The sequence below is a fragment of the Clytia hemisphaerica genome, unplaced genomic scaffold (assembly GCF_902728285.1).
Source record: "Clytia hemisphaerica strain Z4C2 unplaced genomic scaffold, Clytia hemisphaerica genome assembly, whole genome shotgun sequence".
Lineage (NCBI taxonomy): Eukaryota > Metazoa > Cnidaria > Hydrozoa > Leptothecata > Clytiidae > Clytia > Clytia hemisphaerica.
The window spans coordinates 1,099,531-1,171,111 of record NW_027104076.1 but is presented as its reverse complement, the minus strand read 5'-3'; the positions used below and the strand labels follow the sequence as shown (position 1 = coordinate 1,171,111).

Genomic DNA, 71,581 nt, shown 5'->3' with positions numbered 1-71,581 from the left:
ATTTTGACTAATGTAGAAAGTTTAGAAGTATATTTTTTATTATGTATTTGGCATTTTAAGCCAAAACGATGTCAGGAATTAACCCACGTTATAGTATTTTAAAGGCTTTTGATGCGCAAGCAAAACCGTTAACCGGCGTTTACGACGACGGGAACCGTCTAGTAACCACTATATTGAAACTCTTTTTCTATATCCAAACTTACGTTATCAGCTAAATTTATTCTTGTACCACCTAAAACGCCCTCTCGAATTTTCTAAATGGAAATCTATTATAAAGATTAAGACATTTTCATAAGTTGTGCTTGTCTTTCGATACATTTATTGACACAAAAGAAAAGTCATCCAAACTAAGCTTCTTTTAAACTTAAACAACACAAATTCCTAACTCTAGTTTCATGCGTAAAAATGCTCAAATTGTTCTTTGTCTCAATTTACCCAGCCTGTCAATGTGTTTGATGTTTGATGTTGTTGTTTACATACATCATTGAACGCGGAAGTCCCACATTTGTAGACATTCGAATTTTACAATAACATTCGAATCTCAGACGTTCGAATCTAGTTTTCGAATTTCAGAACATTCGAATCCTAAAGTGTTCGAATATCATTGCCATTAAACAAGAAAACTTTCAAAACAAAACATTGAAAAAATGTTAAAACAAGTTTGTGGAGCAATATGATGAAAAGTGTTTTTTTAGCTGTTATTGGATTTTTTTGACGCAAATGTCTGGGACTTTGTGGTTGTATCTCCCATCGACCTACAAGACATCAGAACAAAATGGGAGTTGTGTTTTATTTGTCAGGAGGATAATGAAGCTCTATTAGTGAATCCATCTTTAAGAAGAGGTAAATAAAAACAATCTTGAACAGGTTTTATGCGGGCTTTATTGTCTTTTTGAAAGCCTTAAGCTTTATTTAATAAAGTATACTGAATACAATTGTAGGGTGATAAGGTTAGCACTAGTTCATGTAAATTCCAATGTTACACCACTTCCTTAGTCTTTGTATAACTTCTTGAATAAAACGGTTTATTGATTCATTATACGAAATTTTACCGCTAGATATTTACTACTTGTTACAGGATTTGATCCCGAAAAGAGCTCCTACAATACCATAGCGAATACGTTGAGGAAATTCCAGGATTTCGAGTTACTTCCGAGTTTGTTGAAACAGCGATGTCAAAAGTATACTTGCTCAAACGACTTTCTGGATGCCTTTTTGAAGGAAAAAGCCGTCTTTCACAAAAATTGCATGGCGAACTATAATTCACAAAAATTGAGCAGAGTGAAAAGAAAACTGTTTTGTGTAGATGCTAGTCTTAGCGAAACAAAAAATTCTAATGTGGAGCAAAAGAGACCAAAAAGATCTAGTGTGCTCGGATTGGAAAATTTCAGGAGATGCTTCTTTTGCAATGACTTTTCTGATAGTGAAAATATGCACCGTTGTAAGACGTTAGATTTAAACGAAAAGATCAAAGAAATAGCTCAGGAAATGTGCAGTGTTGAAGTTTTGGCAAAGCTAAGTGTTGGAGAAATGGTGGCATCTCGCGCAGATTATCATTTGAAGTGCCTCGTTCAATTCTTTTAGAATCAATTTTGAGTACCATTTTATTCAACAGCCCTTTTTTCGTTAGATGTGTTATTCATGTTATTTTGTGCGTTTCTGGCGCGCCACAAGGCTATGTAATCATAATTTCGTTGGATTAGAGTTGAAATGTTCTTTTTTGCAAAGTTTTTTTCTCTTTCTCAGTTCATGATTTTGACACAAAAGTTTCAATTAATATTCATAAAATCTAATTGAATTGTACATTGTTTATTGAAACCAGCACGAATAATTGACGTCAATATATTTTAACGTCAAAATAATTTTACATTTTTAACGTCAAAATGATTTTCTTGCATACCATGGCGGCTTAAGAAAGGCATATCTTTTTTTAAATTGATTTTCGTGATTTCCCGTAAGCAAATAAGTTGTTCAGAATTAAATTTCCTTTCCAACATTATATAATATGTTAGGGTTTTTCGAAGATGAAATTTTTGCACAAAAAGTGCTGACGTCAACAGAAACATCATTTTCAAGAGTGTCTCTCTCAATTTTTATTTTTCTTACTTCATGATGAGCCTCTGTACAAAATTTCAGAGCTCTATCACAATTTGAAGTATACATGTGATAATCCGCCCCACTATGTCAGATTCTACTGTGAAAAACCTATACCCTGTCAGATTCTACCCTGAAAAACCTACCCTGTCAGATTCTATGTTAAAAACCTACTCTTTATACACGTTTTTCGCGTTTTTCGTAAAGTATAACGTGATGTCAACATTTCCAGGCTAAAAAACTACAGCATTGCATAAACATTAAACCTCAATACCTGGAAAACCGACCAAAAGAATCGACGACGAGAGTTATGAAATTACAAAGTAAACATATAATTAATATAATACAAAATCATCACCTCAAAATCAGAACTGATGAAGTCTAGGTTTGAAAGGACTATTTTGCAAGTATAAGCTTTAAAACGACGCTTTTACAAAGAGGACGAGAGGATGTCAATGAGACTAATACAGAAGAGTCGAGAGTATTGTTCTGTTCTACAGCTGTTAAGCCTACAGCGGAATGTCTCAACAGTTGAAATAAAAGATCTGAATCAAAATCTGGAAGAGTCTAGGTAATGTTCTAGTTGGTGAGTTCGTAAAACTTTACGGAGACCGAAAATTTTCTAATTTAAACTAATGTAGCACAAAAGCACAAATTTCAAATTAGCCAGTACCAAACATATTATTGACTTTAAAGGTGCTCGCTAGCAAAGCCAAAATACTGCTGACAACATGACACTTTCTTGTAAAAATATTGACAAAATCTTCAAATACAATGATTGTCAAACAAATTCCCCAAAAAGTAATGATCATACTGCAAGTGATGCTTATTGTATAAAAGGATATAAGTTTATAGTCATCTTAGCCTCAAAAAATTCGTAGAGATAGCCTAAAGAGCTAGAAAAATAATGACACTTTCTTTTGTCATTTTATCATTGGAATTGACACTTTTTAATAAAAATTTTGATCACATTATAAAATACAATGGTTCTAAAGTCACTTTAATCAAGAATTATATTTAATGTGATGCAGGAAATATAAATGGATATGAATTGACAATAGAAAATAGCTTTCCATGCTCTCAGCGCAAGTGTTTAAGGCAAATAGGCATATTACAGGTCAGCGACCGTAGTACAGTGGTAGAGCATCCGGCTACGGTTCGCAAGGTTGTGGGTTCAACCATTGAGTTTCAAGCCCGAAGGGCTAGAGGTCAATCTCTAACCTTTCTCAGGCAAGAAAAAATTGAAGCCTTAAAATATGCGCCGTATTTTTGATGACGGATTGAATCTAGCAATTCCTTTGTTTTCGAGTGATATATTTTTTGAAATCGCTCAAGGCCGCGCAACTTTGGTAGGATTTGTTGGCTTCAAATCCTACCAAAGAGATTGACTTCTAGCCCTTCGGGCTTATACTTCATTGGTTCAACCCCCAGTCAGGTCATACCAAAGATTCCCAAAATGGTACTTGATGCCTCTCTGCTTGATGCTCAGTAACTAAGAGAAGGATCAAGGGTAAGTGGAGAAATCCAGGGAGAAAGAGTGGCGCCCTCCCCCACCTTCGGGTAGATAGCTATCGAAAGAGGAGCCTTCGGGTCGCCTCCGACTGCGGTCGCAGACTTACTTACAGGTGGTATATGTATTATACGTATTATATGTGTTATATATTACTCTCATATTACATTTACTTTCAAAATCCAACTTTTGATGTATGTTATTCTTTTTCCAACTCGAAACTAGAAACTCCCTAACTCGCGACTAGAATGGTTTCCAAACTCAATCTGGAAACAATGTTGTTAGTACCACTATTCAGCTGAATATTTATTCTAAATAGTTCAATAGAGGCATCTTTGAAATTAGCCTCAATCCCTTTAAGAGGGCGCAATATGGCGGGCGTGTGGTGCGAGACAACAGCAGCAAAGCGCCTGTGTTGGCCGTGTGATAGAGTATTTGCAAAAAGCTGTTTGCCTCTCGCAGGGGTCTGCTCACCGCCGCGTCAAAACGATTTACAAAGAATTCTACATGCAAAAACGGCAAAAACAGACCCTATCAGACACACATCATAAAATTGCGCCCCTGTCAGATCAGGATTTTTCGATTTTAGATACCCTGTCAGTAATTCTGCAACACTGAAAAGGGTACCCTGACCAGCGGCACGTCCCCGTACCTATTTTTGCCTAAGTGCCCCCCCCCCTCGGGTCACGTTGGTTCCTCCGATCACGCAATCACGCACTTAAAAATCTTAAAATCACGCACTTAAAAAAACACCAATCACGCCATAACGAAAACAGCTTGGGGCCTCCTTTGGAAATACAAAAATCGAGACCCTTCGAGAAATATTTCAATTTTTTAAACGTTTTTATAAGTTTTAACCATCATATTGTAACGTTTAGAACGTATAGGGTTTCGGAAAAGCCCCTTTATTATAAGGTGCCAAAACCATGCAGACAGTAACAATTACGTAACATAATTTTGTCAAATCGAAAAGTTTGGTTCCCAACAAGGTATATAACATCGATATAATGTTGTATGGGTGTTGAAACATTATGTGCCATATAATAGTTTGGTTACAGGCCTTATGTATTATCACACAATCCATATTAATGTAATGAGGTCTTATAAAGTAATATAATGTGGTCAACCATATAGAATTTTTAACGGATTGCATATCAACTATATTTTATGGTGAGGAAAGCAGGGAGTAGGATTTTTCTTAAGAGAGAACTCGATCCATAGAGGATCTACCAAGGCTATTGATAACAACCATATGTCAGTGAAAATGTTCATTATTTCCTTGATAACCATATCATCATTAATATGTTTCACCAATGGTTTTAATGGTGCTTTTCGATGTGAATGGAATGGGCAATACTATGTATCCAATTACGTTTGCTCTGACAATCAAACATCCTATTATCATTGTATTTGGAACAAACGAAAATATAGCCATGATTTTGGTGGGATGTTTCATTGCCCTTCTGGTGAACGATGTCATTGCTTCAAAGGTGAAGACTGTGATCAAGCTGAAGAGATTTGTATCAAAGATATCAAGCCTTTATCAATGATTGACCATGGTGTTTTGACGTGGAGCCATGAACGGTTTTATGATTGTTCACATTGTGATGACAGTAACACAGATTTGACGTCAGTTTTTTCGTATAAACTACAGAATGGGAAATACTATCGTGAAGAATTAAAATCAGGGACATATTCGAGTTATTTTGATCGGGTTTTGTATGAACCGAATGGCCAAGGCGGCTTTACCAAAGTAAGTTTGAAGATTTTAAAATTTCTTGATTTTCAATCGTTTTTCAGGGTTCCTTTTTTCGTAAGTTTTGGCATAAACTTAATACCCATACGTTCTATTTTTCTAACCCAAGTAACACTTTTCACCTATCGAATAGGACGACCCCCTAGGTTTATCAGGCGTAGCATAAACTTAAAATTATTTCAAAAAGCTATTATATACCTAGAACAACCAGTGTCTTAGACCAGGTTGTGGCTCCAAAACGGCTGGAAAATTTAGCCAAAAATCGTCTTCGGTGGGAATACTACCAAAAAAATTAACCCTCACTGGAAAAGTGATCTATAATAAGATGTCAGAGATTATAAACATGTTATTCTTCTATAGTTCAATAGGAGAGATCAACAAAAATGTTTCACAAAAGAAAACGTCATAAGAGAGGACGTCGAACAACTAGTCAAACAAAGTATCAAACGTGACGCCATCTTGAATGGTCAAAATACCGGTAACCGAAAACAACATTGGAAATGGCGTTACACATATGCTGAAACAGAGAAAACATGGGATTACTATTTGAAACTGTACAAAGGTGAACTAGTTCCAATCCTTTTGAGAGAGCAGCAGCTTGAAGATGGGATGGGTGATGGAAGTACTCTCCGGGATACTTTCAAATATACTTACTATCCAAAGCTGACTGAAAGCAATCTGGCTGAAATTATGGATAGGGAACGAAAATTGATAGAGGAATGCACAAAATGAATCGGACTTCTCGCGAAATTTTTGCATTCGAGAATTAACTTTATCCAAAACTCGTGAAAATTGCAAAGTTTTTCTCTCTGCAAAAGGCTTTCCCCTCATCGACCTTAAAGATTATCATTCAAACAAACGATATGGCGTTAGACGTCAATAAGCTATCAATTTTGGGCTAGGGTAATTTTATCTGTAATTCAAAATTCTGCACGTATAGTCGAGACAGGGGTGTACTTATCTATTTTCTTTATATTATAATAAACCAGCTGCGCTGGAAAGTCAGGCCAAAAGGCTTAGAAGGCTGCTTAGAAGTACAAGTAAGAAGCTTTGTTAAAATCTGAAAAGCTTGAAAGAGTGTATCTATTTACTTGAAACGTTCAGACGAAAAAGTAGTGGTGCATAGTGGGATCCGTCCAAAGCAGAAGTCGGTGAAACAAATTAATACCATTGCTGTATTGAATTTGAATTTCGCTCCTCAAAATGACAGTTGATGAATTAGCCAATAAAAGTTTGTTTTAGTTTCTCTTTTCAAACTGCCTCAGAAAAAAGCGCGATTTTTTATTGTCCAGTCGTTTACTCATTTTTATTCAGTGAGTGAGTCCTGCGCTTGTTCAACTGTTAAAAATGGACTCACAGCTCGAACCTGTCTAGTTTATATCAGAGATATCAGATTATAAAAAAAAACACTCGACGGGTGTCTTGTCATGACAATAAAATAAAAGACCCAAATAGAAGAATTTCTACAAGTAGTATACAACTTTACATTATTCAAAGAAAAGTAATTTCTTTAATATTCACTTTCTCTATAATTAGTTAGTTCTCTTTGTTTATTTACAATGCAAAAGTATCTTTTATTAACTATTGAATATGACGCAAAAAATAATATTTTTTCTTTTTTTCTTATTATTAATTGTACGCGTCTGTTTATGTTATGTGTTTTTCTCGTCCTATTTTATCTTACTAAGAAAAAATTATTTTCGCGCGCTAAGTAATTCCGAAATCCTGTTTCCCGAAAATAATCCGAAATCGGAATTAAAACTTAAAGTCTTAACGACGACCAGCGGGAAAAAAATCGTCGAACCGATTTGAAGAGTCACCTGGGCTGACTAAAAAATGTTTTGCCAAATATTTTATCTTCCTATTTAATTATTTAATACAGTCCCCCTATTGCCTGTGGTTTTGAATGTTTTGATCCAACAACTAGATTCGACAACTAGGGTTGACTCGATGTGTGGAGAATGGATTATGTCTTGAGATTAATTTGTAAAAAACCTTTTTTAAATTTCAAACCTTCAAAACATCCTGCTTATAAGAATGGGTTTGTTTTCATCTCTCAAATGTCTTAAACGATTTCAAGAGAATGTCATAAAAGTTTAAGCCTTTAAATCCTGTTATTTGTGTGTGGAAACACTTTGAAGATTACAACTCAGATTACTTGTAACCCTGGGAGGCGTAATTACGCATTTTTGTGAGAACAATTTTATAGGACGTTGAGGCTATTGTTGTGTTGTTAGTGTTCAGTAGCGTGGTGGTAGGAGGCGCCGAAATACAGAAGGGGCAAAAAGACCCCTCTGATTACTAATTCCGGCCCCCCTTTGCTATTTCGCACCTTAGATAAGCCAGCTTTTGGAAATACCCCAAAATTTTCGTGCTTGCTTCGCTCGCCTAATTTTCACAAAGATATACCATAAGGGACTAAATTATAATGTGACAATAAATTAATGCGGGATTAATTAATGCGAATTTGGTCCTAATTCGCATTATTTAATTCTGCAATTCCTAACATTGGTCAATTTGCATTATTAAGGGCTCTGACCATAGTCCAAAAATTGATTTTGGTATTTGAACATAAAAGTTATATTTCAGGTTCCTTAACACTTTTAACAAAGAATTGCCTTTATAACTAGCAAGTAGCTTTCGCTATGATGCTCCCGATGACAGGCATTTGACAGTGATTGATTGAAATTCAGAAAAGGCGAAATGCTGTGTTTATTTTTGTCAGAAATACAGTGATATTGCAAAGTATTCATTTTTCTCAGCCATAGCTTGCACTAAACGTGCCCCCTTTAATAGATACCTTATAAAGCTTGAATTATAAAGCTTTTCATGTTTTATAGGCAGGGTCTTGGAATAATCTTCAGGAAATATTTAGAATGACTTTCTTCTCAAAATCATTTTCTTTGAAACAACCATAATAAATATAAAAATAACAAACATATCAAAACATGAATTTATAATTTCCAAGACTATATTTTGTCAATGATAAAATTTTCAGCTAAGTTGTTGTCTATATCGTAATGTAATTATTGTTTTGTAAAGAATACAGTGGGTACAGAAGCATTCAAAAACCAAAATGATTCATAATACAACCAAACAACAGGAACATAACATGAAATATCCTTCAGGAATTTCTCCAACAAAAGGAGTGTTAATGTCAAGTTTGTGTACCGTCAACTGCTCTAAAATGGGATTACTTGAGATAACATGGGACATACTGCTTTCTGGTCAGCTTTTTCTCTCTATCGTCACATCCTCTTCAACAACAAACAGATTTCCATGTTTCTTGGACAGTACAAAAAAGATGATTCTGTGGAGGTCCGGTTAAAATGGTTGCTGTTTTGGTGTCCCATTGCACAAACATTGCACAGCTCCATTAAAAACGCAGACAATAGACGATATTGGCTTAACGTGAAAACTCAGATTTGATCCCCGAATATTGTCCACAATGCTTTGTGCGGAAAAAATTTCACCGTGAACTTTTTTCCGCGCAAAGCATTGTGGGCAATATTCGGGGATCAAATCTGAGTTTTCACGTTAAGCCGATATCGTCTATTCATTCCAATTCTTGTTCAACATTTTGAAGTCAAAACTCTCTTGTTATTAAAATGTTATATTAAAATGAAGTTTGATGATTGGTTGAACAACTGCTATCTTTGGGCAAACTCAGCGTATTTGAAGCAGCAATTCAGAACTCGTAAAAACATATAATGTCAATCTAGCTTTAAAGCAGTTGACGGTATATACATCCAACGTATAAGACTACTTTAATGGTTAATATGGTATTTGTCATGGTGAATGAACGAAGGCTGGAAGGCAAAACCATAAAGCTGAAATAGGAAAAGAGAAGAAGAAACTGTCAATAGATAATTTGTAATAAATATCCAGGTGATGTCAATCAGACTGTTTGATTACGTGAAAAAGGTATCACTGGAGGGAAACTGGTATCGCCTCCAAAAAGTAGAGCTTTATGGTAATAAAATTGTAAAAATTCAAAAGTCAAAAACATTTAATTTACATTTTATCTTAGACAAAGTGCAGACCAAGAAAGGTCTGCAGTTTGGAGGGAATGTAAAGTTTCCCTCAAATGATGCAAATTACCCTTTTTCACGGGTACCAATCTAATCTAACATTATCAAACGATAGGTGTTAGATTACCGCAACCAAATCGAACAGTCAAGAAACTAAAAGATTCTGGTAAAGTTGAATTATGTTCGAACGACCCTGCCGATTCCCCGGACTCCAGGGATATTCTTGTTGCGTGTCCGAGGATTTCAACATTACTTTTTGAGACTTACCCCGGACTGAATGCATGGTCTGCGAGAAGTACTTAAAAAATTGGGCGATCACACATGGGCGTCAATTTCACCATCCCTATAGACCTTTTTTCAAAGAGGCCACCCTGTTGAATAATTATGTAGTCCAGCAGAAAAACAATGATAAAACCATGCATAATTATTACAATATGCATGATACAGTAATTATGCATGGCTCTATCATTGTTTTTATGGCTGGACTACATAATCATTCAACAGGACGTCCTCTTTGAAAAAAGGTCTATTCTGCCGCTTTCATGCGAACTTAGTCGACTGTGCGTTAACTCGTGACAACACGTTCACTTATCCAGCTGCGTGGTTCACTTATCTGGCAGCGCAATTTGTTTGTCTGGGGATAGAAATATTTCTTTCGTTCGACACAGGGTCGTCTTCGATCAGGTTATCAGTAACCAAACACCTATAGTTTGATAAAATTTGATAGTTCAATTGCGAAAATTTGGATCAATTGAATTCAATTGACATCGCCTGGAGATAAACAGAAGGTTCGTTAATGGTGGTATGCAAAGTTTTTTCCAATTTCTGATAATAATTACCCAAAAGTACGAAAGTAACAGTCAGACAGTAAAGTATTAAACTGATGCCTGATTATACAACAAGGATACAAAGCAAAAAGAAATTCTTTAAAATAATTTTCAATCATACATCCTATCTGAAACATTACTTTTGATAAAATAGTATTATATACTTACTATCAAAGTTGCAGAACAGTATATGGGATTATACCTTCTACTTTCTGAAACCAACCAGCCAACTGGTCTCTGCTTCGTTGCTTTTTGTTGTTGTATTCCAAGCTATGACTTTGGAGCGCTAAAGACGATAAATTTCTATTCACGCGGCGTTGTTGTATTCCAAGCTATGACTTTGGAGCGCCAAATACGCAAAATATTTGTTCGCGCGGTCGAGCTAGCTTAAAAGCTCACCACTCGGCAATCTTTTAGTAGATACGGTCACTAGGTTACATCGTCCCGTTTTTTTTCTTGAACAATTTTTCGCCAGCTCGATCCCCAGCACGGCCTCGTGAAGCAACATAGGCTCCCTTCGGGAGCAAATATTTATAAATTGCTTTTTAATCGAATCCCTTAAGAGTAATTAAGAATTTAATAGCAAAAATGACGTTATGAACTTTAAAAAGATGTTAATAATATGTTGCATCACCCTCTTTTACAAAAAGTGCTTAGTTTTAATGGGTAATTAACTTTTTTGTTTCAAAATTTCTTTACACTGTTCGCAAAGAATTGAATTATTTTAAATTTTGCGGAAAATTTTTCTAAAAAGATGTGTCAAAAGTTATGACTGTTTTTTTAAGCAAAATCCAGATGAAAAATTGATGAAAAACCACTATTTTGAAGATTTCGAGACAAAGAAGCATTTACAAAAATTTTCCGCAAAAATTTTTATTGTTCGGTAAAAGATACACCATCTATTGCAAAAAAATTTTCAAAATGTTTTTTCTTCGCCGAAACTAAGCTCTTCAAAGTTGAAATACTCTTCCTCGCAAAAGTCTTCATTTTCTTCTTCATCAAATTTTTTCAATGCAATTCTTGAATTTTCAGATTCAGGAATAGTTTGTCTAACAGAAAATGTATACCATGCCATAGTTTTGTTGGTTACATCAGTCAGAAAACACATTTTAAACACGGCAATTATGAAAAATTCACTATGGTCAGAGCCCTTAAATTCCGCAATGAGCATTAACAAATCATACATCCGCATGAAAAAATAATGGTCAAATAAACTTCCAAATTTTCAAAACGAGAAAATGCCTAGCCAGAGTGTCAGACGTATGTCTAGCATCCGTTCAACGAGTTTTCAATACACTTATACAGGGTGTCCCGAAAAAAAGTATCGAGCTCGAACATGATTTTGAGTATAAAAGGTTTTTGCCTATGATTAACAAAATGTAAGAAAATATATACCAACACAATAATTGTTTTTACAACAGTCATGATTAAAAAGAATTAACTTTCTTTACAATTTTCATGACGTTAAAGTTATTGAGAATTGATTTTCGTAAAAGTCATTCATAAAAGATGTCTCATGACAATTAATATGGCACAGAGAGAAAATTTGATGAACATTGCAAATTAAGTGAAATACACACAAGAACTTTCTTTTTATAGAAGTGGTACGACTCGATACTTTTTTTTTTTGGGAAACCCTGAACAAACGCCTGATTGCAAACAACTCTCGTTGCGGCTCGTTTTATCGCATCCAATCAGGAATCAGATTCTAGAGTCATGTCGTCGAATTGTGAACAAAGTTACATTATATCGAATTTCTCTGTCTACACTAAATTTGAGTAGAAAATACTTTTCAGTCAACTAAACAAGCCCCTTTAACGATGTTTTGTTGGGGGTTGGTGTAATTTAAGATGCACGATCTAACGATTTACGATGCACGATTCGCGATCCGTGCATAAGATATGTTAATTCATGCGTAATTATAATAATCATGATAAAATATTTAGGCAATTTACAAACTTTTATTCGCTGAAACTCAATTATTTTTAAAAACATAATTTATGTAAGATTATACAAATTATATTTAAAAAATCTTTCAGTGCGTTTTTATAGATTAAAAAGGAAGGTGAAAGCCACGTGCATTCACCTTGTGTACTCTCTCTCTTTTTCATAACTTGAATCAATATAAGGAAATTGTTTACCGAAAGAATATTCTTTCTCATAATAGAGCATCCGTTTTTTGCTTCGTACATTACGGTCCGCAAAACATATTGTTCTCCAATATATTCTTTTATTTGCTTTAAGAAAGAAATTCCTATATTCGTTAAAACTGAGAGCAAAAATGTTTCTTGTGCATTGTTTATTACTTTCACTTTCTTTATATTGTAAGATTATGCAAGTTATTTTTTTCATAATTTTACGGTCGTAATTATTCGTAGTTCCATTGCTTATTTATTTCTTTTTTTTTGATAAATTTACTGTGGGGAACAAAAGCGAGAAAAGATTATGCCATTGTTTTAGAATTGTGTTATATAATTTATGTTTTATGATAATTATTAAGAATAATCAGCATACTTTATGCATGGATCGCGCATCGTGAATCGTTAGATCGTGCATCTTAAATTACACCAACCCTTTTGTTGGTGTTATTATTTTCAATATTTTGTTTTAGGGTTAGATTTCTTTACCCATTAAAAAATAGAAAGGTAAAACAAGACCCCTGTGTATTTTCTCTTTTTACCATTTTTAATTTCACATAGCGAAAGTATTACGATAGGCTTTCGCGTCAGTCGGTGCGGAATAAAACTTAGAAAACGAAAAGTGTGACACACGGTGTTAGAAACATTCTAGAACATTCTCCAATATTCTCTAAAGATGGATTCACTCGCTAAGATAAAATCTAACCTTTTGTTTAGTCTACAAGTCCAAGCAGACGTATTGATAGAAAACAACAAATAAAAGGAAAATAATAACTAAGGCTGCCCCAAAGAATTCATTTTAACGATTTTTGGAGCAACTTAATAAGGGGGCAATGTACGTTTCACTTTAGTGCCTACTGTGGCGATTGACATGTCCTGATTCGACTTTCATTTTCTAGAGAACCTTAGGACGATCTTCCCGTTTGTTTTATTTTTCCTCTTTCTTCTTTTTCTTTTCATTTTTGATCTTTCGCTTTCCCTCTTTAACTTCGCTTCTCTCTTCGCTTTGTTTATGACTTTTTGGGTATCTTTTTCTTTCTTCTTTTTTTTCGTAATTCTCTTACATTTTCGATAATGATTCGTCAGATTCTAGTGTCTTCTCTCGCTATCAAAACGACAATTTGTTGTTTCTGATTGTTTTGATAAAATAACGCATTACAAACAAAGATAAAAAGTTTGTATTTTTTTTGTTACTCTTGGGAATAACGTGTAGATGTTATTATTTTTGCCTTTGATAACAGAATATTTTTATCGCCTTGGAAACCAAAAGTCTTCGGCAAAGGCGAGCATGTTTCTAATACTTTATCGAATTTGCTTGCAACTAAGCTAATAGTAAACATCTTTTTTAAAGTCAGAATAATACTACAATCAGTGTCATAATATATTGGCACTTTTGGCTAATTTACAACTTTTCGAAAATTGAAGTTCGAGCAAGAATTTCAATTTTAAGGCCTTCAACTTGATTTCATCGAGTATTTCGATCTGGGAGGGATTTATTGGTTTCTAGGCTATATTAACACGTTAAAACTCTACCCTTCGAACCTACTTTAGAGCACTTAGAAATCGATTGTGGTTTCAAACACCCCGGTGAATTTCCCTTTTGTGCCAAGTATTCTTTTCCTGATTGTATTACAGTAGGCGAAAATAAAAAAATTGTAGTGTTGTATCAACTACTAACGAACAAAACTTGATTTACAAGCGGGAATATTTAACCAAACATTTGATAGCTTGAACGGTCAACTTGATTTTCCTTAAGATGAACCATATAGATGAACCCATAGTCTTCGGCCGGGTCAGAAAGTTTTTTTTTTTACCCGGCCGGTTTCAAGAAACATAGACCAGCGGCCGAGGCAGTGGATTGTGTCACTTCGTAGGGCACCCATTAGATCAGGGCAAACTTTTGATATTATGCTCCTATTAGGGTGTAGAATTGACAAAAAAAATTTGCCCTTCGAATCTCCTGCAGTTTTCGAGTGAATCGATTTTTAGATAATCGATAGAACTTATCAAGGGTCCCCCCTTTACTAACGGTTTTTTCGAAGTCTGAAAATCAAATATCTGAGAATACCAACGGATTCAGCGTGAAAAGTAGATAAAGAAAATGGGGTTATTTGTTAAGTTTCGACCACCTGGTGCCGAGAAATGGCATTTTTAAGGCGAAAAATCGACGTTTTTGGCGTTTTCCAATGACGTCAGCATTTTCCTATGAGCATTTTCAGAAAAAATCATTCACACAACTGGATAGCCCTGAATTAGTAGTATCCAAAAATGGTATGGTTTGTTAACTTTCGATGTCTAGATCTCGAGATATTTTAGTTTAAATATTGAAAATTATCGATATTTTTTGCTGAGTCAGCAGTTTTTCAGCATATTTATCCACATTAAAAATGAATTATCTCGAGATCTATACATTGAAAGTTGACAAACCATACCATTTTTGGATACTACTAATTCAGGGCTATCCAGCTGTGTGAATGATTTTTTTTGAAAATGCTCATAGGAAAATGCTGACGTCATCGGAAAACGCCAAAAACGTCGATTTTTCGCCTTAAAAATGCCATTTCTCGGCACCAGGTGGTCGAAACTTAACAAATAACCCCATTTTCTTTATCTACTTTTCACGCTGAATCCGTTGGTAGTCTCAGATATTTGATTTTCAGACTTCGAAAAAATCGTTAGTAAAGGGGGGACCCTTGATAAGTTCTATCGATTAACTAAAAATCGATTCACTCGAAAACTGCAGGAGATTCGAAGGGCAATTTTTTTTTGTCAATTCTACACCCTATTAGGAGCATAATATCAAAAATTTGCCCTGATCTAAGGGGTGCCCTACGAAAACCATTTTAAAGGCCTTTTTTGAATCTCGGACGCTGGTCTAACAATACACTTTTTTATTTTCGCCTTAGCTTAGAACCTTGGCTAGAAAATGTCTCTCTAAGTGAGTACCACACTTACATATAACAATCCAAAATCGCAAATATTTGGATAAGTGCAGCGATACAGCAACTTTTTATCGTCTTGAAGCGTTTGATTGTTAAGGAAATTTGTGGATTGTTATAGGTAAGTACAGTATAACTTTTGGTGTTTTTTTTATTTTTACAAAAGGTACACGCTTTTTTTATAAGAATACACTTTATAAGAATGTTCATGATGAAAATGGCCAATAAATTAAGAATAATGCTAAGAATATCACCATCATGGAATTTTGCCACTCAAGCTAAAAATGCCATTTTTTAGAGCATACTCAATTATATATAAGTGTATGGCCGGAGCGGACAAGAGAATCATTCATGTTTTGTATTATTAATGCTACGAACATAATACTAATTATAGGTATTTATCTTTGCTTTGTTTCGTTACCCCACCAAATCCGTTTAAATTTCTTTCGCGGTAGAATTCTGAAATCTGAAAATAGTATTAGCAGTATGTCCGTAGCGGATGTATCATTATTGTTACAAACATAAAAATACCATGGATAGGTATTTATTAAGCCTTGCGGTTGGGTTTTAAGTTTTATCTTTGCTTTGTTTCATTATACTACCGAATCCATTTAAATTTCTCTTGTGGTAGAATTCTGAAATTTGAAAATAGTATTAGCTACAATATTTATGTTGATAGGTATGGCTGAATTGAGGGTTTTGTGCTTATTTATTCAATTATTTTTGCTGGAATTTTCTTTGAAAGTTTTTGGACAATCAGAATTTTGTGACCAGTTACCTGCTCCCTACCTATGCTGTAAGTAATAATCATATCAAACTATGATGACATATTTTCTCTCGTGAGTATTTACTTTCGAGAAAAGGGCTGAAAATCGCAAAAGCAGTTTGTACGCTTATATTATTTTGGTATGGGTTCTTTTAACTCTTTTAAAGACTTTTCTTGCTTTTAAGGACCTGAAATAGCCAGAGCGTTAGACGTGATGTCTAACCTTCATTCAACAAGTTTTCACTACACTCATAGAAACGCCTGATTGCAAACAACTCTCTTTACGGCTCGATTTATCGAATCCAATCAGATTCTAGATAATAAAATATTTTCATTGCCTTGGGAATGCGAAAAGTCTTCGCTAAAGGCGAGCATGTTTTTAACGAGTTTGTTTACAAGTAAGCTAATACTGTAGTATATATCTTTTTAAAGTCAAAATTATATTATTAGCTTACAACCTTGGCTCGTTGAGTTTCAAGCCCAAATGGCTAGAGGCGAGACTCTTAGATGGGAAATGAAACCACTTATTTCCCATCCAGAACGCCTGCGCGTAGCTTTTACACAAACGCGGGATCGAAACTAAAATCTATCGCTATATTTCAAAAAATGTAGTCTTCCAAAACAAAGACACCGCTAGATACAATTCGTCAGGCTTGAAACTCAATGCCTTGGCTAGACTTAGCCTGGGAATCCAAGCTCATAATTTTAGAAAAAACAAAAAATACCTCACCTCACAAGTTCTTTCACGAGCTCTAAAGACTTTCAAAACTACTAAAAATAACATCGAAACATCAGCCACATATATTTAGAATTCCAGATGATCTGGAGTTTTTACAACGTCGGCTAAAGATTTCTTCCTGTGTATTTTACCGAACCAGTTCTATATTCGCGATATTATGCTGTACACCCCCACAAAATACATGTACCCTCTAGGTCCCGAAGGTCCCGAGGTCCCGAAGGTCCCAAGGTCCCGAGATGAAAATATACTATATACCCCCACAATGTTCATGTATTCTTTAGGTCCGCAAGGTCCCGAGGTCCCGATATGAAAATCCCACCCATAAAATGCTTGTACCCCTAGGTCCCGAGGTGAGAAGGTACCAAATACAGCCAAAAATATACATACACCCCCTTGGTCCCAAAGGTCCCAAGGTCCCAAGATGACAATATACCAAATAAATCCCAAATAATACATACACCCCTTAAGTCTCAAAGGTTCCAAGGTCCCGAGATGACAATATACCAAATACACCCCAAAATAACGCTTGGATTTCCAGGCTAGGCTAGACCTTCAGAGTTTCGTGAGTCAAACTTAGGCGTTGAATATGAATTCAAAGTTGATATCTTCTACGACCAACCTTCTCTTCTCTGAATCGTGACTTGTTTTTTTACAGTAGAACAAACACCGCCAACACCAGGATCAGAACTTTATTACGTAGATCGCTCGAGTGACAGTAGAATGCCCAAAACGCATCAAGCAGCACAAGGTTCCTGTGGGAACATGTTTCCAGGCACTGGAAATTTATTCATACCAGAAACAGCTGCTGAAAATGCTGCAGTTCGCGAGCAACTACCAGTGTATGATAATTTTCATTCAAATCATATTGAAATCTCAATTTCTTTTTTCTAAAAAAACGATAAAACTGTACTGCACATCTTCAGATTTTCACCAGATATTGATTTATATTTGATGCTATTTTTAGAGTTTGAGCTCTTTGAGCATCCGTATAAATTTCGATTCTATATTCTTTATTATAAAACTTAGAACCTCATCAGATGTTAAGGCACTTAAATTCGATTAACATTGATTGTAATTGATCTTCTTTTACTAGAAGGTACTGGTTGTTTCAATGTTCATCTCACGTTATTTTTTTAAACATTTTCAACATTAAACCTGCGAGAGGGGGTACCTATATACAAGTGCTGAAAGTATGAGTATATGTGATTTCAGTCTCACTAAGTGTTGGAAAAAAAGTAAAATTTTTGTCCCTTTTTGTCCCTGGAAAGATCGAAATTTGGTCAAACTCACAATTTTTTCTCCTTTTTAGTCCCGCTAACGGTCCGAGCCTCGAAATTCAGGCGGCACACCCCCGTTAGCTCGCAACCAATGCCCCCCCCCCCGGGACATTAGATTGAAGTTGAAACAACGTTTTGTACCAGTTAGTTGGGTTGTTTGAATAATTCTTTCAATATAATTTTAGCTTTGAACCTGCTTTTTGGATTGGTATGAGAGCTCCCTCTTTGAGTTCACCAGTCATGCAAGATCAGTTCAAATGGAGTGATGGTTCTGATGTCACTTTTGACAATTGGGCTAATAATAACCCAGTAGACGATATTAATAAAGAATGTGTTGTTCTTGTTAATGCTGCTGGTTGGAAGAATGTTGATTGTGATGACTTAAACTTGTATATATGCAGGTCAGTGAGCAAATTCTCATATTTCATTTTCTCCGTGCGTAAAAGTCTTTCTCATCAGGATAGGTGCACTTAGTTGTTCTTATTTTAAAGTTTTGATTTTCAGACTTTGCATTGCATGCGTAGTAACGTTTTAGTGAAACCGTCGTGTAATGGTAACGCATTCTGCTAAGGTGATAAGGTCATGAATTCAAGACTTCTTAGAAATGTATATGTTCTAGTGATAATCCATAAACATCGAAGGGGTCACTAGAGGAAATACAGGAAAACCTACGCAAAAAGAACGTCAAAGATTACGTCTATGTCTATATGACTACCTATTGTCTAGACCCCATTTCCCTTACATATTTTCTGTATTATCTTGTTTTAAAAGGTTTACACCAGCGCCAGCACCACCACCACCACCACCACCTACTGAGACACTGTTACGCGAATTAAATAATTTACTGGATAATGTTATCATATTCGAAGCTCAGCCAGATTCAGAACTTGATTATCAAGAAGCACATGACTTTTGTAAAGCTCGAAATGCTGTTTTGGGAAAAATCTTGAATGTTCAAGAAAACAAAATTGTCAGTAACTCACTGGCCTCTTTTGGGTAAGTACTTCTACTGAATTCCCTATCATGTCAATTAAGGAACTCTTTACAGGTACAATAGGACCTTACGCTGAAAATTAACTTAATTTTTTTACTTAACTTAATTAATGAATTTTAAAAAGTTACCCTGAGCCTTTACGAACCTTTCCCGTGAAATTTGATTCTTCATACAAGCCCCCTTCTGCCCTTAGTGACAACCAGGCCTTAATTTAAGAATGACGATTCGCCATTTTCAGTAATTAAGATTTAAGATGAGTTTATAATGGCTCTATTGTATCCATCAGATGAAAATTTGTTGTCGTTTTTCCAGGTGATGTGAGGAAGACTCTTTAGCCGTCCCCTGGTTTTTTCCCACTATGATCTTTCTGTCGAACATTAAAAAATTGAGATTATTTCAGCTACAATCAGTTCCAAAATATTTTGCATAAAAGGGAAATTCCCCATGAAATCTTATAAGCACAAACGATTTTAGGTGCTCCAAATTAGGTTGCAATGGTAAAGTTTTAACGCTAGACTTAGGATCCCAGCATCCAAAAGTTGAAAAATGGTCCGATAGGCCTTGAAATATAGCCTAGAAACCAATATATTCCTCCAAGATCGATGAAATTAAGTTGAAGGCCCGAAATTGACATTCTCGCTCAAACTTCAATTTTCGAAAATGGTAAAATAGCCAAAAATTACCAATTATTCATGGCACTGATTGTAGTTTCGTTTGAATTTCTAAAATTAGTGTCTACATGGTGATGAAATTTTAAAACAAGTCAAAAATAGAAGAAAGAAGTATTTTGGTACATCCACCAGCTCATACATTTCGGGGTACTTTCGTTTTCGAGAGATCTGACTATCCCAGCCTCATCCCGGGTGGTAGTGAAATTTTGAGAGAATCTGCTCTTTAATTCTCTTCAAAAGATAAAAAAAAAGAAGAAATTTATTCATAGTCATTTTTTCAAAATTTAGCTAATACTGAACATTTTGAATCCGATTAATCCAGTTACAGATCGCCGTGTTCTTATAAGGGACGATTTCGGTCCATTGCTTGAAGCTCTTTCCTTTCTTTCCTTTTCTACCCAGGAAAAATGTTTCCAATAAAAATATCTAGTTAGTTAGAATATTTGATGATTTCATTTTACTTTCTCTTTTGCAGTACAATGTGGATAGGACTTTTGAACGATTTAGAAAACGCGAAATTTAAATGGAAAGACGGAAATAAATCGGCATATCGAAGATGGTGTTCTGGCCAACAGCCAACAAACATGGCAGGATGTGTCGTGTTTAGAATGGATAATTTAGTGAATGGTCAAGGGTGTTTTGATGTTGTTTCATGTGATATGGATTTCTTTTTTTATTGTGAACGAAGATCGAATGATGCTGATAACTTCAATTCACTCACCCAAATTTTACGACAGGGATTAGAGGAAATTTCTCAAAGTTGCAAATCGTGCCGTGCAGCTAATTAGTTCATCATGATTTTGATCATGAATCCGACAATATCTCGTCAACATTTTTTGACACTAAAACGCAGAATTTCAACTGTGTGTATAATCTCTTTTGTTACTCCAATAATTTTTTTATGACTTACTTATAGTACACTTTTTTTTATACATAAGAACAATTTTATAAGAGCAATGAGGCTCAGAATCGCCAAAAAATAAGAACAATTTAAGAATAATGTTGAGCCTGAAATTACTCAAATTCAAGCATTTTAGGAGTTTAAGTTTATTTACACTTTATCAATAAGAACAGGACACGAAAAAATTTGAGGGTTGAAATGCCAAAAGAAATAAGATCAACCAAGCCTCAGAAAAGTTTTACCTGGTTTTTATAAAAAAGTGTATGCAAGAGTTGAGAGCCTGTGTCATAAGAATATAATAATTTGAATCTGATTTTCTCTAAAATGATTCCATACTGTCGTGTTTCAAAGGCATTCTGAACCCACCACCAAATTAAATCTTGGATTCGTGCAGACACCCGAGGCTACATAATCTCAGGAAACGATTTATCCCCTTTCCCATTTCCCCATTTTTGCATGATTGGAGTCAATATCAAACTATATTTGCTCCTCAGAAGGCTATTTGCCACATTACTCCTTTTGTTTAACCCTTTTAACTACTTTCAAACCCCCTATTTAATTACCTTCCTGATAAGCCTTCCCTTATGTTTTATTTTACGACTTTGTTATTTTGAAATGCTAAGGCTAACGCCATTAACCCCAACCCATATTGCCATATTATATCAGACAATTAACATTTATTTTAGTATTAGGGACCTAGTATATATAGAGGTCGAATTTTCTCAAGTAGACAAGTGAAGTTATTTCAATTTAGTTTCACAATGTAAGTGTAACATTTTTTTGTATCTTTAGGAGTTGGTCGTGTTAAAGATTATTTTTATAGGGGATTAACTTTGTCAAAGTTCATTCTGCACTTTGTCTCCCTTTTGTTTTATTTACTCCATCTGATCATGAAATTTAGTAAGTTCAGATGGAGGGCTCGAAAATCTCATTACACCACCCAGTGAACCAAGTTTCTAGCTTTGATATTCACTTTACTGTCTGAATAACCCTCTATCACAGCCCCGGTGAAACCATTTCTTACACTGGGGATAAAATTTCTATTGAAATCCCAACGGGTATATAAATTCTATTAGTCCAAGCTTGAAAAATCCATTGGTTTTGGAGTGCAATTTTTAAACATTCCATTTGAAATGGTGACGAAATTTTCAAGTTAGGCTGAGGTTCCAGGGGGTACTAGGGTTGCGAGCTGACAGCGGGGGTGCCGCCCGAATTTTGACCTTTGGACTCTTACCGGGACTAAAAAGGAGAAAACAAAGGAAAATTTGGGAATTTTAAGACCCTTAGCGGGACAAATTTGACCAATTTTGACCAATTTTGATCTTTCCGGGAGTAAAAATAGTTGAAAATTTCCTATTTCTCCGACCCTTAGTGGAACTGAAATTTGATTTTCTAATTTTTCCGACTCTTAGCGGAACTTCAAAAATCCAAAAAATGTACCCTTAAGGGCGGCACATACTGTACCCTTCATTTACCTAAGTACCCCCGAGTTTTTTTATTGCTAAATATCTTTGAATCTGTACTCAATAGAATACTTGAACTAATTTTGGATATATTTTAGGGGTATTTTGTGGAAACAATGGTTTTTGTCAAAATTGAATTATAAGAACTACATTCAAGATGACAACTTTCCTGTCAGTTTGAATGATAAATTTTGAAGGTACTGACTTGAAGGTACTTGAAGTTTTCACAGTATTATCTTTTTCATTGAATTCTAAAAATATTTATTTTTGAATTCTTTCAGCCCAGCCATTTTGTGCTTGTTTAAATTTCTTATTGTTGATCTTTCATTTACAATGACTTTATAATGCAAGTGTATTATCAAGGGCATATCATTAATGTCTAAAACGCACTGAGAAGTGCTACATTACTGATTTCTTGATCAACAAATAGTCATCAAATACGACAGATAGAACAACAGAATTTGCGGCTTTCTTATGGGTGCTTTTTCACTGCGCTAGATGGATAAGTGGTTCTCATCAACGGTCCTTTTCATAAATTTCTAAGGGTTGTAAAAAATATACAATGAAGATTCGTGCTTAACATCAGATTTTGATCGCTTCATATCAGCATTCCAGATTTAGGGTCGAAAATTGGTCATTAAACCTTTTGTTCTCCAAGAGAGGGGTTGACCTCTCTCGGCTTAATGACCAATTAAGCGAAAAAGGCAGCAGAATAAATTGGTTGCCATAAAAGTAGCGGAATGTGCAGTGGGATTCTTTTGTAAAAAATTGGTCATATGGGAAAAGTGTTTTCTTTCCCGATAGAGTTGAAGAGCAAACTTTCATATGTATTGATTTGATACAAAAGACGAGGAATCTTGTCACAGAAAATGTTCATTAGAAGGCTTTAATTCTAAATACCTTGATATGCGAGTTGATGATTTTTGATAAAATTTTCTTCAAATTCAAAGGGTTGTAAACGGTTTGACAACTGTTTTGGGAGTCAGTAATGCTTTCCAATCAATTTTCTTTGTTTCAGCTAATTGATTTTCGCCAGACAGTCTCAGTGAAAAACCACCCTATACTATGGTTATATAACAATTGAGATAATCTTGATACAAATAGAGACAACTTCCATCATTTAATCTTCCATATCTTCCCAACCATTAGTTTCGAGGATATAGTTTCATAATGTTGGTGTCTCGATGAGTCGTACCACTTCTATAGAAAGAAAGTTCTTCATTCACTGAATTTGCAATAATTATCAAAGTTTTTCTTTGTGTCATATTAATTATTAATTAAAATATCTTGATATCCCTTGTTTACTTTGTAGGAACTAATTACCGAAAGGTATATGGCTGTCTATCAAGAGTTATCAACTTGATTCTTATAAACAGATGCTTGTAAGAAAAATAAACATGTTCATATTATACCTATTAACCATCGGGTTAATAATTCTCAATAACCAACTTTTACCTATTGAATATCTGCTTAATATCATGCATTTTTAATGGAACTTTAATGAGCTCTTTTGTACATTGATGAAATCTTATTGGCTCATTTAAGTGATAGAAATTATCCATTCCTTCTGACATCGGTGTAAAATAATTTTTGGACTAAAAATGACCTGTAAACTTGGGGGAAACTTGGCAATCTTTTATAACCCCTTTATTTATAACTTTTCGGGCGAGCCGTGGAATTTCTTTTGATACATTTCATGAAAGAAATCAAAAGGTTTTAACGATCAATTCCCGACAAATTCAACTCCTGTTTTTCTTTATACCTCCATGGTAACAGGTAAATCAAGGAAACACATAACTGTTTCATTGATACCGAACAATCAGGGGTTATAATTGTACACGTTTTTTTATAAGAATATCCAAAACTTTTGAAGGCTTTGGATATTATTAACTTCCAAAGTTTTAAGCCTAAAATGTTCTTATTTTCGCCATTTTTTGTGTATTTTTCTAAAAAATAGGGCTTTTTAGAGTCCACAAAGCCTTAAATGTTCTTAAGTTGCTCTTAATATTTTGCCATCGACGCCTCATGTTCTTATATAGTTTGTTTTTATAAAAAACGTTTAATGCATACTACAACTTATACTTTGTTTATGACCACGCTCCAAATGTTTCATAAATATTCTGCGCCACAGACAGCAGGTCGATTTTCATCTGCATTGTACAACTATCATTTACAGTTATGACTGACTTGAAAACTGTGTCCTTTTTTAAGATATGGGTTTCGACTCAACTTTTTGTGAGTGTTTTGGGACAACCACGACCACCAGCACCACCGCCATCTACCGAGACACTGTTACGGGAATTAAACAATTTACTGGATAATGTTATCATATTCGAAGCTCAGCCAGATTCAGAACTTGATTATCAAGAAGCACATGACTTTTGTAAAGCTCGAAATGCTGTTTTGGGAAAAATCTTGAATGTTCAAGAAAACAAAATTGTCAGTAACTCATTGGCCTCTTTTGGGTAAGTACTTCTACTGAATTCCCTTTCATGTCAATTAAGGAACTCTTTACAGGTATAATTGGACCTTACGCTGAAAATTAACTTAAATAAAAGCGAATTTTAAAAAGTTACCCTGAGCCTTTACGAAAGATACAAGCCCCTCTTAGTGACAACCAGGCCTTAATTTAGGAATGATGATGATTTGCCATTTTCAGTGGTTATGGTGAGCTTATAATGGCTCTATTGTATCCTTCAAATGGGAGTTTAGTGTCGTTTTCCCAGGGGATGTGAGGAAGACTCTTTAGCCGTCCCCTGTTTTTTCCCACTATGATCTTTCTGTCGAACATTAAAAAATTGAGATTATTTCAGCTACAATCAGTTCCAAAATATTTTGCATAAAAGGGAAATTCCCCATGAAATCTTATAAGCACAAACGATTTTAGGTGCTCCAAATTAGGTTGCAATGGTAAAGTTTTAACGCTAGACTTAGGATCCCAGCATCCAAAAGTTGAAAAATGGTCCGATAGGCCTTGAAAAATAGCCTAGAAACCAATATATTACTCCCAGATCGATGAAATTAAGTTGAAGGCCCGAAATTGACATTCTCGCTCAAACTTCAATTTTCGAAAATGGTAAAATAGCCAAAAATTACCAATTATCCCGGGGGGGGGGCAGCTGGGCAAAAGGACCGACGGGTATGTGCGGGCACTAAGGGTGTCTTTTTCAAGGCACCTCAAATGCACTGTAAGGGTCGGAAAAACTAGAGATGCACTGTAAGGGTAGAAATTTCAGAAAATTCTTGAAAAATCTAGATATTTTGACCAAAAATGCTAGAATTTTGACCATTTTTTGCACGAAAGGGATCGAAAATTTGGGGGAAAATGCACTCTAAGGGTATGATTTTCACTGATTTTTGCTGCACTGTAAGGGTGCAATTTTAAAAGCCAATTTTTGGCCCGCACATACCGTCAGTCCGCAAACCCAGTGCCCCCCCCGGGCCAATTATTCATGGCACTGATTGTAGTTTCGTTTGAATCTCTAAAATTAGTGTCCACATGGTGATGAAATTTTAAAACAAGTCAAAAATAGAAGAAAGAAGTATTTTGGTACATCCACCAGCTCATACATTTCGGGGTACTTTCGTTTTCGAGAGATCTGACTATCTCAGCCTCATCCCGGGTGGTATTGAAATTTTGAGAGAATCTGCTCTTTAATTCTCTTCAAAAAATAAAAAAAAGAAGAAATTTATTCATAGTCATTTTTTCAAAATTTAGCTAATACTGAACATTTTGAATCCGATTAATCCAGTTACAGATCGCCGTGTTCTTATAAGGGACGATTTCGTTACATTGCTTGAAGCTCTTTCCTTTCTTTCCTTTTCTACCCAGGAAAAATGTTTCCAATAAAAATATCTAGTTAGTTAGAATATTTGATGATTTCATTTTACTTTCTCTTTTGCAGTACAATGTGGATAGGACTTTTGAACGATTTAGAAAACGCGAAATTTAAATGGAAAGACGGAAATAAATCGGCATATCGAAGATGGTGTTCTGGCCAACAGCCAACAAACATGGCAGGATGTGTCGTGTTTAGAATGGATAATTTAGTGAATGGTCAAGGGTGTTTTGATGTTGTTTCATGTGATATGAAATTCTTTTTTTATTGTGAACGAAGATCGAATGATGCTGATAACTTCAATTCACTCACTCAAATTTTACAGGGAAGATTGGAGGAAATTTCTCAACGTTGCAAATCGTGCCGTGCAGCTGATTAATCTATCATGATTTTGATCATGAATTCGACAATATCTTGTGACAATTTTATTTCTTGGAACTACTTATATTTATTAATAATTATATGGCTGATTACATTTAGCTTAGAAATGTAAGGGAGGAGCGATAGCCCTGCTGTCTGGGGGGGTACTACCCTTGTCGACCGATGGGGGTGCTCCGCTGAGGTTCGAAAATTGGACCCTACGTGGGACTCGAAATTTGCGAAAAAAGTGACCCTGAATGGGACTGAAATTCCAAAATTTTCTCAAACTTTCTACTTTTTCCCCAAATATTCCAAAAAAGGCACCCTACGAGGGACTGATTTTTCTATTTTGGTGTTTTTGCGACCCTACCTGGGACTCGTGGAGGTTAGAAAAGGTACCCTTACCAGCGAAGCATCCCCGTAACCCATCTTGCCCTAGTACCCCACCATCCCCGGGCCCTGCTGTAATCACCCCTCGAAGTGTGAAAAACAAGAAGAAATTTAAGCCAGGCCGCTACTGACCTCCAAGTGTAATTGAAGTGAGTTTCTTTCGAATGACATCATCCCAAATATATACCAGTAATTATTAAACTATTAATTATGGCAAAGTTTAATTGAATCGAAATAATAGACAGACTTATTATTCTCTATCACTGATTCTTTTTAAAAAGCATCGATGACATTGTTTAGTTGTGTTTTCAACGACGGGAATAAAAATATCAACTTTGAACTTCATCCAAGATCTTGGATGGTCGTCATGGTTAATTTTGTTTTCGTTGATTGCACGCTGAATAGAATCTCGATTCGTCGGCACAGCGTCGATATATGAATTCGACCTGTGCTTTTCACGGTATACCTAGTCAACATACAAAACTACAAATATAAATAAAGAGCAATATTATCGATTACATGGGTGACAGGAAACATGTAAAACATGTGTTATTTATAATGACAAAACCCTGTTGACAAATGAAATAAACACTGAGTTGTAAAGGAAAAGATTACAAGTTAGAGCTTTGTTTCTTTCTAGTAAGACGGTAGTGGTTTACATTTAGAAAAATGGTGCTAAGCTCTCTAGTAATATGATGTTAGCCCAGTACTTTAAAAAGGATTAAAATATAATATTGATATCTAGTTTTGTTAGCAATTCCAAAACAGCTGTGTGACAGAGATATCGCTAAATGCTCAGACTGCGACAAGCAATTTTCCTATTCGCAATTCAATGATTAGGAGTCAGGTCATTACCAGTAAGAGTTGAGGATGGAGCTAGGAAGACAAAGTATAAACCAGACGCTTTCTTAGGGACACTGGTAACCAGTGCCAAACATCCTTAGGGACATTTATAAGTAGGGTGGGGGACTTATTTTGAAGGTTTTACAACATTTTTAATTTCTGTCAATGGCAAGCATAACGAGATTTGCTCCTTACACCCCTTTCTCAAATACCCGGTGGGACCCCCTCCCACTGGAAAAATTAGTCAAAATATTCTCCCCAGTGGAAAATTTTACTCTAAGTTTTGTCCCTGTTAAAAATAATCAAAAAAGCAGATCCTCACTACAAAGATTTGCGCTATAGTTTCCAACCCTACTGGATTTCTGACTTGAAAACAATCGAATTTAAATCCATTAATCTATCAGCTATTAAAAAACATGGAAATACCAATCCCCATCCAGTTTCAGTCCGTTATTTCCACGTTGACTGAAATCCTACCGGGTCCTCAATTTGCTGTTGGAATGAGGAATGTTTATTCATATGAGCTCATTTTTGTAACACACTTTTTTTATAAGAATATACTTTATAAGAATGGGCTATTCCAGAAATAGTCTGTACCCCCTATGTCGAGGAGGTGTGACGTCCAGGGTGGTCTGCAAAATAAAAAATCCAGGGGTTTGGCTTTTTCGAGTGTAAAAATCCAGGGTGGTCAGTAAAACAAGGTCAAAAATCCAGGGTGGTTATAAAAAAATCAGAAAAAAAATCCAAGGAGGTCCTGAAAAATCGAAAGAAAAAGTCCAGGGGGTCACCTTTCCCAAAAAGGACCTCCTCAACATAGGAAGTACAATCTTTTTCTGGAGTAGATTAATATTTATCCATTATGAAAATGGTCAAAAAAATTAGGAATAATTAATGCTAAGAATATCACCATCGTGGAATTTTGCGACTCAAGCTAAGAATGCCATTTTTTAGAGCATTTTCAATTATAATAAATTGTTAATTACCCCCGAGTAAGGTTCACTCCTTTCAAAAAATGCCATTTCATGCTTGAGACGTATGTACTAAATGTTAAATCTAGTCTGAATTAGGATCCTAACTTAAGAACACCGTAAGATTATTTTAGGATGATTTTCCCAAAAAAGTTAAAAATATCAATGATATGAAATGGATTTACACTATTTTTTTATAAAAAAAGCGTGTAATCATAGTTTTTTCTATTTCTATTTAGTTGAGTTACAGTACGCTTTGAGACCCATTTTCGAAACTATAGCTGTTTTCAACATCAGCCCCGTCAGCATCTTTGACAGACGACCGTACTTACCTAGTACAATCCCTTTGGGCGTAGAAACTTTCGCGAGCAGAAACTTTTGCGATTTTTGCGATTCTTGGCCCTTTTCACGAAAAGTAAATGTCTTTAAAAATTTCAGGAAGGGCCATTCGCGAAAGTTTATGCTCGCGAAATATTCTTGACAAAATAGAAAATCTGTAAAACTTCAAACTTTGAATAAAATGTAACTTTTATGACACTTTTTAGCCTGCTAAAAGACAATAAATCAAAGGACAAATGTTTCAAGCCAATCCAATAAGTATTTGTCCCTCTAAGCCATTTTTTCATGTGAAAATTCTCAATTTTACGTCTTGATTCGCGAAAAATATTTCTCCGTTAAATTCGCGAAAGTAAATGTTGTGAATTTCGCGATTTTTCGTCCTCGCGAAAGTTTCTGCTCGCAAAAGTAGTTCCCTTAACAATCCAAAAGCGCCAAAGTCGCATAAAAGGGGCTCTACCACAGCAATACCTACCTAAATTTTGGTGCTTTTGGATTGTTAGAGGAACTATTGGATTGTTATAGGTAAGTATGGTACTTAATAGATAGATAGATAGATAGAGTCGATATTTTATACATGGATAGCCCCAGTAATCTAGGACTTTCAGACAGTCTTTCGATTGTTTTCAAGGGGTCCATGGACAGCCGGCTCGGCTATTTATGAACTGAACGGCACATTGGAAGCAGCGGGGATTCAAACCGCAGACCCCCGGTTTGAGACGCTGACGCCTTTGACCACCGCTCCTCGACCTAATTACCCTCCCATGGTATGAGATGGCCCGGGCGAAGGTTCATTCGCTTGCAATGTGAGCAGCTGCGAGTGGGAATCGAACCTCAATCATCTGTGCTTGCAGCATGACGACTAAACCACAAAAATTCAAAGTCGAAATTCCTCTTTCACTAAAGATTTTGTTTTAACGAAAGTTTTTGAATTTTTTTTACAGTGATTAGTACTGGGACGAGAATGCTGTCAGGGTGAACAATTGTGAGTTAAGAACAGCAACCATCTTCAAAAGGCTTTCAGGAAGCGAGTTTTCTTTGGTTAAAGTAGTGTGCAACGTTATAAAAAAAATAATTCATAATAAAAAAAAGGTACAAAAGTTATTAAAGAGCAATGCATTATAAAAATTACAAAAAAATATACTAACTGCATTTATAAAAGTATTTTTATACAAAAAGAAATTTTTTAACGTAACGTAAGTAAACAGTAAAATTCTTAAAAGAATAACTTTAAAGGGATTAAAATAAGATAAAGCAAAAAAAATATTCTTAAATATCTTAAAATATTATAACTAAAGCATTCTGTACAACTAGATAACAATGACAAAAAGGACAGGTCTCAAGAGTGCATTACTTTTGAGAGTTTAAGGTTCGATTGCTTAGCTTACAATGTTAGATACTTATTTGAAAAAGCCTTGATACTAATACCTCCCTACCAAGTCTTATCGAAAAAATATTTTACAACCAAAAAATTTATTTCCAAGGTATATCAGCAAATTATTATCTCTCCTATTTATCAATAAAAGTTCCATTCATTCAGTTTATAAATTCCCTTTAAGCAGTCTCCATCTATAATTCAACTCTTTATAATATTTTCATCCATTCATTTTGATCAAATTATTCCATTAGTTTATTCTATCTATGGGTATATGAGCCAGTTTTGTTAGACTTCATATCGTTTTCTTGAAGCAAGTTCTTTCTACTATAAACTTTTTTCCACCAATTTAAAAGACTTCATGGAATTCTTTGGTTTCTTTACCAGCAGGAATGACAGTAATTGGGACGAATGGATTAGTCAACTCACTGGCATATTTGTGAGCGTAAGCCATCGCATTCTTTCGCTCATCCACTGATGCAGCTGCGAGGAAAGAAAGAAACAGAAAATAAAATAAACAAGAGAAATGGAATACAGTCATCTAGCCTCGCTTCGATTCATTCGTGCAGCGGCATTCGTTGATGAAATATTTATTGAATTGAAAGAAGTCATTGCATTGACTTTAGACAGTCGACTTTCTGCCGACTTTCGTCAGAAACGAGAGAAGGAAAGGCAGAAAGTCGACCGTCTAAACTAAATCTTTAATTATATTACGATCAGGGGAATCTAGTCTCGAAAATAAGAAAGTCAATAGCGATAAGGGTTTTAACAGCAGCAAGCCGGTTGGAATTTTGATTAAAGTATATCTTACCGCCTCCAATCCACACCCAGATAGATCTTGGTGCACTACAAATGATGACGTCATTGTTGTCTAATTTGCTTTTATCAAGACCAGTGGAAATTTCTTTCATGCTTGTTCTGTGACCACTGCTATCGGTAACTCTCAACATGGCTGGCGAATTCTCTGGTTGCTCTCCTTTCTGTTTTTCGGGAAATATATATGAAAGATATAAGAAACAAAATACAGAAGATTGTGTAATAATCACGTGACATGAACTTCAAAACGTTTAAGTATGAAATAAACTTTAGGTGTACAAACTTTCGCGAGGTCGAAAAACCGCGAAGTCTACGACATTGATTTTTTTTTTTTTTAATTTTCGCGAGCATAAACTTTCGCGAATTAGGTATATTTTAAGTAGAAAATTCGAGTTTTCAGTGCATAAAACAAGTGTTTTGATCGTTTAACTGTACTCAAAAAACAATTTAAGGACCTTAGCATAAATTGTACACTAAATTTAATCCTTGTTATCATCAAAGAGCAAAATTTAAGTAAATTTTCTTTTCAGATATTTTTTGGGAGTATAAGCTTTCTCGAATCACCCTCTCGAGAATTTCCAAATGACATTTACTTTCGCGAATAGGGATATAATTCGCAAAAATTTCGAAAGTTTCCACTCGCCTAAAGTAAAACTGACTTGAAATGATAGAGTCATTGAAATAGTTTATAAATATCGTGGACCCAACAATAACACGAAGAGGGCAGTCAGTTTAAATAAAAAGGTATATTAACCTCTTTGCTTTGACCCTCAGGTAATTTCTTGTACATGGGATGTTTCTGTGAGATAGACTTTTCTTCCAAGATGTCTAGACGTGGCTTTCCCATACGTTCAGATCTCAACTGTTGAACGTATTGTGTGGCACGGAATTTTTCATCTTTATTGGCCGTCTCACCATTGAACTGTTCAAAAGAGAAAGTTATTATTATTTGTCCTTTTTCAATCCAAAGGGAGTGAACTATACCTTATCACCCTTTTTTAAACCAGCCCAGTGGTATGTTCTTATTTTTACTATTTTGTGAGTATTTTTATCCATTTTCCTAAGAAAAGAAGTGTTTTAGGGGCTGCAAAGCCTTAAAACGTTCTTAACTTGTTATTAATATTTTGGGCATCGAAGCCTTATGGTCTTATATAAATTCTTATAAAAAAACGTGTATTAGATTTATTAAGTAAGATTACAGTTAACTACTGACCTGAAAGATCCTGAGTCCCAAATCTACAATAAATACATCTTCACTATTGAGGTTTCCTTTTTTGAATCCGATTTCATTGACGGCGATTTGTTTCTTTTCACCAACAACATGATAAAGGCGATGTTTGTACGAGTCTGGTGTAACTCTTGTGAATCCGGAATCATATCCTCCTTTCATGATTGTGAAAAAGTCTACAAGAGAAAGAAATTTCTCATTTACTTTTCCAAATATTGTTTGTTATTTTCGAATTTCCAGTATAAAATCTCATTGTAGTCAAAAGGTTGACATGATTTATTAAAGATTACCAAAATAACGTTTAAAAAAATCACATTCAAAAGCATATTCTTGAAATGAAGGCTTGCCTCCTTTGTTGTGTCACTCGAATTCAACCTTGACACAAGCCTTGACTTCAACATAAAATGTTTGAAAAAACTTTTTAGAAACCTTTGAATGGTGTAAAGGGGAGTTCCTTTGCTAGTATAGTAGGGTGATGCATATGCTTACCACTTATATATCCCTGGACAAAGCTATATCCGCCATCTTTGATCGAACTTTTTTTTGAATTTGTACCGGTAAAGAAGCCATTGGATTGCAGTGTTAAAAATTAATGTCTAACGGTGATACATCAAAAGTTTTCGAAGGAAAGTAGATTTAGTGCTCTCGATGCATTTACACCGCTATTGAGTAGTGCCGCCATTAGGGTACCACTTTTCTAAAATTCCGATCAAATATTTTGCTTGGCTGGGATTGAGAAACTTTGTCCAGGGTATATAAAGGTCAGTGATGCTTACCGAAATATGATTTGAATAATTCTGATTCGTTAGCTTGGACTTCTCTGTGTTGGATAGCTTTATCATCAAGGAAAGTATCTAACTCAACAGTTTTGTATGCAGCTGTTCCATATTCATCTGCTGTTGAGTATTTTCCAATCCAGAAATGTACATCGTAAAGTAAAACCTGGAAAGACATTTTCAAACGTAGTGTTCATTGACATGCTAGCCAATAATACACCTATTATATATATCTTACGCTTGTAAACTCGAATTGCCGATTCTCACTACAGTTGTATTGTACAAAAGTGAAAAGCGAAGACTTAAAGGGACATAAAGTAGTAAAATGTAAACATTGCGCGAACCACGTGTCATTTTCGTCAGTACTTTAATGTCCCTTTAAACTTATGTAATGAGAATATTATGCATATAATCCAAATAAAAAGGAATTATAATCATCTCCCCAATGTAATAATGAAGATGATAATGTAATTCATTCATTTACTTTTCCTCCAGAAATAGGACTACGATTTGAACTTATTTTTGGATTTTAGATTTCAAATAGCTAAAATAAAATGAGCTTTTAAAGACTTTTTATTCCAAATGTAAGCTCAATCTGGATAGCTTTAATTTTTTGGGGTAAAATTATGAGTACTGTACATTAAAATTCTCAGAATTTTGTATTCATTTTTTTTTACGAGTAGACAATATCAGATTATGGCATAGTATAAGTACTTAAATTACAAAATTCCAAACAAGCTGAGACTTTGTTGATAACTTGCTATATATTAAGGATGCTGATTTTCCCATTGATTCACAAATGGTATAGAGCTTCAGAGGATTTTTTGGAAATTCTGGCTATAACCTACTGTTTATTTACCCACAAAGGTTTTGGTAATTGCATAGCACAGATATCAAAATTCTTATTAAAAAAATTTGTGAATTGTGGTGATACATGAAATTACCCGCCCCTTTTTCGACTCTAAAAAGCATCCTTTTCAGCTCAAGTTTTTTTCCATCTTTATATTAACTGAGATTTCTTTCAGGGAGTTCTCCATCAAATTACAGAATATATGTCAAATTTCGGCTGGTTGGACCTTTTTTTCAGTTATTTTTTGAGAAATTTCGGCTAGTTCTACTGAACTACCTATTAACTCATTTTATAATCAAACCACTCTCACTTTTAACGCTGTACAGTAGTAAATATGCATGATTGAAATAGCATGAGATTTTTTAAATATTGGGATTGTAGTAATAAAAGATCTTTGTGACTTACATCACTCTCTTCCTCTTTGTATGTTCTCAGAACAATATAAGAATCTCCACTGAAAAATTTACCATATTCTTCTTGAGGGATTTTCTCAACCTGAAAATAAGATCAGATAAAATTGATTAAAAGATTTAAAGCTCTGTAGCAACGCAATTACATCTTTGTTAATCATGACAATAGCTAGAGGTATCTCTTAAGCTAATCAATTCATTAAACACAACAGCTGTTTGATAGGACAATACTTAATAATAGTGATATAAGTGTTCAATTGCCATTTAATTATCGACTTGATTTAGTCTATTAACAACATTTGATAATGGATGCTAAATCTAATTAAAGTGAAAATGATACGAGACATTTGTTACTCTCTTTTTTTAGGGAGGCATAATTTTTGTAAAACTATGATTATACCTTATACCCTTTTGTTATAATAAAAACCAAAAAGATCTTTCCAACAGAGAGATTAAAAAGACATGAACAAGATATCATAGAATGTAATGATTATCTCAAAACCTAGAAAATGAGACAGTGTGCATGTGTTCATTACAATAAGCTTTCTCTGCATCAAATATGACATATAAGACCATATAAGGTGATTTAGTAGTTGTCTTTTTAATTCATACACTGTGACTTGTCTTGACAACCCATTGATATGGGTATTAATAAAAGACATTTAGAACATTAAGAAATAGGATTAATATCACAAAGAAGGCTCACATTTTTTCTTTCATCTTTTAATTAACTTTTTTTACCTAACTGCATCTAATATGTTATCACAATGTATACATTTCCCCTAATAAAAAGATATAATGAAATCTTACTTTGAATTTGTTTATCCTCCAGATCCTAATTCCAACTTTTTGTCCTATTCCTTTCCATGCAGGTTCTGTTGTAGCTGATTCTTTTTTCACCTGAGATAGAGAGAAATCATAAAAGTTATTCAGTTTAATCTATTTAACTTATAAAGAGCCTCTGAAACCCTTGCATTGGTGTTGTTTAAGTTTGAAAAATTAAACCTGTTTGTTGCATACTAAATTTAGAGTTACAGTTGCAAGCATCTCTTGAAATTTGGTTATTTCGGAAACTTTCAAGAGATTTTCAGGGGAACAAAGAGGGAAGAGTTATCCTAGAAATTGTGCAGATTCAAAACCAATTATGAATGAAATTTTTCTTTTAATTTGAATTAAAATCTTTGCACACATACTATTCAAGAAAAGATCTGTTTTGCCTGAGTTTGTCATGAAAAAAAGTATTTTAATATATTGAGTGAATAATTTTTATGTCTTTTATATGATTCTAGTGTAAATGTCAAAAGATCTATTTGCAAAATGATTTCTTGTATACATAAACCTGGCTTTGGCAGTATTTTCAATCCAAATTTATATTACGGGGTATATACCGTGAAGTAGGGTAACTTGCATCAGTGGAGGCTAACATGCATATCCCTCAAATGAATGACCTATCAACTCCGCTCGCAGCTCTACTCTACCATTTTTGTTTTGATTTAACTTTGTATTTTAATGACCAGCCAGGTCATTCATTTGGGGGCTATGCATGTTAGCCTCCACTGATGCAAGTTACCCTATTTCAGGGTATAATAATATACACTGTAAGTTGGTCTAAGATTAACATACCCTATCTAATTCTGTCAGCCTTCTTTGGGAATAGTAGGAATGTTGGGAAGTCTGATTGAAACTATATTTCTTTGCTTTAGCAGCCAGAGAGGAAAATATCATTTCTTTTATTCTCATCTCTAAAGAAGGGGTGACAGAATTAGATGAGGGATGTCAACACCAAACCAACTTATCGTGATTTCACAGTTTTACTTTATTTATGCTGTCATCTTCAATCCTTTTAATTCATGATTTTCAAGATCATAAAACAAACAAACACAATTTTTTAACACAATACAGAAACATGTTTAACCAAAATACTGTAGATAACTTTGAACACAACAAGTGTCATCATCCAAAAAGGTCACATTTCACATGGTGAAATGGCTGTCAAATGACAACACAAATTGCTGAAGGTCTTTTCACGATGTATGCACTGTTGAGAATTTTATAGTTTTACCTAATTTTAAGATGCAAAAGTCTTACAATATTTACAAAAAATAAATTTTTTAGCTAATTCAAAAACAAATCTGTTGCTTGACATATTGTTAGCCTTCCCAAGGGCAAGGCAGAGACGTTTGGCAAGTCACAGTATTTTTCTGACATCAATTTTGTTTGTAATTTTACAGCAAAAATTATTATTAGATTGAAATGTGTTCTTTTCATAGCCAAAAGATTGGCAAAAAAAGCAAACTTGATTGAGATTATAACACAGATAAGTTTTTAACTGTTCCGTCTGAAGGACATGTAAAAGGTTTTATTGCAATAAAAAGGAAAACCACCACATTGTACTATTTTTTCTCAAAATCTTTGTCAACTTTAGTAGATAGACCGACAGACTGAAAAGCTAAACAACACAAATTTCACTTTTAGAGATTTATGTTTTGGAAGTGTGGAGGTCAGATTTGGGTTGAAGGGTCAAGTTACAAATTATAGAACAATGTTTATATATCAATATCATATACAAACACAACTTTTTGACACAATAAACAAACATGTTTCACCGGAGTAGTAGATAACTTTAAACACGAAAATTATAATCATCTAAAAAGTTCGCAGGTGTTAATTTAAAGACAGGTAGAGGAAAAAATGTACCTTTTTGTCGGCATCTGACCCAAATAAACCAACATTACTGTCTTTCCATGTAAATTTTTCTTTGCCCTCACCACCCATAATTGTATGTTATATGTATGAATAAATGAAATGTAGTGAATGAATGAATGAAAATGAAGGCTTGTAAACAGATGGTCTTCTTAGCGCTTGAATCTTTAAAACCTCCTCGACAAATTTGTTGGCTGAGTTCTGTGCAGAAAAACTTTCTGCTGCGAGCTTCCAATTGTTTTGATTCTGAAAATAGGATATTGACTACACCAAGTGCGGCAATTACAAAAAAGCTATTAAGCAAGACAGTGGTATTATCGACAACAAAAGAATAATTTGTGGGAGTTGTCGAAAAACAAAAAGGGCAATCAGAAACACTTTACACCCATGGCGCCCGCCCGTTACCGAACTAAAAACTATAAGATGAAACAACGCAGGAAGAAAATGCTCAAAAAAAATTCAAAACACCTCGTCGAGCTGCAAACTCAAACAGGCAAAACACAGCAAAACTGCAAAACACTCAAAGTGATAAGTGATAGAAGAAACTTCCAAGCTGTCAGTGTAAGTCTTTCTGCTTTTTAAGTTTATAATGAAGTAATAAAACTCCTGAGATAGTTTTCCATGCACATGCGCTTGCAGCAGCATGATGGCATCCATGCAGCCATGCATGCCATTGGCATTGCCATCATTAGGGATAGGATTCCTTTTAATTTTTCATGGTTTCATCCATGTTTTCCAGTTTAAACAGCAAATTACCGTAAATATTGACATCCCTCGTCTAATTCTGACACCCTTCTTTCAGTGTAGACCTAACTCTTCACACAAAAATTACGGGAAACGCATGTTTGGACTTTTTGTACCCTATGCCGCCAGACGTAATTAATCGAACCAATCGAATGGTATTTTTAATCCAACTTTGTCGAACTTAATCGAACTTTGTTGGTCGATTAATGTTCGACTAAGTTCGGTTGTCGAACTGTAATCGAATACTCGAACTCTTTTTAAAGATACTTCGACAGTTCGATTAGTTCGATTACATTAATCGAGAGTTCGATTACATTAGTCGAACTTAATCGAACTTTGTCAAGTTTCATTGAACAAAAATTTGAGAAAACCCGAGCAACTGAAGGCCGCTCCACTTGCACGTAATTCGATCGCACTTTTTGCCGCCACTTTGAGGAACTTTGAAGCACCCCCGCTGGTCATAGTGGGCAACACCCCTCCAACCCCCACATAAAAAAAGTCACCCCCACCTGGATAGGCTTACCCCCACCTGAAAATTGAAGACTACTCAACCCCCACCTTCTTGGGCAACCCCCACCTGATTTAAAAAAATCTTTAAACCCCCATCTGAAAAATTCAATTTCATCTGTTTCTCAAATTTTAAAAGTTTTCATTGCAAAATTGATTGCACTGAGCAACAATTGAAAGATGAATTGAAAAAGTCGTTTGGAGTGTTGGGAAGCATCTGGCTTGTTGAGGTCAACGCTGCCAAATTCAAGAAAGAGCAGCCAAGTCAATTGCGAGCAATTAAATCCTTTTTGGATCAGCATATTTTAGAGTTCCAAAACTCTTCTAAATTTTTGCAAGTTATGTTGTGCACTGCAGCCAATACCTCTCCAGTGGAAAGAGGATATACCATCCTACAAATGATTTGCGCCAAACAACGCAATAGAATTTTGCCTTCAAATTTGGAGATTTTGTTCCTTTTAGGAACGCTCAAAATTCCAGTCAAGTCCCCTGATGACTATGAACTGGAAAGGAGGAGATTGGAGGATAAGAAATAAACTTTTTTTTTCTTGCAAGCCTGTATATATAGTTTTTTCAAAGTTTTTCTTTTTTTGTTCAACTGAAAGATACACTCAAAACTACACAACCCCCACCTGAAAATTTCCACCCCACCTGTATAGGGTTACCACCACCTGTATAGGGTTACCCCCACCTGAATTTTTTCATCAACTCAACCGAACCCCCACCTGATTCCTGGGGGGGTGCCCACTATGCTGGTGCAGGCATGTACCCTCACATCCCCCTGACCAGTGGGCACCAATCAAACTCCCCGGAACCCCGACCGGGACCCTCAGGGGCCGTCCACGGTGGTACCCAAATGAGGTCATTCTTCCCAATTTTGACCAATTTTTGCCAATTTTCCAATTTTTGCCGGCTTTTGACGACGCTTTGAGGAACTTTAAAGCACCTCCACCGGTGCAGGCAAACTCCCCGGAACCCCAGCCGGGACCTCCAGGGGCCATCCACGGTGGTACCCAAAGGTACCATTATAATACAGGGTTTGATTTCCCTTAAAAGATACAGGATTTAATTTTCCTTGAAAATACTGGGTTTGATTTTCCTTGTGAGAAATGGGGATTGACTTTCCTTGAAAAATGTGGGTATTGATTTTCCTTTGAAAATACAGGGTTTGATTTTTCTTGGAAAATACAGGATTTAAGTTTCCTTAAAAAATACAGGGTTTGATTTTCCTTGAAAAATAAGGGAATTGATTTTCTTGAAAAATATGGGTATTGATTTTCCTTGGAAAATACCAGGATATATATTACAGGGTTTGATTTCCCTTAAAAGATACAGGATTTAATTTTCCTTGAAAATACTGGGTTTGATTTTCCTTGTGAGAAATGGGGATTGACTTTCCTTGAAAAATGTGGGTATTGATTTTCCTTTGAAAATACAGGGTTTGATTTTCTTGGAAAATACAGGGTTTAAGTTTCCTTAAAAAATACAGGGTTTAAGTTTCCTTAAAAAATACAGGGTTTGATTTTCTTGGAAAATACAGGGTTTAAGTTTCCTTAAAAAATACAGGGTTTAAGTTTCCTTAAAAAATACAGGGTTTGATTTTCCTAGAAAAATACGGGAATTGACTTTTCTTGAAAAATATGGGAATTGACTTTTCTTGAAAAATATGGGTATTGATTTTCCTTGGAGAATACAATACAAGGATTAGTTTTCCCTGAAAAATACGTGGTTCGATCTTCCTTTGAAAATACAGGGTTTTATTTTCACTATGTTCTGAAAACATCCTTAGTGTGCACAGACTTGTTAGAAGCAAAGTAACTGTTTTTTGGTACGAAGGTGCAAAATGGTGGTGGACAAAATTTGACGGAGCCCGAAAAAATTTTTTAGGCAAATTTGGGCCAAAAAACGGCTAAAAAACGGGTTTTTTGGACTTTGTGAAAATTTGGATCATTAATTTTTTCTGATTTTTTGCATGAAAGTAGGGTACCATCATAGGTAAAAGATAGCTCAAGCAGATTTTTGCAAAAAAATTTTGCTGGCTCAAAAAACGCATGTTTATCTATAAGAATCACTATTAATAAAGCATACATCAATGTTCTTAGTCAAATTACTCAAATGAGATAGATGTTTTTTTTGCTCATGAGGGCTTACTTTTAAAGAAAATGTGTGTTTAAACGGGAAATTTTGGTTGCTTGGCGTGTTCTTATAGAAAAACTGGCAAAATTCGATATTTTTTATAAGCACATTATCAATTACTTAGGTATTAGCTTTTTTCGAGATTGGCTCTTTCATTCCCGAGCCCGATTTTTGAAAAAAAATGTTTTTGGGCAAATTTGGGCCAAAAAACGGCTAAAAAAGGGTTTTTTAGGATTTTTTATTGGATCATTGTTTTTTTCTGATTTTTTAGTTAAAAGATGGCTCAAGCAGATTTTTGTAAAAAAAATATTTCAAGAGTATGAAATTTTGGTTTCTAAACGTTTTTTTTATAAGAAACAAACGACTAATTTTAATAGATCGTCACTATTTGTGTTCTGAATGATTGTTTAATGATCACGTCACGTAGATATCAATTATAAATGTGTTAAATGCATAACCAGGTAGGTCCATAAAAGTATCACTTGTTTAAATTGCCAATGACGTCATCGATGATGTTCAGGGTTTGATGATTGAGCTATTTTCCTTTGATAGCCTCTCAAATATTGATTTTCAGGTATATGTTGTGATATTTTTTTGAAACCTTGGATGAATATCTTTCAGTCGAGCCATGTTTGAGCTTCTTATTTTCACTTTCATTTTCAAGCCTCAGCAAAAGTGATGACGTTACATGGGAAACAGCAAAATAATCAAAATGTTTATTACCACTCATTTTTGTGATCTTTTGGACCTCATTGATCATTTTAAAAATTAGTTTGCTTGAGTTAGTTTGTTGATTTTCCTTGAAAGATTTGGGTATTGGTATTCCTAAATAAAAATACAGGGTTTATATCCTAAGGGGTTTTAAGTACTTGAAATTGGACTGGTAAATCAAATGACCAGTAAAAATAATTTTCCTAAAGGTTGCTGTGAGTTCAGTTAACTCAGTGCTCATTTCAAAGTGTCTATTTCAACTATTGAAATGGTCACCGGTCAACAGCCAGGACCAATCCAATGAGCGGCCATGACCAGTCAAATGAACAGCCATGATAGTCTACTGGTGGCCATGAGTGTCGGCCAGGACGGTTCTAAATCAGATTTTCTAGAAGTTCTGAAGGCTAGTCTAAAACAAAAATTTGGTTTCTTCTTGGCATGTAATACCAAATCAAGACCAACCCAATTTTCAGGTACTTTAAATTGCTTAACAATCAACTCCTCAGTTTTTCTGGGAACACATTTTGACAAGTGTGAAACTTCAGTGATAACAAAGTTTAAATTCTATCTATATATTTTCTTTCAGTTATCACCACAAAGATAATGGACACTGCATATGAGATAGTGGATCATACTCTCCGATTTACCATGAATGGCAAATTGATTGAAATTGATTTGCGGCAAGCAATATGGCCCATATCAACATTTTCACTGTTTTACCTACTGTTCTTCAAAAAGTCTGGTTTCAATTCAGATCAATTACTAAGTTTAAAGAAACAGAGTGAAAATGCGAAATCACCTGACGATAAGGAATATCAACCTCAAGATGTGGTTTGTAGTTCTAGTCTTGTTGTTTTTATCGCGTTGAATTTCTTTTACTAAGTTAATCCTGTTCACACTAGGGGGAGGGGTGGGGAAGCTTTTGACATAAGATTTTCTGTAAATTCCTAACTTTTCTTTAGCTTTAAAATAAAATAATTTTTAAAACCTAAAATTTCTTTTTGTTAAAAGTTGCCTTTTATATGACAAGGATCTTGTGTGCCAAATTCCATTCAAAAAGACCAACTAGATCAAAATGTAAGGGGTGGTACAGGAAAAGCTCCCCCTCTTGTTTGGAACCGCCCCTAAAAGCCTCGTATGAATAGCGCTAATCAAAATGTTCAAGTTTTTTAGTTCAGGCTGAATGGTCTAGAAACGGTATGGAGCAAATTTTTCTTAAAGTAATAGATAAGACAATGAACATGAAAACTCCGACAAAATTTCTGGGCCTTTTCTACATTATTATGATTACAATGGAAATTATTTGACATTATTTTTCAAATTATTGAAGTATTTGACATAAGTTTTCTGATTATTATCATGAGAAAATCTATCTGAGCCCCCAAAACACTGATTTATATTATTGAAAATCTATAATAAACCACGTAATATTTGCATTTCATTTCCTAGAATATACCAGTTGTTGGCGGTTGGCTGATCAATTTGTTTCGAAGAATTGCAAGATCTGTAAGTACTAAAATTAAATTCATTCATTAGACATCACATTTCACTTATATTATTACTTTTAATGACATGAAAATTAAAATAAGGGGTTTTTGTGTCTTTTTAAAGAGGGGAGAGTCCTCAAGAAAGGCTTCACAGTTGGGCGTATATAAAGCTTGTTCAGAATAAAATCAGGAAATCGAACATTAAGGCAGGGTCGATTAAAAAAAGGGAATAAACAAAAATTTGGTCAAAAAGATGTATCATATTTGATATTATTATTAGTTAAATGCGGGCTAGGATATAAACGGAGTGTTTCCGACCTCCCAGTCCCGGGGAGCGGGCCCTCACATGATCAGACCCAGAGCATGTGCCGCACTTAAGAGTATGTTTTTCGAGACCCTCGAAATGCCACTTTAAGGGTATGTTTTGGGACTGCTAAGTCGCAAGTCTGACTGTAAAAATCTGATATATCTTTATGGTTTTCACTTTGATTTGTTATTTGTTTTGCACATTGTGTCAACATCTCAGGCTCACTTTTGGCTGGCATCAGGAAAGTAAGAAATGCAACCAAACAACACTGTAATGGTCAGAAACGATCGGTAAAATGCACTGTAAGGGTCCGATTTCAAAAGCCAATTTTTTTTGGCGCCACATGCTGTCGTTTAGAAATCGAGTGCCCGCCCGGGTACCCTTGGTTATTACCTTTGGGCTGGTTTAAACTTCTTTAAAAGACACGTTTTGATAATTGGTTTTCTAATTTTTATCTGATCAATTGATAATATCAATGATTTAATGTCATAATTTTTTTGCAGCCATTCGGGAGGTCAGTTGTATCGAAGAATTCAAAAAGGTACTTATAGCTCTATTTTGCTTTCATTTTGAATTAAACCCCTGAGGGAGAGGGCACCCTCGATTTAACTACCGTTAAACATGAATAGGTACGTCTTTCATGCTTCCCAAAGTGCAGTGTAAGCATAGTATAAGAAAGCCGCGACTGGAATGATAACATCTGAATTTCTGTTGTTCTATCTCTGTCGTATTTGATTACTTTTGTAGATCAAAAAATCAGTCATGTAGCGTCTTTTAATGGTCAATTTGATTGGTTTATCATTACTTCTCATTGCGCTTTAGGACATTAATGATATGCCTTTAATAAAACATTTGCATCATATAATCATTATAAAAAGGAAAGATCAACAAATATGAAATTTAAATAAGCACAAAATGGTTGGCCTGAAAGAACTCAAAAAATAATCAAGTGCCTCGAATGCCTTCACAATATTTTAGTGGAATATTTTTAGAAATCGATGAAAAAATACATCAAAATTTCAAGCTAATAACTTCGGAACTAAGCATTTAAAACTGACAAGAAAGTTGTAAAGGTATTAGTTCCGCAAAATACCCCTAAAATACCCCCTTGCTGTGAAGGAAAATGAGAGAGAAATCCACAAAACTATGTAGATATAAAGAATAAATTGGCAAAATTGACGTTCTTATAGAGCTCGGAGACAGAGATAGAACATCAATTAACTGAAAAGATAATGGTGTAACCATTCTAGCTGCGGCTTGATGTATGATGATTTTTTCAAAATTTCGACATTGAGAAAAAGTCAGTTTTTTTAAATTATTTTCGAACTACTTTTTCAAACCTAATGTATGATAGCTCAAAAATCAAGTTATAACATCCTCTATACGATAAAAAAAGAATGAACAAAAATTTATATCCTGAAGCACGCAATATCTCGACAAAACCTGTATTTTTTAGGTGCACCTGGTACATGCTGTAAGGGTCGTAATGAGATATTACGGTTTAAAAAGTGATAAAACTAATTTTTTGGGTGTAAATTTTTTTGAAAATTTGACGACTCTTGTCTTAATGTGGATAAAAATTTACATGAAAATGCATCGTAAGGGTCGATTTTTTATCCAAATGTGACTAGATTCTCTCTGAAAAATCTAGTTGTCTACACATATAAGATCTATTCCCCTAGGATTCAATCGCATGGCTCAGATGTTTTAATTTTAAGAGCTCTGAGCATCATATAACGAAAACTTTTCTTATAAAGCAAGTGTCTATAGAGGTCTGTAAATCAAACTATATTGGACGTAAGTAATCTTCGCTAGTTATACCTATATCTTTGTTTGTTTATTTATATACATTTTTGTGACAATCAATTAATTTCTTTTAAAACAAAAAGATATCTCTTGATTGAACAACGAGTTACCATCTCATCCCAATTCAAAAAATGTTCAAATCATGATCACGTTTTTATCTCTGATCACGCAATCACTCAAAAAAAAATTCTAAATCTCGTAATCACGCTACAAAAAAGTCCTTATCATGTCACCACGGAAAAAAAGTTCTTATCGTGTCATCACGCAAACCGCTTGGGGGCCTTTTCTTTCACAGAATTCTTTGTATACCTGCTATAGAGATTTTAGCTATGTTGATGATATGTCCTCAGAACAATTAATCAAATTCGTTTCTTTTTAAAAATGATACTTTACTAGTTGTTTCGTTTTAATTCACGGTACTCACTTATTTCGGTACTCACTTATTTCTATACCTATATGTTACTCTAGAGATGCTGGCTTGGATATATTTTTGAAACTGTCGATACCGGACAAACCAACATACTACCCGATCCTTCCTCCCGATGAGGACATTATCAAAATATCGCAAGAACACAAAGTGGATTTTGAAAGTCTCTTAAAACCCTCGTAAGTATGTGTACAATTCCCTCTTGTAACTTTGAAACGTTACTACTGCAGTTGGATGAAAATTTTGGAACTACTATTGCTAGTCAATTTCATAACCTGACGCATACCTTAATCCCATTAATTTTCGCGCGCTTGACTGCGTTAGTCGATGATGCGCGAATCAGTAATCGTTATCAATCATAGTGCTCTTTTTTAAAGAAAAAAGTCTTTTAGCGCCATCCACTTTCCGAATTTGTAGTAAAATGAGGTCCAGCGGAAGTGCAAATAAATTACACGTTTTTTTTAAGAACATCCAAAATTTTTGAAGCCTTTGGATGTTCTTAACTTTTTGACTTTTGAGTTTTAAGCCTGAAAATGTTCTCAAAACCATTTTCTAAGTATTTTTGCCTATTTTCCTAAGAAATTGAATCTTTTAGAGTCTACAAAGCCTTGAAATGTTCTTAACTCGTTCTTAATATTTTGGCCATCGAAGCCTTATATAGTTTGTCTTATACACCTTTCCCAAGTCTATCGATTTTTTTCGACCTCTCCAGTTTGAAACGAGAATGATACTTTTGAAGCTTTTGGTGATGCAAAGTCATTCTGAAAATTTGAGATCAAAAGTTTTTTCCATTCCTTTTTTATGGCTGTTTTAATTCCTTTGTTTTTACAGTCAAACCTTTCTTAAAAGATATTTTATCCTACCGGGCCTCGTTTCTATGCCGTTTCCATGGGATACTTTTGTTTTAGAAAAAACTTTAAAATTGAAATATCTCAAGAACTGGAAGAGCTTTTAATATAATTCCTTTTTTGTTGATTTTGTATTTCGTAGTAGAATCTTTCTTTGTACAATTTTCCTTTCTTCTATAGAGAAGCTGATGGATTTCATTATAATACAATATCGGACTATAATAAAGCTTACAGGTAAATATCAATAACCATTTGTCTTTATCTAGGGTTATCTAACCATTCTTGTTTTTGTTAAATGATGTACTGACTTTAAAGGCTTTGTTTTTAAATAAGAGTTATATCGTTTGCTTACTCGTCAATTTTCACATTGGCTTGACACGGGTGTGGAGCAAGATTCGGCCAGAAAGAGGAAAAGAAAAACATAATTTTGCTTATATCAGCATAATATAGCAATAGGCAGACACTGTCCTGATATTGAATGTGTCTGATATGAAACGGGAACACTATATTGTAAAGATAAAACCTTTTACAAGAAGATACATCCACTAATTGAACTTGATATGATGACGAACTTGAACCAATGGGCTCTTCTATAAAATTTTTGTACATGGCGGGCTGGAGGATATATTGGATATTCTGTCCAGGAGTAGTGAAAAATCTGCAAAATTTGAAAACTTGCTCTGATTAGGGATGATTGTCCGGGGGGTCAAAATTCACTATGTCCGGGGGGTTAATTTCCAGAAAATGTTGTATCCACCCCCCCCCCCCATCATTATCAATACAAGTTTTGAACACAATACATGTATTTTAAGCACATCTAGACTCAGATATGGCCAAAAATAAAGCATCACCTAAACCTACATTTTCTGATTTTAGATGTTTTTAGCTTTGATCTTACGGATTTTTGGAATTTCCCTGAAATTTTTCTTAGGATATAAGCATGTTTCAAGCCTTGTCAATCTCTCAATCTAAGCATCTCTGAGCCAGTTTTTTGGTCTTTGTATGCTGATTAAATAAACATGTATGCTTTTAGCCGGCTGGCACAATACGTTTTTCCAACGTTCATCTAATGTTCTCAACGTCCATATAACGTTAGATAAACGTTGAAACAACGTTGTTTGCCAGCTGGGGAGCCAATATAACGATCAGGTGAACAGAACATAACGTAAGGACATACGTCCAATATAAACAAAAGTTGAATATAAAGAGGATCAATACTTTACACACTGATCAACAATCATTCTCATACATAATTAAGCCTCAGCGGCAATACTATTATTAATTGTTCTATAAGTAAGATTAACAGTTTCCTCTGAAATATCCTGTAAAAAAATACATCTCCGGCAAAGGATAAGACGAGCAGGACTAGTCCTAGATTATTTTCGTTTTCGTATGGGTGGCCGATCCCATTGAGTTTAGAGCCGAAGGGCTAGAGGCGAATTTTTAACCCTTCTCAGGCAAGGGAAATTGAAGCTACTTATTTCCCACCCAAAACGCGCATAGAGCACTCCGTAATTATGACGACGGATTGTATTTAGTGGTTGTTTTGTTTTGGAGGACTGCATTTTTTGAAATCTAGCGATATATTTAAAAAATAAGTGGTTTTATTTCCCATCCAGGAGTCTCGCCTCTAGCCCTCCGGCCTTGAAACTCAATGGTCGTTCCGTCTAATACTCCATTATATCTCGATTTCCTTAGGGAAAAGCGTCTAACACCGTCGGAAATAGCACAAAGAGTGATTGCAGCTATCAAGAAATCACACAAGACGACAACCACTCAGCCCAATATGAGAATGATCAGTGTTTATGATGAAGAAAATATAATGAAGGTAATTTGTCTTGCGAACTGTCTTGCGAACTGTCTGTCTTCTTGATAACAATGAATTTTATATTACTCTTGGGTATCTAATCAGCGTCCCCACCGCTAGTTAATTTTTCGAAAATTTCCACCCAGGACATTCTTATTACACCCCATCCCCCGCTTATTAATTTTTGGGAAAATGTTTTTGAAAGCTCCCTCTTTTGCCCTTATTCTGTTGTTTTAGCCTTCTTTTCAAAGATTTTCCACCAGGGACATTTTTATTCCAACGCCCCGCTTATTGAGTTTTGAGAATATTTCCGCCCATCCCGCATATTCTAAATTCTCCGTTTGTTAGGTACCCGACAGTAGGGATCGAATCTGGAGCCCAACATAGGAAGAAGATGAGAGCGTTAATGGGAATTGTAGGATTTAGGACACAAGCGTTTACTGATAACATGCCCGTGATTAACTTCAGTAAATCAAATACAACAATAAGACCATGTTCGCACGTAACGGTTCCGTTTCGTTCCGAAACGAAATGAAGCCACTCTATTGGTTAGAAGTTACGTAAGACTTGAATGTAACCAATAGAATGGCTTTATTTCGTTTCGGAGCGAAACGGAACCGTCACGTGTGAACATAGTCTAAGAGATTGAAAATGTATACAATCACAATGTTTCTGCTGTTAAGATCACGAAACAAACGATCAACTTAGAATGGCAAGAGATGCAGGTAGCTTTCTCACAGTTGAAAACAAATTCCATCTCGCAATCAACTCGCAGACAAACCGCAAGTGATTATTAAGTGCTTGAAAGTACGGTTAGAAAGTAATTAGAAATTAGACTTAAGACTTACGACCTTATAGGCTCTTAGGATCTTCAAGGTCAAAAATGTCCCTATATGGCTGAGAACATAGCTTGGAAGCCACTTAACCTTTCCCAAATTGAAAAATCCCCTGAAAAAAGTGTAAGTACTGAAATTGCATTCTCGCCCGAGCTTTTAATTCTGAAAAACGTTAAAATGCCCTAAATTGCCAACATGTTTTCATGGTATCAGCCCCCCCCCAGAAATCTGAAGGGCACCTAGGCCAGGTTAGTAGAGGGGGGCTAATTCCTTGCAATTCTTTGGGGTTACCTATTCATTAAGGGTACCTAGCTGTCTTGATGGAGGCTCTGGGGGCTGGTTATAATTTTCCAAATCGAATATTTCAAAATATTTCAAATTATTGAATTTTTTTACCCTAGCACCTAGTTTCCCATCCAATTTTTCTTTCGTTTCCCATCACGCCATCTTTTGCTATATTTTTCTAATGTGATTGTTTTGATTTACAGCCGCCATCTTTATAGCATAACAACAAAGCTTTTTAGTAGGCGTTCATGCGTGAGCATGATTTTAGGAATGACAAAAGAACAAAAAGTATCAATTCAAAGAAATTATCTTCTGAATAGGGGTACCTAACTCAAAGCAATTTTTCAAGGGGACCTAACTCGTTGGGGGCACCATGCTTCAATGGGGGCACCTGAAAAGTGGGCTGAAACCATGATTTTGCCACAGATTGTAGAAGAAAGACCTTTTTAATTGGGCTGTTCCATTAAAAAACCATACAGGGGGGTGGACGAACCTTTTCAAGTCAAAAAAAATGGACCCCCTGGAAAATGGCAAAATTTGCAAAAATACACTTGGAAAAATTCTTTTCATACCTTAAAGTGAGGGTGGATGAAGTAAAATCAGTATTTTACCCCCTGGAAATTTTAGAATAACTTTTTACCCCCTTGGAAGAATAAGAAACACCCCCTGGAAATTTTTCTCGAATTACCCTCTGGAAATGTTCGTTCACCCCCTTGTATGGATATAAAATGTAATGGCCCATTACGATATACAATATTTCAATCCAGATTTCATTTACAATGATGTACAACTTTTACCCTCCCAATAAAGGATGTAGCCATTCTGAATGAAATATTTATTAAAAAACCTTTACAAGTATTGAAAATTCTAAAGAAAATTTTTAGATGCTGTTAGAAATGTAAATGCTTGACCGGTCAAATGTTTTTTTAGGAATATTTCCCTTGTTTACTTGAAATTGGTTTTTCTCAATATTGAGGCCACCCATCTCGTTGAGGCCAGTGTTGTGCCATGACTGCCACTACGTTTGATTTAGCTCGCCTCAGGCCAGTGTAACCTGAAACGAGAGGTTCATCAGGGACAGTACACATGAATTTATCAAGTTGACGTTTGAAGGCATCCTTAGTGCAGTTAGTAAGGTTTCTTATTGCTTTCGGTAAACAATTAACTTGTTAACGTGTTTTCATTATTGTAATGTTTTGTTTTGTTTTTCAGTTAGCCAATGAATCTACGGAGAGATGGGCAGCAAACAAACCATTATCTATATTCGATGGTATACCTGTTGCTGTCAAAGAAGAAATCTTACTGGTAACCTTTCAAAACCTTTCAACGAAATGCAACACGCTAATTCAAACTTCTTTTATTCGAATAGTTATATCATTCTTATCCTATTTTTATCGAGAAATTATAACTTACTTACAATACTACATAGTGTTTCATGATGCCATTGTTCAGGAAAAACACTGTATTTTAGATGGAGAGGAATTCGTACCCAATTACGACTGGAAGGTCAATTTTGACCAAGGAGTGTGCTCACAAAATTACTTCACCTCACCAGCAATATGAATGAAATGAAAATAAACATTGCTAGTATTCTCAGGGTTTAAGAATTAAGGCAGTGGTGTACTTAATGTGAAGATACCGTACTTTTTATAAAAGAGTATATTTTCTTTGTAACAGGGAGACTATAGGTGTCGGCAAGGACTACCTATTGATGATCTTGGTTACGGTGAAGTGATACCAGTGGAGTCTGAAGGTCAAATGGTTCGTCGTTTGAGAGAAGGTGGTGCAATGTTTATCGGAATGTCTAACATGCATCAAATTGGAATCGGTGTCACCGGGATTAACCAGAGCAAGTTAGTTGTTTATCATTTTTACCCTAGGAAGTGATGAACCACTACTAAAAAAGTGTACGAGATCGAAAGGTTTTTGTTTTTTGGGGGTTTTATTTGGAATTTTTGAGATCTTCATGAATTTTTGTATGAATTTTTCTTTTGATTGTTGTGATTTTCCCGGAGCTTTTGGAATCTCTTTGAAATTTTCAAAATTTTCAAAATTTTTAATTCCTTTTGATTTTCTGAGATTTTCAAGATTTTAGGATTTATAACATTTTGTTTGAAATTCTTTCGATTTTTTGTTGTAGTCTCAGTAATTTTTCGGGTTTTAATGAGATTTTCAAATAAGTATCTACGAGATCTTTTCGAGTAGTAGTTTACCCTTCGCTGTTTATCATACCCATATCAGGATTCATTGTTTTACTGATGGGCGCCGCACTCTCTGGACCAACAGTGAGCATAATGGTAAATCTTTGAATACAAATTTTATGTCCATGACAGAAAGTTTATCGGCTAAAACTCAAGCTAACAGTAGAACCTCCCAGAAACCAAATTATACTGGTTAAAATGTAAAATCTTTCGATCTTCTAAAGACGCCATAGTTTTACTACATACATTATAAAAACTAAAATATCATAAAAAATGCTCAATAGCTTTGATAAAAATCAGGTATTGATCCATCAATTGAGCTCTTGTAAAACATTGTTCGAACCTTTTGCCATAGATTACACGGTACGGCACGTAATCCAGTTAATCCACAATATCCACCGGGTGGAAGTTCAAGCGGTTCTGCAGCTGCTGTTGCCTCCGGTAAGATTTTTGTTGTTTAGTTTAGAAGAAATTTTAGCTCATTCAACTCATTCGGAAGTTAAAAAAAATCATTATTTTTTTAAATAAGTCGTCTAGAGCTTCAAGAATCTTCATGTTTTTTTTCTTATTAATAGTAAATTTGGCTGAGCTGTTCTTAATCTTTTGAAATTTTAAGGCTTAAATGTTCTTATGATATTCTTAGATTGATTTATGATCAGTGAAAATGGGCTCTTCCAGAAAAAATCCGTTCATGGGGGTGGAGGATATATTATTTTTTTCATGAATTATCCCTGGATATTTTGATTTTTAAATCCTGGACATTGGAATTTACCCCCTGGACATTGCAATTTTTTGGCTTTTTTTCAATACCCCTGGACAATTCATCCTCCACCCCCCATGAACGGATTTTTTCTGGAAGAGCCCAATCAGTACTTTCTTACCAATTTCGTATTCAGAGGCTCAGATTGTACTTAATTTGTACTTAGATTTTAACCAATTTTCAGTCTTGTGTTCTTATGAAATTATTCTTATAAAAAAGTGTGTATATCTTGATTACTAAAGACTAATTTATTTTATCATTAGGTTTGTGTCCTGTAGCTCTTGGTGCAGATGGTGGCGGCTCCATTCGTCTCCCTGCTGCCATTTGTGGTGTGGTAGGTGCCAAAGGTAAATTGTCTGCGGTTGTATTTGTATCAAGCGTGGTAGTAACTCGGCAGTTATTGTATTTTACCATTCGAACTTTTGTTTTTTTATTTGGATAATATCTCACTGGACTTGATTCAGGTTGATTTTAATCCGAAAGCGGCGTTCCATCAGTAAGCTTCATCTAATTATAAACTAAGCTTAATACCAGCTTTATTTTTTCCATAGTGAATTGAATTCCTAATTCACCATCCTGGTTTTTTTCATGTATGGAATTTTTAGAAAGATTATCCCTTTTTATTTCGGACAGCTTCATTCGCTAGAATCAGTGGAACGGGCATGCGCGATGGAACAGACACTCTCGGACATCCAGGTAAATAGCAACACACAATGGAATCTACCTTAGCAGGACTAATTTTCATGGAGCTATGTTTTGACACCTATTTAGTTTCTTCAAGGCATTCCATTTTTACTATTAGTCTGACACTTTGTTTGGCTTAAAGTTAATAAATGTGCGATTCTTTTTCTGGTCGCGGCTTGCACCTCACCCTTTTAACCTTGCTAGTGCGCAACTTTTTTTGAGAAATGTGAAACTTTTTTTTAATCTAAAATTCCAAACTGACGTAAAAGCTTGTAGCTTGAGTGTTAGACAATGATTTTATTACCCTTAGAGAGGTATTTTTATACTCTTCTGTTCAATCCCTTTTAAATCAAGTGGTCAAGAGGAGTGGTCAGCCTTAAGTCTGGAACTGGGTATACTGGCTTATTTTGAACGTATATATACACCATAGATTTATAATCTATTATTTATTATCTTTTTGCTGAAAAGTGTGCCGTGGTTAGGTTGGAAATCCTAACTAAGTCACATGGCATTACAATAGAATCTCAGCGCTTGACCTATGTATATCTATGATATACACCTCATTCGGGTTTGAAGGGTTTTAGGGGAGGTTAAATGCTAGAAATCTATAATGTTGAATTACTGGAGTGTTTTTCATTTGTTTTCAGGTGCATTGTGCGCAACGACAAGAGATTCAGCCCTCACCTATGGTAAATGGTAGCTTTTATTGTTTTCAACATCTATTTATTAGTAGCCGTAGTCTGTATGTCTGTTTGTTTTTCGTGTGTCACTTTCATTTTCGCAAGCAATATTTTTTTAGTTCTCGATAAGTTTGTTTTGATTGACAGATCGGATAGAGCCTCGATTAGACTTTATTCAGCCTTTGTTTTGAAATTTAAGGCTTTCTACATTTAGTGATTTTAATTTCTGCCCAGGCTTACCCACCAAAGGTTTTTCTCTTTTCTTTTGTTTGAAATGTTTTCGAATGTGTTTAACGATCATATTTATTAATGACATTCGAATTCTTTTCAAAACAAAACAAATTCCTTTTATAGAAAAGAACATTTCAAATGTAAATCAAAACATAAAAATAAAAAAGTTTGTCGAACAACAACAGCATTCAAAGGGCGATAAAAAGCAAGAGAAAAAAAAAAAAGTCCACCTCTTTCTTCGTATAAAAACATTCGAGTCCAGTCGAGTCGTCGTTACTGTTAAAAATTGTGTACGACATTTTGCATATCTAAATTCGAAAAATTAGCCACCTTCAACATCCAAAGGACTTTTAGTGCATCCAGCTACAGCTTAACCGGCGTGCGGCGCCGGGTACCGGATAGTTTTATTTAATATTTTCGGGGGAGCATTCCCAAAATTCCTCGGAAAGTAAAAAATCTTTACCTTGAAACTTTCCAAACACCAATCTGCAAAGATGGTGGAAATCTTGCCAAAACTTATTAGCTAAAGACCCTTTTTTTAGTGCTATAAAATTGAAATAGACAGTGGAAAGTACTCAACAGCAGTGTTATATAATTATTTCTATATTGAATGATTAATTCCAAGACACAGTTTCTCTCAATCTACACAAGCCTTATTTTCTCATATTTATTTCGATAGCCTTTATCGCTGGCAAAGATCCAAACTATCCAATTGGTAAGAACTAACGTTAACTTTTCTAATTATATTTCTAATATATATTATAAAAGTTACATAAAGATTAAGAAACGTTGTATTTCTTTTCAATACTTAAAGTTTCTTGCTTTCGCATTCATCAGTTGATTAGAAATAACTATCAAAACAAAATTCCACGTTTATTTAAAAAATTCAATACAGCGTCTTCATATAAAAAATTGACGTCAATCTTTAGAATCGAAGTTTTCAAGTAGGTGTTTGTTTATGTGCCGGCATTTTGAGATAAGTTCAGATCTAGAGTTCAGTAAATTGTCTTTACGCAAAGATATTTCAAATTTTTCATTCAAACAAAGGTCACATTTCAGGCTGCTTCTGTTGAACGGTTTGCACTTTCTTACAATTCGCCATGTAACTTTAGGGTTTGGTCTGGTTACGAGAATGCCGCCAAAATTCGTTCGAGAGCTCGGTTTCATTTTCGTATTTGGCGTGGTTGAACGATTTCTTGTGGTTCGCATATCGCTTTTTGAAGGTTGTTCTGCGAGACCGATGTAAATTTTTGGTGGTAAAATTCTCGTCGTCCGTTGTCAGTGTGGCTTCGAAACAGTTTGTTTTTAGCTAAGCAGTTACCGTTCATGGGGGCATTGATTTTTGACGATACAGTTGCATGTTTTGTTTGGTTGTACGATGTTTTGGTTTTTAAGTACTGCTTTGTTATGCCCATCGATGATGGCTTTCATGTTGGTCGTGCAGCTATAGCTAACTTTGACTGTAGTTTCGATTGAACAGCTTGTGGTATTTATGATGACGAGGAAAGTGTTTGTCGATCAACTTCAAGAACTTTTGTGCGATATTTGTTTCGACCGATTTGCTGAAGGGAGGGTTAAACCAAATGACGTTGCGTTTCTTTGGCGTGGTCTGTGGTCTGTTCACTGTTGGTGTGTAGATTAAGTTGGTTTCATAGCCGGCGTCTTTCAAATCCTTTCGTAAATGGGTTTTGCTTCATTGAAGATTTGTTCATTGGACGAATGCTCCGATAAGCGTTTTTCAATCGTTTTTGGCAGTTGTTGGATGATGTTTGGTGGGTGGTTGGATTGGGTGTTGATGTACTGTAAGTTGTTATCTGGTTTATGGTAAGGTCGGAATGTACCATCGTTTAAATTGAACGTAACATCAAGGTAATCGACAACCTTTTTATTGCATTCGATCACAATGTCTAAATCGAAGTCTTTGAAAGTTTTTGTTATTTTCTTTTTGATTCTTTCGGATTTTGAACCATTTTTGCCGGTTTCGAAAACGCCTAATCCATCGTCGCGGTAGAGGCCAATATCGTTTTTGTCATGTTGTTGGCTGAGTTTGTGCTGTAGGAATGTCCCAACAAGCTCGCACACTTCTGCGCCGTCATACGCACCCATTGTTACATCAAACAGCTGACCTCCCTTCTTAACCCATGGTTCGTCGTTGCTGAATAGCAGAGACTGTCGTGCATGGTTGATGATTTTGATGTCTTCGTTCGAAATTTTAGTTTTCTGCTTAGCGAATGATATGGCTTTCTTTAAAAGGTTCTCAGTAATACTCGGATAGAAAATTATAAAAGTTATATGTTTAATATGGTCGTAACACATAGAGAAAGTGTCTAGTCGTTATTATACGCAAAATACAAAGAGGAATGAATACGTAAGGGTGGTACAGTCACTTTCGGTCGGGGTTGTTGATGGTGAAATTTGTCCTTCTTTTTTAATGTTGCGAAGTAGGCACCCCCTCTTGATATTGTGCTTAGTCAAGAAGGAAGTCCATCAATGCACATGTCATTCCTAGGGGATTTCTATCCTAAAAGTCTTTCTTCTTTCTAAATTGGCAGCTACGGTCGAAAAGGTGTATTTGGCGTCCCATCCACGTTATATGGTTGTAGCTACTGCAGGTCACTATTTTTGAATTATATTTAACCTAAACTTTCACCCTGTTTTAGGTCTTGTCCAACCTGAGCCAACGCTGTATGGGTTTGAAGAAACAGATCTGAAGAGCGTCAGAATTGGTATCGATTGGACGTTCTTTAACGTAAAAGCTCTTTTTCAATCGCTACTCGGTCGTTAGTATAATAACAGTCCTTTAAGCGACTTTAAGATTAATCGGTTTCAAATCGTCAGTCCTGCCATGGCCTACTAAAAATACGGCCATATATGTCACATTTTTTTCAAAAAATTAAGAGGCCTAAAAATTTTTACTACCGAAAGGCCTATTAATTGACTGTTATAGATTTTCTATTGTTATAAAAGATTTATTAAAAAAAAACTTCATTAAAAATTCATTACATACAAAGTAAATAAACAGACAGGTACTTTACAATAAAACGATAGGAAAGAAAAACCGATTATTTTGTGCGAGTGTGTGCACAAGAGGTTATGGTAGTTTGTTGTGTGAGATGTGTGGAGTGTAGTGTGTAGAAAGAAATTAGATGGGATATTTTTTTCAAACTAACTGACTTTTTCATTTCAGAAGGTTATTTATATGATTATATGAACATAAAATTATGGTTACCAAATGCTCTACTACAACGAAATGCAAGACTGGGTATTCTTGCATAAAACTCTCTTCTTGTGGGCCACAAGCCACGACCCTACTGATAAAATCGTAGAGATAATGTACATTTCATTTTTCTTTGAGCAAACGTAAAGAGGAACTGATGAATAACAAATGGATTCGCACAATCGTGCTCACTGGACTCCAATAAAACATACAGTTTTATGTGAACACACAGTATTCGGAGTATAAATGTTTGACACGAAATCGCAAAAGGGCTTCACTGAATCAACTGGGATTTAGGTCATTTAGACCCTGTTCTTCCAACAAAACATTCTAAGGAGCTTGACTGAGCTTGAAAATCGGTGTACCAACTACAAACAATAACTTGTAAGCCTCTTGTAAGCCTCCATCAAACAAAACTCACAAGAAGACCATTTAACAAGGAATTCAAATCCAGAGTCATTATTATATGTTAAAACTCGATTGACTTTAAACAAATCTCCATCAGAATTTACTTTTCAGAATTGAAAACACTGTCGTTCTGTGGCTTTCATATGGATTTACTTATGTTTGATGTGGTTAGATGGAGTCACTAAATTTGTAGTAGTGTCAGTGATCGAACGATATTGTACTAATGAACGATAAAAGCTAGGTACATTCCTGTTGCAGAGTAAATGGAACTTAAGTTTATGAATATTTCTGCCTATTTCTGTCTACACGCTTTTTTTTTATAAGAATGGTGTAAATCCATTTCATCATGGATATTCTTAACTTTTTTGGGAAAATCATCCTAAAACATTCTTACAGCATTCTTAGGTTAGGATCCTAATTCCGACTAGATTTAACATTTAGTACACACGTCTCAAGCATAAAATGGCATTTGTGAAAGGAGTGAGCCTTACTTGGGGGTAATTGACAATTTAGGGGGGGGGGGTTCAGGGGGTACCCGATTCCGCAACTCCGCCAATTTTTTCTCCAATTTCCGTCAAACCGTCTTAAATTGAACCAAAATTCCGTCACCGAAAATTCCTTTGAAATTCAATATTTTTGTCGAAAATTCCGTAAAATTTTGAATATCTTTTACTAATTCCGAAATTCCGCAAATTTTTTTGCTAAATTCCGTTTTTCCGCACTAAAATTGTCTAATTTTCCGTCTCCGTCAGAGAACCCAATTTCCGTAATTCCGTCTAAATTTTTGCCAAATTCCGCCACTCCGTCCGAAAAAAGGGCCGATTCCGCTCCTCCGCCAACCATGAAACCCCCCCCCCCAATTTACAATTGAAAATGCTCTAAAATTGGCATTCTTAGCTGAGTAGCCAAATTCCATGATGGTGATATTCTTAGCATTATTCTTAACTTTTTGGCCATTTTCATCATGGACATTCTTATAAAGTGTATTCTTATAATAAAAAAAAGCGTGTATATCTAATCGTGTTTTTGCTTTGTGGACTTATGAGAGATCAAAACCTCCTGTATGTACTTTGATGATTCAAACCCTTGAACCACTAGTACAACACGAGCTGCTATCGTAAATAATGAGCAGTTGTAATTGTTGGCTACAATTTGGTTTTTAAAGTACGTTTTCAAAACTGACCCAGTCGAACGTCGCTTTTCTCAGTATCGTCAAATGAACGGTGGTAAATTTTTGGTGCGTGAAATGATATACTTTGGAGAGAATTTTAGCATTTCAAGTTTAAAAATCAAAGAGGGCGCTAACTTCTTGGAGGATGATATGAAGTGATTACATGTATGAAATTTATGCTGCTGTGAAGCTATGAAGTAGTAACCGTAGTAGTTCTGAATTGCTTTTGCAGAGAAAAAGTGTTTGAAATACTTTGGGAGTCTGCAGGATCTGTGCCAAAGAGTGATGTCTTCCTTTTAATGTAGTATGGTTCAATGTGATATTATTGTTCCACTTTTGATTTGAATTTGGGTTTGACTTTAGCTCACTACAGCAAGTTAAAAATAATCATGGAAGACTCATAATTCATCATTTTAAAGCTAAAAGAGCTCACAATAACTTGTCTTGCAGCCTCTCGAGCACTCTCGTTTTTAAATATAATATTTTCATTCTCCGGTATTTATATTATTCTGTATTGTTTGTTGGATATTTTGTTTACTGTATTTTTCTTTGTGTATTATAAAAGAAGAAGAAAAATCAAAATATAAAAGGAATATGGTTTACAAGCTTGAAAAAACAAGTCAAAACCCTGTGTCTTTCCAGCAAATATGACCAAGATTATGATAGTAATAGTAATAAAGCAACAAATATTAGGCCTCTTAATTTTTTGAAAAAAATGTGACATATATGGCCGTATTTTTAGTAGGCCATGGTCCTGCCAACAAAGTTAAAATGTTTTCACCTTATGATTTAACCCTGTTCAAACTTAATCTACCATAATTATTAATCTACCATATTATTCTCCCATTGATATTCGTGTCAATGGTCGTAACACAATTTAGCTACCTCGCTTTCGCTTGTGAATATTTAGAATATGTATAAGTGAAACATAAAAGCCTTGTGATGTGCAACCAAATCAAAATAAAACATAACACATTTTTTTCTTTACGATATTTCGACCACTTTACGTGTCTTTTTCAAGTTTTAGAATATTATATTTATGCCGAATGATTTCTTTACATCAGGATTGTGTTCCAGAGATTGCTGAAGTATGTAGAAAAGGTAGAAACTTATTAGCTAATAATTTGTATGTGCAAATCCTGACTGACCAAAACTTTATACTACGATGTATCCTCTCTACAGCGCTATTCTTCTCGAGTACGAAGAACTGAAATATAGTAAAGTTGTTTATAAGGTCTTGTAAACTGAAATGACAAGAAATTCTTGTGCTTGAGCTACGAATAAATCGATATTTCCATTTTCTAATCCGCATTGGACATTAAACGTAGAAAGTTATTTCAAATCCACTAATGGTATTCTCATTTTTCAGCTGTGGAATATTTGCAAGAAAAACGCGGTGCAACTTTAGTGGAGATATCGATTCCAGAATTGCAGGTAAATCCTTGTCAGAATCTCCGTTAGACTCTTTATAATCATTAAGTCCCTTGCGATAATTTCACATAAGTCGACCCGTTATGTTTTTTTGATTTTGTCAGGTTTTGACCCGTCTTTGGAATGTCTCGATACGTAAGATGTCTCCACTATGACCTCTAGGCTCCCAGGATTGAGATCTTTTTTGTTGTCTCGCAATATATTTTTAACCTGTTAAAAAGTGTATAAAGTCTCATGTCTGTTTACGCTAATGTCTATTTTTTTCTCGAATTTTTAAGGAAACGTCACGTGCTCATATCGTGGCTATTTTGACGGAGATGTACTCTTACCATAATGAATTATATAATCAATACCATGATCAACTGGTAAGAACTCGACGACCCTAGGCTCTTTAGCCTTTATTCATTTCATGATCATGTTATCCATGGTCTGGATTGGAGACTCCACTTTCCTTCTTTTGACTGCCTCTTACTCCAAAATTGCATCAATCGCCGTGTCAATTCAAGACAGCCTTAAGTCCATTTTTTTCCATTTTGAGATAATTGACTTTAAAGGTTGAGTTGTGTTGGACTTAAGGCTACACATTTCATGCCAATGCTTCATAGAAAATAAAATTTGCACTAAAATTTAGGACTTAAGGCTGTTTATGGTTGATATATTATGGAACATTCTAAATTCTTACTTTTTTTGAATTGCAAAATACACCTCTTTCCCATTAGAATTCTGTGGACTTAAGGCCGTTTTTGGAAAGCGTGCTTGCTGAAATAGGGGGTTATGGTCTTAAGTCAATTTTCGAAAAAATGGACTTAAGTCTGTCTTGAATTGACACGGCGAAATGGAAAATGAATTAAAGATTAGGCAAATTACCATCTTTGCAGTATAAAGATATCAAAAATGCACAGTCAGCTACAGGAAACGAACGCCTCGTCCTTTCGAAATTTCCTTCAGGAAAATTTCCTACCCATCCTTTCATATTGTTTTTAATTTCAAATGTTCATTACCCTTGTTGGTGCATGTTAAAAGTGGTCTCGCGGATAAGACCTTTTCAAATAACCATTGGCACTTATTTCGCGCGGACGACAACCAAATCCGCGAAATCTAATCCACACGATGATGAATCTCATTAAAGTAGGTCGCAAGAACAGATCGTTCGGCCATTACTTTTTAACTCATTTTAATTTCTTCACCGGCTTTTTTACCTTTAGAATACTGAAACAGAACTCAACCTTTCGATGGGAGCAACCTTCACTGGCGAAGAATACTTTAAGGTTAAAATTTTAGCTTCACTTCTATAGATTTCCCAATACTTCAAATACTTGTACTCAATCTGCACAATATACTTTAAGGCAAAATTTTAGCTTCGCGTCATTATAGATTTCCCGATCGATACTTTAAACTTCAAATACTTGTGCTCAATCTGCACAATATACTTCAAGGCAAAATTTTAGCTTCGCGTCATTATAGATTTCCTGATCGATACTTTAAACTTCAAATAATTGTGCTCAATCTGCACAATATACTTCAAGGCAAAATTTTAGCTTCGCGTCATTATAGATTTCCTGATCAATACTTTAAACTTCAAATACTTGTGCTCAATCTGCACAATATACTTTAAGGCAAAATTTTAGCTTCACGTCATTATAGATTTCCCAATACTTCAAATACTTGTACTCAATCTGCACAATATACTTTAAGGCAAAATTTTAGCTTCACGTCATTATAGATTTCCCAATACTTCAAATACTTGTGCTCAATCTGCACAATATACTTTAAGGCAAAATTTTAGCTTCGCGTCATTATAGATTTCCTGATCGATACTTTAAACTTCAAATACTTGTGCTCAATCTGCACAATATACTTCAAGGCAAAATTTTAGCTTCGCGTCATTATAGATTTCCCAATACTTCAAATACTTGTACTCAATCTGCACAATATACTTTAAGGCAAAATTTTAGCTTCGCGTCATTATAGATTTCCCAATACTTCAAATACTTGTACTCAATCTGCACAATATACTTTAAGGCAAAATTTTAGCTTCGCGTCATTATAGATTTCCCGATCGATACTTTAAACTTCAAATACTTGTGCTCAATCTGCACAATATACTTCAAGGCAAAATTTTAGCTTCGCGTCATTATAGATTTCCTGATCGATACTTTAAACTTCAAATAATTGTGCTCAATCTGCACAATATACTTCAAGGCAAAATTTTAGCTTCGCGTCATTATAGATTTCCTGATCGATACTTTAAACTTCAAATACTTGTGCTCAATCTGCACAATATACTTCAAGGCAAAATTTTAGCTTCGCGTCATTATAGATTTCCTGATCGATACTTTAAACTTCAAATACTTGTGCTCAATCTGCACAATATACTTCAAGGCAAAATTTTAGCTTCACGTCATTATAGATTTCCTGATCGATACTTTAAACTTCAAATACTTGTGCTCAATCTGCACAATATACTTCAAGGCAAAATTTTAGCTTCGCGTCATTATAGATTTCCTGATCGATACTTTAAACTTCAAATACTTGTGCTCAATCTGCACAATATACTTCAAGGCAAAATTTTAGCTTCACGTCATTATAGATTTCCCAATACTTCAAATACTTGTACTCGATCTGCACAATATACTTTAAGGCAAAATTTTAGCTTCGCGTCATTATAGATTTCCTGATCGATACTTTAAACTTCAAATACTTGTGCTCAATCTGCACAATATACTTCAAGGCAAAATTTTAGCTTCACGTCATTATAGATTTCCCAATACTTCAAATACTTGTACTCGATCTGCACAATATACTTTAAGGCAAAATTTTAGCTTCACGTCATTATAGATTTCCCAATACTTCAAATACTTGTACTCGATCTGCACAATATACTTTAAGGCAAATTTAGCTTCACGCATTATAGATTTCCCCAATATTCAAATACTTGTACTCAATTCACAATATAACTTCCAAAATTATCACTCATTATAGATTTTCCAATACTTCAATACTTGTACTCGATCTGCACAATATACTTTAAGGCAAAATTTTAGCTTCGCGTCATTATAGATTTCCTGATCGATACTTTAAACTTCAAATACTTGTGCTCAATCTGCACAATATACTTCAAGGCAAAATTTTAGCTTCACGTCATTATGGATTTCCTGATCGATACTTTAAACTTCAAATACTTGTGCTCAATCTGCACAATATACTTCAAGGCAAAATTTTAGCTTCGCGTCATTATAGATTTCCTGATCGATACTTTAAACTTCAAATACTTGTGCTCAATCTGCACAATATACTTCAAGGCAAAATTTTAGCTTCGCGTCATTATAGATTTCCCGATCGATACTTTAAACTTCAAATACTTGTGCTCAATCTGCACAATATACTTCAAGGCAAAATTTTAGCTTCGCGTCATTATAGATTTCCCGATCGATACTTTAATCTTCAAATACTTGTGCTCAATCTGCACAATATACTTCAAGGCAAAATTTTAGCTTCGCGTCATTATAGATTTCCTGATCGATACTTTAAAACTTCAAATACTTGTGCTCAATCTGCACAATATACTTCAAGGAAAAATTTTAGCTTCGCGTCATTATAGATTTCCTGATCAATACTTTAAACTTCAAATACTTGTGCTCAATCTGCACAATATACTTCAAGGCAAAATTTTAGCTTCGCGTCATTATAGATTTCCTGATCGATACTTTAAAACTTCAAATACTTGTGCTCAATCTGCACAATATACTTCAAGGCAAAATTTTAGCTTCGCGTCATTATAGATTTCCTGATCGATACTTTAAACTTCAAATACTTGTACTCAATCTGCACAATATACTTCAAGGCAAAATTTTAGCTTCGCGTCATTATAGATTGCCTGATCGATACTTTAAACTTCAAATACTTGTGCTCGATCTGCACAATATACTTCAAGGCAAAATTTTAGCTTCACGTCATTATAGATTTCCCAATACTTTAAACTTCAAACACTATACCGGGTAGTCCAAAGTAAGTGGCTAGTGAATGGTCTAATGGTCTTCTTTCAAATGTTCCAGTTTCCTTTATTTTGTTGACTAGGCGCTGAACAGACTTAAGAACCCACTTCTTGGTTGGATGTTCTTTCCAGATCTTATAGGCTGTCCAGCCCTTTTCTTCAAAGTCGTTTTTGATTACTGCCTTGTCTTCACTGGAGAAAACCATGTTTCCACGAAGCGTTCAGTCTTGGTTTGATGGGACCAGCTTTTTCTGAAGTTCGTTACTTTGGGTATTGCAATGTAATGACTTCAAAAATTACTTTGAGGTCGTTGCATTGCAAAAGCGGAGAAAAAGATTGCCGCGGACAAAAAGAAAACAGGAGACGAAACTAGTTTGATATGTTTTGACGTCAATTTTTGAACAAGGCGATTTCGACACATTTGATTAAAATGTTTGTAACTTTTCGAAAAATTGTTTTCTGAGAATGAAATTTTGAGGGGTGCTCAGAGTTATGCTAAAGATTGCCTGTACCAAATTTCAATTCAATAGACCCACAAAAACAAGCTACGTCAAAAAATGAATTTTATGGACACTATTTTTGGACTACCCGGTATGTGCTCAATCGGCACAATATAGATACTTTTCTTAAACCTCTATATCTATAACAATCTTGTTGAAGTTTCTAATTAGAAGGCTCTAATTAGATCTAATTTAGCTTTTTAATAAACCAGCCGAGGCTGGAAGGTCAGCTAATAGATCTTAGCTAGATTTCTACAGTCCGCTTTCTGCAAGTCTGATAAGAGATATGTATAAACTGTTATCGCCATTCATTCCATTCCATCATTCAGTCAAAACGTGCGCCAAGGTTAGAAAAGATTAGAAAAACACAATCTGCGTCCGGAGCTGCGTGAAGCAGGTAGAGTTGGAAAGTCGGAAAGCTTTTCCGCTGCTTTGCTGGATTTCAACTGTCGACCTCTGCACGCTCTGTGTTTAAAAGTTTTCAAATCGAAGTAGCGAGCTGCATGCTAATGGAGAGTAAACCGAAAACCAGTTTATCCACGGTTTCTCAATTTTTTTAATTTGGATCAGTCCACACGGATTTCCTTTCAACAAGATGAAGCTGCTTCTTAACAGAAAAATATTTTCGACCGACCGACTGAACGACCCCCACTTTTTGAAGTAGAAATGACGGGAACCAAACAATTTTTGCGATTCGCCTTTATATCAAACACGTCCATGTCCAAAAAAGCACGATTGCATCCAGTCTTTATCAAATTTAGACATTAGCTGTGCTTTTGTAAACTTTATTAAATTCCAATAACATTATAACACCATCAATCCCCCCCCTCCCCATAGAGGCAAACAAGAAAAATATGTTTTTATTGCAAAAACTAATAAAAAGCAGCAATAAAAAATCAGAAAATTCAACATAAACAAAAACTTGAGCAAACGGCTTTAAAGCTTCAAAAGATGTAGGTAGAAAAGAATCCCCCTGATGAAAATCATGTGTTTGATTTGCCGAGTTAAAAAAAATAAATAACAGAAATTGGAGCTTGCAACAGATTTACACTGGAAATACTTTGGTACAACAACACTGACTTATCACATCTGACTTATCGCTTGAGCCGCCATCTTGAAACACCACATTATGATCTGTAAAACAACGCACGCTAAAAGTACCCAAAAAGTTAACCCGATCGGAAGAAAGTTTAGAAATCAAAGTGAGATTGGGAAATCGGAATAAAAACTAAACTCTTAAGTTGCGGCGGCGGCTGGAAAAGAGGGATTTGAAGGGTCATCGGGGCTGACCGATAAGGTAAGTCGTCAATGAATCTCCTCCTTAATGAGTCAAAAGAGCTAAATTTTTCCTTTGAAAAAAAAACACACTAATACATCAACATGAAACCCGAACGTACAACTATAGGGCTTGAATTAATTTCACTCGCACCCACCCTAACGACTGGATTTTGACTGTTTTACATATGTTTGATACAGCGCCTTCGACTTTTCTGCTCGCTTAGCCCTTCAAGTGTTGTAATCTATTTATTTCTTCTATCTTCTCCAGGCACAAAAACAAAGAACGCGGAGCATCAACATCTTGAAGAGGCTTTTCAAATCTGTTGACTGTATACTCACACCAGGTAAAAATTACTTCATTGGAATAAAATTTCGTGGATTTTGCGGATTTGGGAGTCATCTGCGAAAGTAAGTCCCAATGGAAATTTGGAAAGGCTAAGGCCGCGAAATATTTTTAAACAAAACTCAAAAAATGTCAAATAAACTACTTTTTAATGTTTACTGGCATCAAAGAAGCCCATAATGCGCGCTTAGATAACCAACATGCGTGATTAAGCAATAAAAGGCATAAAATCGTGAAAATATTGTCTCCCAATAGTGCCATCCGCGAAATTAAGTCCCCGCAAAATCTTAAATTTTCGCGGATGAGCTCAGCTGCGAAATTTAATCCCTGCTAAAATTTATTCTATTAAAGAAATTAGTACATTGCTTGAATTCTTGGTCCCATCTCCGTTATTTGAATATAATTTCAATGTTGAACAAGACATATAAAATATATCAAAATGTCCTCGAATACTCCCCTGACTATTATTTCTATAGTATTTGATGGAAAGAATCTCTATATCAAAAGGTAATATCAATAGAATTGATTACCAACTTTGTGGCGTGGTGCAGAGCTAGAATATCAGACGTGTATACACGTTTTTAACACGTTTTTAAATTGCAAATATACCGAGTCCCAGACCACTTGATTTTGCAGGGCATAAACGAATGCTTTTAGAAAGAGTATAAAAATACTTTTTCAATGGTACCAAAGCCATTGTCTAACTCCCCAAGTTACAAGCATTTATGCCAATTTGAAATTTTAGATTTCGAAAAAAAAGTTTGAAATATTCACATTTTTCAAAACATGTTGTTACCAGAAAGGTTAAAACCAAACTCACTGTTTGGTTATCAGAATCCATTATTCGCCTACCTATCATTGACATTTTTCTAACATTTCATTATTTTTCAGCGTTCGGTGAATTCCAACCTAAATTGACAGAATCAATGCTAGAATATGGTTATTTTGATTTGCCACGTGCTGCTGGGATCATGAGGTTGGTGAATTTGTCAATTCCTTCAATATTTTACATTTAGAGTACAACAACTTTCTCTAATTCGAACCCTTATTATTCGAATCGCAAATATTCGAATCTTTCTTTAATTCTAACTAAAATATTGGTCCCCTCAGTGTAATCAATCTCAATCTCAATCTTTCTCTAATCTTATCTGACAATTTCATAAATGTGTTTTTCCCTATTCTATTTTTATTTTCACGTTTTGATACTATGATGCTAATGAATCTGTATATTTTCTATAGATTCGCACCACAAGGAAACCTCACTGGCATCCCCGGAATCACCGTGCCCGCAGGATATTCCTCGACGACCGGTCTACCAATCGGTTTACAGATCATGGCACCGTGGTGGAGAGAAGATGTCATGTTCAGAATGGCCAATGCGACGGAGGGTGTGATGCAATTGAAAAAACCGCAAGTATATTTTGATTTAATCAATGACAGCTCAACTGATTTGAGAAGTGATGACGAGTCTGAATAGATGGTGAAAAAATATCTCATTTTCTTTTTATCTGTTTTATAATGCTGGCTAAATCGGTCTGGCCAGCCAGGGGGCAGTACTCAGTTGCTGATGAGTCCCAATAAGGACGAAATGCATACACCTGCCCTGCCAACCAAATCTGCTGATTGACTTTATAGTGGTGATATGTCACATATTCGACACAAACTATTTGTTCGACAACTCACTTGTTCGACAAATTCGTCAAATTGTCGAACAACTGGTCTGTCGAACAACTGGTCTGTCGAACAACTATGCGATCAGTTGTTCGACAGTGAATCAGTTCGACATTTTGAAATAAAGACGAACCGTCGAACAAGTATAGTGTCGAACAAGTGGTATTTCCCCAATATAGTTGGACAGAAATCCTTATTTCTTCACGGTCGTATAGATGAAAATATGATTTATTTTCTCTGTTCTGTGACATTTCTTGTTCTAATATTTAAATTTAGGGGGGGGGTCTAAAAAAGTGGGGGGACCTGAAGGGCTGCACTAAAGTTCTGGGGGCTAACTAAACTAATTAAGAAATTGTAAAAAGATTTTTTTGTTTGGTTTTAATGTTTTGTTTTTAAATATTCTTGCGTTTTATTTTTATCTGCGTGCGAGAGGGGGTGGTACACAGATTTCAACTGGGACCTGAAGCTTACTGAAAAGTGGGGGCACCTAAAACTTAGGGGGGGACCTAAATTTGTTGGGGGGACCTAGAACCCCATTCGGAGCCATGAATACGATATATTATTACTGATGATCATTTAGCCTGGTTTTCGACTTACCTGTTGCTTATTTCGTATGCCATTTGATAATAATTTGATAATATACCAATGATAAAATGAATCATTGAATTACTGTAGTTGTCAGTTATTCCATTGACCTTGATAATGGAAAATGGGCTTCACTTTTTCTTGCTGGAGAAAGGTTAACGATTCTTCTCTAGCCCGAGGGCTACTTATAGATTTTTTGAGACTTGTTTGCGCTGAGAAGTTGCCCGGTGTATTTTGGCAGACTCTATTTCTTTCGACTTTGCTAGAGCACGTAGGAAATCCATACCACTAGATACAGTCGCTTTTTGAAGAAAAACAAACAGAAAACCATTATCAATTGACCTTTTTTTTAATTTAGGAGGTATTTTTATGTTTTTATCATAGTTTCAGAAACTTTGATGGGGTTTTAGAATATATTTCATGGGCCGGATGTTTCTGTATGATTTTTGAAAACGAAAGTTAAAAACGGCACAAATAATCAGAAAGACTACAGTCTAGCCCCTTCGAGGCTTTCAACTCAATGATTGTTAGCGCATCATTTATTCTTGATATGCGTAAGTCATTATTCTAGCGGAAACAGCCTAAAAAAGCCGGGATTTAACCCCTCTTTCCTACTAAAAATAGAAACACGAAGGTCATAAACCGGCTTTTTTGGGTGCTTCCGTTAAAAAATATGACGTCATTTTGACTTACGCATATCAAGAATTAATCACTCTGTAATTTACGTAAGTTAGTTTTCTTTATATTTTATCCACATACATTTAAAAAAGCATAGGTAGTATATTCCCAAAAATTTAATTTTTTTATTGATTTTTCAGTTATTTTTATACGAATAGTCACTTTTAATTTTGTTTATTAAATTGTTACTACAATTCTTTTCGTTTTTATATTGTTTTTTTAGTTCTTGAAAATATATGAATTCCTTGTAAAATATAAAACGCGCTCATTAGTCTTCGGTTTGTCGTGATATTCCTCATAATACGACACTTTGTCAATGTCCAGAACTAAAACCTTTTTGTCAAGAACTGTCCAAGCCACGCCAGTCGGGTTAGAGTTTATGTTATTATCAGCTTTTTAAAAAAGCAACTGTATCAACAAATTCAATTACCGGAGTTTAATTATCAATATCTGAAAAAGCATAAGCTACTTTCAATTTGAAATTTTTGGAATATTTATTTGCGTAAATGCCATATTTCATATACGGTCCATTTTTATCATGTCTTCCAAGCAATCCTTCCCATGATTTAACTTTCCTACCATTTTTAAAGATTGATACAGAACTATTTACGCCGATCGGGCGCCAATCGATTGTCAATTTCAGATGGTTCCATTTATCAATCCAATTATGTAATGGTTCTCGATGAATTACTGTCAAAAATAACTTCTCAGTCAACTTATCCAAGCATTTTTTAGGTTTATTGAGTGGGATTGTTGCATAGTCAGCCTCACATCGAATAGACTTATCATCGTATTTTCGATTATCGTATCGCGCCAACACTACAAGATTGTACTTATATATCCACACTGAAAGTGGTGGGTATCCTCCTTGATCAAATTTTCCACCATCTCTTAAAACATTATTGTAAGTATTTATTGCTCGTGTCAAACTCACATAATTTGTTATTGAAGGTAAGCTGTCATTAAGCTCATGAATTCCTGTCTGATCTTTGTAAACGAGTCGATCTGGACGACCGTGCCATTGCATGATTATCGATATGACGGTCTTAGTTCCCGAGTCTCTGGGTATCATAATCCAACCGCCATATTTACCTCGAGTGCTTTTAGATGTCACGCGTACAGCATTCTCACAATAATTAGCTGTTCGCTTGGTGTGAATCAAATAAGCTAATTGAAATCTGTTAAATTTCGAAATCCGTTTAGAAGTTGGTGTTGTGAAGCAAAAATCCATTTCAGCTCGACCAGTGAATGAAGTGTTATTTAATATTGTTCTCACAAATGTAAAACTCTTGAGATGGGCATCCAAAATATTTTTGTCTCCACTTTTTTCCACTGGCACTACTTTTCTCTTAAAACCTCCATCCAATGAAAAAATACAGCCTGAATCATATCTAACAATTTGTTTTGGAGGTGACACTTTTCCGTTGATAACACCAACAGGAGATATGGTACAAAATTCATCATTTGCTTCTTTTATTAAAGCTTCCTCGCTGATCTTCGTCAATGCTAAAAATGAAATATTTGAGAAGTAATATCCGTTCAAAACAAATTTCTCGCCCTCATCCGAGGAGGATACGTATGAAGACAAATCCAAATGAAATATAAAAAATTCAAAATAGTAAATAAATATAAAAGAGAAACATAAGAAGGAAATCTTACCTAAACTCAAAAATATAACTACTCCAATTCGAATTAAGGACTTCTCCATCATTTTCAGCATCGAGTTTCAATGATTTGATCACAAATATTCAACGAATTTAAATCCTTACATCTAGTTACACCTATTCTGGGTATCTGTAACGATAATAATTATTCCAAAATTGACTTTTCATCTGTTTAAAGTGTCAGATTTGAAGTTTAAAATCACATTTTTTTTCTCAGGAAATTGTATTTTTTGTAAAGATCTTTGAATTTTTTTTTTTCTGAAAACTTTTTTCAAATTCTTTTTCTCAAATTTCTGAATCTTTCGATCTGAATTATTTGTGAATTTTTTTTCTGAAAACTTTATTCTACCGTAGGGGGGGGGGTTTGTACTTTTACGGTGTGACGGGATTGGCTCTTTTTTAGTACGGTATTACGGGATTTGGCGAAAAAAGAGACGGGAAAACGGTATTTTAAAATCAGACGGTGACGATATTCAGGTACATTTTTTCCCTGTACAAGTCGGTGAGATGGTGTTATAATTTTTTCAATTTTCGGGATTACGGGATTCAGCAAAAATTTTGACGGGAAACTGTATTTCGAACCCCTTCAAACCCCCCCCCCCTACCGTGGCTGATCTGGTATTTCGAAGTTTTTAGTTATTTTGCTTTTGGCGGCCGCCCTATTAAGAAAAAAGGTGGTAAAAGACGCGGCCGCCCTTTATAACTGACGACCGCCCTTTATAAATAGCGGCCGCGTTTTTAAAGGGCTGCCGCCTGTTATAAAGAGTGGGCGCCAGTTATATAGGGCGGCCGCCTTTATCGAAGGAAAAGGGTGACCACTTATTATAAAAGGCGGCCGCCAAAAGCAAAATAACTACAAACTTCGAAATACCAGATCAGCCACGGTATTTTTCAAATCCTTTTCCCAAATCTATTTCTGAATCTTTCTTCTCTCTTTGAATTTTGTTTTTCTGTAAAATTATTTTCTCAAATTCATTTCTGAATCTTTCTTCTCTCTTTGAATTTTGTTTTTCTGTAAAATTATTTTCTCAAATTCATTTCTGAATCTTGCTTCTCTCTTTTAAATTTTTTTTCTGAAAACTTTTTCGGATCTTTGTCTCAAATTTATTTCTGAAGCTTTCTTGGGGGGTTTCACGTTTGGCGGAGGAGCGGAATCGGCCCTTTTTTCGGACGGAGTGGCGGAA

The 71,581-nt window shown here is 35.0% G+C and overlaps 5 protein-coding genes across 6 annotated transcripts; 3 read left to right on the top strand and 2 right to left on the bottom strand.

Moving 5' to 3' along the window:
• Nucleotides 1-4,763: 4,763 nt before the first annotated feature.
• Nucleotides 4,764-6,840, top strand: LOC136812527 (uncharacterized). The gene is made up of 2 exons (XM_067069055.1): nt 4,764-5,357; nt 5,721-6,840. The coding sequence occupies exons 1-2, from the start codon at nt 4,857-4,859 to the stop codon at nt 6,090-6,092; spliced, it is 873 nt and encodes a 290-aa protein (XP_066925156.1). The 5' UTR covers nt 4,764-4,856; the 3' UTR covers nt 6,093-6,840.
• An 8,938-nt stretch (nt 6,841-15,778) lies between these two features.
• Nucleotides 15,779-21,462, top strand: LOC136812618 (macrophage mannose receptor 1-like). Of its 2 annotated transcripts, none has more exons than XM_067069150.1 (5): nt 15,779-16,091; nt 17,459-17,639; nt 18,263-18,478; nt 18,849-19,073; nt 20,218-21,462. In XM_067069150.1, exons 2-5 carry the CDS (start codon nt 17,521-17,523, stop codon nt 20,528-20,530), a joined length of 873 nt encoding a protein of 290 aa, XP_066925251.1. In that variant the 5' UTR covers nt 15,779-16,091; nt 17,459-17,520; the 3' UTR covers nt 20,531-21,462. The 2 variants fall into 2 exon arrangements, with proteins under 2 accessions (XP_066925251.1, XP_066925250.1); XM_067069149.1 differs by having other exon boundaries at nt 17,456-17,639.
• An 8,388-nt stretch (nt 21,463-29,850) lies between these two features.
• LOC136812617 (gelsolin-like protein 2) lies at nt 29,851-37,233 on the bottom strand. The gene is made up of 8 exons (XM_067069148.1): nt 36,995-37,233; nt 35,108-35,197; nt 34,293-34,382; nt 33,038-33,203; nt 32,247-32,437; nt 31,788-31,955; nt 31,029-31,197; nt 29,851-30,700 (listed from the first exon to the last, which is right to left on the bottom strand). Exons 1-8 carry the CDS (start codon nt 37,070-37,072, stop codon nt 30,567-30,569), a joined length of 1,086 nt encoding a protein of 361 aa, XP_066925249.1. The 5' UTR covers nt 37,073-37,233; the 3' UTR covers nt 29,851-30,566.
• A 235-nt stretch (nt 37,234-37,468) lies between these two features.
• Nucleotides 37,469-67,365, top strand: LOC136812614 (uncharacterized). Its single transcript, XM_067069146.1, has 22 exons — nt 37,469-37,561; nt 41,685-41,929; nt 42,548-42,604; nt 43,396-43,433; nt 45,167-45,304; nt 46,154-46,207; nt 47,672-47,801; nt 50,114-50,206; nt 50,579-50,754; nt 51,458-51,543; nt 52,126-52,209; nt 52,496-52,558; nt 53,194-53,235; nt 54,137-54,172; nt 56,118-56,206; nt 59,318-59,354; nt 59,623-59,687; nt 59,963-60,049; nt 60,890-60,952; nt 65,725-65,800; nt 66,691-66,775; nt 67,039-67,365. The coding sequence occupies exons 2-22, from the start codon at nt 41,702-41,704 to the stop codon at nt 67,274-67,276; spliced, it is 1,965 nt and encodes a 654-aa protein (XP_066925247.1). The 5' UTR covers nt 37,469-37,561; nt 41,685-41,701; the 3' UTR covers nt 67,277-67,365.
• A 1,589-nt stretch (nt 67,366-68,954) lies between these two features.
• On the bottom strand, nt 68,955-70,525 carry LOC136812615 (heparin lyase I-like). Its single transcript, XM_067069147.1, has 2 exons — nt 70,393-70,525; nt 68,955-70,239 (listed from the first exon to the last, which is right to left on the bottom strand). Exons 1-2 carry the CDS (start codon nt 70,451-70,453, stop codon nt 69,170-69,172), a joined length of 1,131 nt encoding a protein of 376 aa, XP_066925248.1. The 5' UTR covers nt 70,454-70,525; the 3' UTR covers nt 68,955-69,169.
• Between the last annotated feature and the right edge of the window lie 1,056 nt (nt 70,526-71,581).

What these genes read in the sequence shown, in the direction of transcription:
- LOC136812527 (XM_067069055.1), top strand. Translation starts at nt 4,857, where the DNA reads ATGTCAGTGAAAATGTTCATTATTTCCTTGATAACCATATCATCATTA. An exon ending in GCCAAGGCGGCTTTACCAAA is followed by an intron (nt 5,358 to 5,720) that starts GTAAGTTTGAAG and finishes ATTCTTCTATAG; the next exon opens with TTCAATAGGAGAGATCAACA.
- LOC136812618 (XM_067069149.1), top strand. Translation starts at nt 15,965, where the DNA reads ATGTTGATAGGTATGGCTGAATTGAGGGTTTTGTGCTTATTTATTCAA. An exon ending in ACCTGCTCCCTACCTATGCT is followed by an intron (nt 16,092 to 17,455) that starts GTAAGTAATAAT and finishes GTTTTTTTACAG; the next exon opens with TAGAACAAACACCGCCAACA. An exon ending in TTAAACTTGTATATATGCAG is followed by an intron (nt 18,479 to 18,848) that starts GTCAGTGAGCAA and finishes TTGTTTTAAAAG; the next exon opens with GTTTACACCAGCGCCAGCAC.
- LOC136812617 (XM_067069148.1), bottom strand. Translation starts at nt 37,072, where the DNA reads ATGGGTGGTGAGGGCAAAGAAAAATTTACATGGAAAGACAGTAATGTT. An exon ending in GGTCAGATGCCGACAAAAAG is followed by an intron (nt 35,198 to 36,994) that starts GTACATTTTTTC and finishes TCTCTATCTCAG; the next exon opens with GTGAAAAAAGAATCAGCTAC. An exon ending in CTGAGGGTCAAAGCAAAGAG is followed by an intron (nt 31,198 to 31,787) that starts GTTAATATACCT and finishes CCCGAAAAACAG; the next exon opens with AAAGGAGAGCAACCAGAGAA.
- LOC136812614 (XM_067069146.1), top strand. Translation starts at nt 41,702, where the DNA reads ATGGACACTGCATATGAGATAGTGGATCATACTCTCCGATTTACCATG. An exon ending in ACCGGGATTAACCAGAGCAA is followed by an intron (nt 50,755 to 51,457) that starts GTTAGTTGTTTA and finishes CTTTTGCCATAG; the next exon opens with ATTACACGGTACGGCACGTA. An exon ending in ATCAATACCATGATCAACTG is followed by an intron (nt 60,050 to 60,889) that starts GTAAGAACTCGA and finishes TTTTACCTTTAG; the next exon opens with AATACTGAAACAGAACTCAA.
- LOC136812615 (XM_067069147.1), bottom strand. Translation starts at nt 70,453, where the DNA reads ATGCTGAAAATGATGGAGAAGTCCTTAATTCGAATTGGAGTAGTTATA. An exon ending in AGTTATATTTTTGAGTTTAG is followed by an intron (nt 70,240 to 70,392) that starts GTAAGATTTCCT and finishes TTTCATTTTTAG; the next exon opens with CATTGACGAAGATCAGCGAG.